At 35.4% G+C, this 72,089-nt stretch overlaps 1 protein-coding gene and 1 long non-coding RNA gene across 2 annotated transcripts; both read left to right on the forward strand.

The window, feature by feature from the left end:
- Positions 1–38,594: 38,594 nt before the first annotated feature.
- LOC113279124 lies at positions 38,595–39,062 on the forward strand. Its single transcript, XM_026527831.1, has one exon. The coding sequence runs from the start codon at positions 38,595–38,597 to the stop codon at positions 39,060–39,062; it is 468 nt and encodes a 155-aa protein (XP_026383616.1).
- A 27,410-nt stretch (positions 39,063–66,472) lies between these two features.
- Positions 66,473–68,278, forward strand: LOC113281732. The gene is made up of 2 exons (XR_003326335.1): positions 66,473–66,767; positions 66,894–68,278. It is a non-coding gene; the product is annotated as an uncharacterized LOC113281732 (long non-coding RNA).
- Positions 68,279–72,089: the final 3,811 nt, after the last annotated feature.

The following is a 72,089-nucleotide window of genomic DNA, read 5'->3' on the forward strand; positions in this document are numbered from 1 at the left end:
AAACCCATGCGTAGGTAGGGTTCTTAAAATAGCACATTTAACGAACTTCCCCCATCCACAAGGACCTTCGTAACGTTCCATCCATGTATTGGAAGAGTGATCACTAGTGGATCGTTGTGCATTTCAACCTCCTGGTTGACGTCCTTTATTGAAAAGGTTAATGGCGTGGTTATCCAGTTCTCCCAAGTGCTAGTGGGTGGTCCACTTATCTTGAACACTTCATGGGATTCAATCTTCTTTCTGTTTCGAGCAAACTCGAGGATATCTTCGAGCATTTGTTATTGACCTCCGCTGTAGAAGGTGATCATGTTGATCCATCCTGAGGTAGTTCTACCCTTTTCTTTGGGATCTACTCAGTCTCCGCTGGCTGCAGTTGTACGTACTCCATGGGTTTGCCTTCGTCGATGAATCTTTGGATCACGTTGCGCAGGTGGTAGCATGTATCAGTAGTATATCTGTAATATTGGTGGTACGCACAGTACTCCTTAGACTCCTTTGTCTTTTCTGGATGCTTTCCCCTAGTATTAGGGTAAGGAAAGCCCGGCTTTGCTCCCTCCTTGCTTAGGATGTGAGAGAAAGTTTTGTTTAACTTTGTGTAGACCTTGTCCATAAATTCTTCTCTTCCTTTGCCTCGTTTTCCATCTTCGTGCTTGGATATCTTGTCTCGAGAATTGGTTATGCCCCCGGCTTCGTTTTGTCGCTTAGATACCTCCAGATTGGTTCAAGAGAGTTAGTTCGTTGCGGATCCGTTGTTGCCTTTGCTTGTGCCCTGGGTTGTCTTTCTGGATTTCTTCGAGTCTAATGTAACGGTCCTGGAAAACCCTGAGCTCTCCTTCGGAATCGAGGGCTCTGTTGTGAAGCTCCACGAAGATGGTTGAGGTTATATCAAGTCCGTACCTATAGCAATTTATGCTAATTTCTGGATTGACTTTTCCAATTGTTTGACATGTCTTTTGCCACCTGTCTGTGTGTTGCATCAGCGTCTCCCGGGGACCGATAGCTAAAGAAAATAGCCTATCTAACCCCGCATTTGTTGATTTGTTGTACATGTATGTCTCCAAAAACACCGTAGATAATTGCTCGAAGGAGTCAATTGAGTTTGCCGGTAAGTTGTCATACCAGGCCAGTGCTGATCCCGTCAAGATTGCTGGGAAGTACCTACAAAGTACCACCTCGTTTCTTTCCCAATGGGCAAGGACACGAGTGTAGTACCGTAGGTGGGCTGCGGGATCTGAGGTACCGTTGTATGTTTGGAACGTAGGTACCGGGAATTTCGTAGGGATGGTTTCCCTGAAAATGCAAAAGTATAGTGGTGACGTGGTTGCCTCCTGCAGTACTTATTCTAGTCATGCGCCTGCGTGGCCAGTTTTAGGCCTTGGATCTCCTTCCGCATTTTCTCCATTTGCTCCATGACCATGTTCACATTGTGAGCATCTTTGGAAAATGCTTCGTCGTAGTAGGTTTGAGAGGGCTTGTATGTTGAATCTGTTTCATCTGGATCATGGTGCGCTCTCCTTTCTTCCTTAAGATGATTCGCCTTTGGTGGGTTGAGATCCACCCTTCGTCTTCCTGAGATATCCCCATTTTCACGCCTCGGTTGTGGAGGGTCAGTTTGGGAACCTTCGACTTGTATGTCTAACATACCTTTGAGGTTCTGGTTCTCTTGGGCCATCTCGTGCATTGCATCTTCGTTTTTCTTGTTACGGAGTAACAAAGATGCTATTTGTGCCGCCATTTGGTCTTCGTTGTGGGCTCCACCCCCATGAGGAGTGTTATCTGCTGGATCTTCAGAGTTTTCCACTCCTTTCTCTATAATTGGCGCGTCTGGATCTATCTGAATTGGAGTTAGGTTTCCCAACCCTCGTCCCGTAGGAGCTAAGGTTCTGGGAAACCCTGTGTTGGCCGCAGGTGGCTTCGTAGCTGTAGCATGCTCCGGTAATGGCATGTCGTATATTGGTTGAGCTCCTGATGTTTGCCCCATCCCTTCAGCAGGAATAGGCGATTTGTTAGCAACTGTTCTTCTTGCTATTTCGCTTTGTCCGTCCTCCGCTTCATTTCTTTGGTTTGCTTGAGACGGCTTTTGGGATCTCCCTCTTGTGATAGCTGGTCGTGAGCTTGTTGGTACATCAGTTGGTTTCTATATGCTTTCGGCTTTTGTTATCCTACGGTTACAGAAAAATCGAAGAAGTCTGCTACTTGGGTACCTTCGTTAAAAGTAGCTATTAATGCTCTGACACAGAAGATTGTTAAGCAGCTTTTTCAGAAAAATGACTGAAATAATGTTTTTGACAGACGGGTATTAAATGCTTATGACATCCTTGGAAAATACAACCTTAAAATGTCAAAAACCAATGAAAAAGGGGGGTGTCAGATCTTGCGAAAAACAAGGATACTAAATGTGTTGGAAGATCTTTTATCCTTAAAATTTTACTGAGATTCCTCTGTCAGTCAAAGGTTCTCAGATCTAAGATGCGCTTTGTTTAAGAAAGGTTGTTTTAGTATAAAACAAACATTTTGGCGTTTTGTGAGTATGTTTTTTGAAAGATTTGTTGTGGATCTGTAATGAGGCACGTTTTTAGAGGCTATGAACTCAAAAACATACACAAATAATGGATGAACGAATCACTAGAGAGCGAGATTCATCGGTGAAACACAGATCCCTTCGTTTCAGAAGATGTATAAGTAAAATATAAAACTGTGCCTAAACTCAGATTCGTGAGCAAAACACGGTGGGTGCAAAACAGTGACTACTCGTTTTCCCGTAGTCTACGTAATGTATACAGCTCTGAGGATCTGATACTAAGTAGTATTGATACCTCCGTTGAACCGATATTTCCAAGTAATAAATGATATCTAAGATCACAATAACAACGAAGAACACAAGTATAATGTAAAAGCTTCTAAGTTATCATGAGACACAAGAGATTTACGTGGTTCGACATTTGTCTACATCCACGGGGTAATGAGTGCTTGTTTTTGTATTAAGTTGTGGTGGTTACAAGATCTTAAATGCTTCCCAAAGTAATAGACATAACTCAAGTGGAAGTAAATACTTAAGTTCTAAACATTAAAGAGGTATAAGCTTAAGACTAGATCTTCTCTCCTAGATATTGAATTCCCTTAGTTTGTTGGTGAAGCTTGATATTTATAGACCCTCTTGCTCCAGGTATATCTTTGCTGCCTCTGGGTCCATCATCTGTTGATATACCTTTCGTACCAATGGTACCTTCGTCCACCGCGTACTTTCTCCAGTTATATTTCGCCACCTCAGCTGGCCCACGTTCCTTCGGGAACTACCCAACCTTAGTACAGGTTGTAACTTCATTCACCGCCAGCTTCCGCCAATCGGGTTCTGCCACACTTTCTCTCTCCACGTGCCTAGATTCATGCGTGTAGATAAGAGATTTCAGCATTTAATGTTGATTGGACGCGTCATCTACCTCTGTCCCCTCGCCAGCTGACTCTATATAGACTAGGCTTTTTCCTTCCTTATCTTGACCGTTCACGCCTTCTTTCTTGGGATGAGATAAGGTAGATCTGCGGAGGTATCCCATGTTACTCAGCCTTCTCTGTTTAACGAAGTCTACACAGTTAGGTATATATGCGGCCACTAAGATCGTGACACGTGCTCCACAGAATATTAGTATTCACAACAGATATATTAGCTAGTTAGTTATAAGATGATTTAACATATACTAAGCAATTCTTTGTACCCATCAATTTAATTAAGTATGTTCTAGTTGATTCAGGTTCGATCACCTTAAGAGAATAAATTGAAACATCATTAAACAAAAAGTGCATTAAAGGAAAATTACACGGACCTTCATCAATGAGGATATCAAATATTCTTTCGTTAGTGTTAATAAAATCACCAGATTTAGGACTGTGGAAAGTGTCATTTTTCAATCAAGAGTCAGTCTGATGGATATTACTACCATCTCCTATGTCCCAGCAGTGACTTTGCTTAATCACTTCAATTCATTTACAAATACTGGTCCATATCCAAGACTGGAAATTCTTATAATGAAAAGGGTCAAGTTTTGGGAAGTATTTGCATTTAAGTATTTTGCACCATAATTGATCAGGGCTAGTAATAAGTCTTCACGCTAATTAAATGAGTAAGTAAAGCTAGATTAAACTTATGTGGATTTCTAAAGCCTAAACCTCCATTAGCCTTATTCTTACAGTTCCAAGCCTTAAGATAATTACCTTTTGAGAATTCTCCATGTTTCCACTAGAGATCTCTCAGCAAAGCATGGAGCCAATCTAATGTTTTATTAGGTAAAAAGAAAAAACATCATTTGATACATCTCCATTACACTAGTGATAAATGTAACTAAAACAACTCTGTCGATTGGCGAAAGAAGTTTGGTTTTCCAACCTTTAATCCTTTGATATACACCTTATCTAACATATGATGATAATGGAGTACCTAGATAAGTGTCTATTTTTGTAATTATTCCTATCTTAAATATTCGGGAAAATATCTTACAGTTTTCGTTCTGAACACCTTTACTAAAATAAACACTAGACTTCTGGTAACTAACAGTCTATCCATATGAATCACTAAAAATCTTGAGAATATGTAACAAATGCATAGCTTGATGTATACTAGTTGTTGCAATTAAGAAAACATCATCTGTAAAAAATTAACTGAGAAAACGACGGCTTAGCAGTAGTAGCTTTGACACCAATAAGTGATTTTTTATGTTCAGCATGCAAAAGAAGTTTAGAAAATGTTTTCATGCATATTATAAAAATAGTAGGTGATAACGGATTCCTTATCAAATTCCTCTAGAAGGAGAGAAAGTTTCACCGGGGATTCTTTAACAAGAACAGAATAAGTATTAGTACGGATACATGTTAGAGCAATGCTTTGTTGAACCCACAAGTTTTTGTTATCTCAAGCTTGTTTTCAATGTTAGATGATCAAAACTATATATTGATTTCTAGTCTACTAAATTAAGTCTCTGACTAGGTTAGAATTCGGTAGATCAGCATCATATATCACCCTCGAAGACTGAAAATCGACAAAGACATTTGAAGAACTTTTGTATCAGGTATATGAAGACTGAACTATTCTATTTTACTCACTATATTACCATTATATATATTGAAACTATGTCGTAGGACTTCTAGTAGGCTTACAAATAAGAAATTTCCGGTCAAGCTTGTCTTGTTAAAAATATCAAAATATGATTCTAGCATAGATGTTCAAAGGTCCTTATTAGTTTGAAAAAATTTATAGTTTGAGAATTATTTTGTGTATCAATTGAAAATATCCCATATAAGGGATTTTTGTTCAAGGTATTTGCAAACTGTAGATATCTGATTTCAGAAACACAGAAAGGCTGAACAGTTCATGAAACCGGTTCGCAAAACATGTTGAACTGAATTTGATAGTATTGACATAAAAAGCTTAACGTTGGCGAACCCGGTTGGAAAACCGTGTCCATTTGAGTTCATCAGCCAAGAATGGTTGGCGAATCCAGTTCGTAAAATGTGTCCATCTGAGCTCTCGAGCCGAGTAATGGTTGGCGGACCCGGTTCATGAACTGTAGCTTTCTGACTCGCGAACTAGCCTTACCATTCACGAACCGTCTCACTAACTGTCCTAGTAAATTTAACAGGTTCTCAAAGACTTATTTTTTAAATATTTTTATCATTGATATGACTCAATTAAAACACTTCTAAGACTTCATTGATCACTTAAATACTTATGTGTGCGCATCATGATTAAACTCTTAAGTGTTTTAATGAACATCATATTGCTTATTGTGCACATGGCATATTTGCGAAATCGAATAAGCCATTATACACAGTTCCAGAACCGGACCACTGTGTATATTCTTTTATTGTATTTTCAAGATCTAAAGAGTGTGTGCTTGATTCCCAAGTTATCTTAGCCTGAATTCTAAGCAACCCTCAGTCTTGAATTCTATATACAGAAATGCTCTTTCAGCTGAAAAATTCAATCCCTGACACTTTGTGTCCTAGTTGAGCTAGAGTTATCCTCTATGAACCTAGGTTTCCTCTGATAAATATAATAAAGTTTTACGACTAAAAGTCCTCGCTTTGGGGATTTTTGAATCCAAGTCCGACTATATTTTACCTTGATAGTTTCTGTATCCTGATCTTGCTTTTCAGTTATCGAGGTTTTCATAATCTCTTTCAGGCAAGCTAGAAATTGAAAAGTTCTTTTCGTCTCAGACTTTGTAATTCCTCAAGATATATATATATATATATATGTTAATTTATATTAAATGATCTTTTGTAGATTCTTATTCAGAGGGAGTTAAGAATCTAGGTTGCTCTTCAAGAGTCGTAAGTTCCGGATTTGTGAGGTTTGATAGCTTGTATATTGCAAATAGATTTCCACACCTTGATCTTTCAATATAAAAGGAAATCAAATAGGCTTATCTATTAGAGGAAGATTGGTATCAAAATTCTTCACTGTGGAGGCAACAATTCTTAGGTTGTAAATGATGTCAGCTAAGGGAATCAAGTGCGTAGAACCTTTCGAAGTTCAAGATACGTAAGGATCTCGGTTGTAAATGAATTGCTTCGATGGCAGATTCGGTCTCATATACATTCCAGTTCGAAGTATGATAGTAGGCTAGTGTTTGTAGTTGGTTAATACAGGTCGGTGTTTAAATGTGGACGAGGTCGTAGTGTTTTTATGAAATTGTGGTTTCCCCGTTAAAAAAATCTGGTGCCTTGTGTTTTTCCCTTTTCGTATTATATTGTTTATCTTTATAATTGGATTTACACAAGTCTAAGTAGATACGTCAATCTAATCGTGATCGATTACGAGACTCGTTCTTGTAGAATTTGTATCTTGAAAGATAGATAAAAAGTTTAATTACTTGGCAGAATTCCGATTGGATTATTTGGGTACGACTAGATTGATCTTGGATATTCATTTTCGAGATTTTACAAGTACTCTTCTTAATAATCAGGTTCACGGACTCAGTGCATTATACATACCGATTGAGAAGAGGTAGAGATATAAACTCTATATGTATAATGTCAAGGATCATTATGATGGTTTACTTGAAATTACATTATGTTTTGTCCGTACAGGTTACCAAACAAAAAATTTGGTGGTGTGCTTGGTACCCACGTGTTTCCAATTGGTATCATAGCAGAAAAACACCTTTAGGCCTATAAGTTTGTGTTTGAATCGATCTGTATTATGGACAAGAGTGAAATCTATGATGATGTACCAACAAACCCAGGACAGGAGTGAAATCTCTGATGATGTACCACCAAACCCAGAGGATTCATGACTTCTCTTCAATGCCTGACTTTTTAAAATCTGATAAGACCTCCTCCTGGTTAAAAATCCCTTGAAGACTACACCAGTCTTGAGAAACAAATAGAAAATATTACTCTTGATATAGACTCATATCTTCAGAAATAACAAGATTCTCTTGTCAGGTTGAACAAAATCATGATGAATAACATGTTTGTTGAGGTGGATATTGATACGTTAATGTGCGACTATTATACTCCCTCTTCTTGTGATGTAAAAGAATTTAATAGTTCCACTCTCATTCCAAAGGTAGAGACTGATCTTTATGCCTCTGAGCATGTTCAGAATCATGATATGTTACATCATAATAACTACATCTTGCCTAGTCACAAAAATAGTGTGAAAGAGAATTATCAAGATAAAGTTAAAATTTCCATGATAAAAATTTCAAGAAAGCTATTCATGAAAGCCTTCTCTTCTGACATAAGGTCACTCAAACTAGATCAAGAGATTATCGATAGTTCAGATATGATTTTAGATCTAACATTGACTTGTGATCATCCATTGTTAACCGACTATGTTCTTTGCGTGATTCATCATAAGTTAGAATCAAGTTTGTTATTTTACGGGTATAACAGACTATTGAAGATTTGAAGACAAGAATATTTTCTTATTGGTTTTGTATCTTTGTGATTTTCTTCGTGCACAAACTTGATCGGCTGAGATCCGTCTAGATATGGTTTATATTTGATAGACTTTTTATTGGTAGTCGTATTTATTAGTCTCAACTATACGAAGTTGGTATTAGTCTTTGTATAACATCTTAATTATGAGAATATTCAAATCCAGACTAAGTCCCATGGATTTTCTGCATTTTCAGTTTCCTCGTTAACAAAATCGTGTTGTATCTTTACTTTTACTTTTTGCAATTATAATTATTGTTTTAGTTATAATTAAAAGTAAATATACAGTACGTTAATCCAAAACACTTGGGTTGATCCCTAGAGTTTAGGTTCGGTTTCGAACTAGTAACTATATACCAGGTGTATACCTTGTGGTTGTTATCTTCTTCACAGTGTATGTGCATATTAGATCACGCAATATCGAACTTATCAGTTGATATTGGAAAGATTGTAGTGTACTTGGTACCCCCGTCATTTTAGTATATGATCGATCCAACAATCTCATTAGACCCATGCTTATCAACAATCTATTAGACTCAACTTCTAAGTATCATCGTTGTCCCAGCTGACACCTTATTCTTAATTCATCATAATGATAAGTCACATAGCATGTCACATGCGTCATTGAGAATAATGCTCGACTCATCAAGCTAAAACTCATGATCTATCTAAGTTAACGATTGACCAAATAAATACTCGTCCGCAAAGCAGGCTTCACATGAGATATCAATCATGTCACATGGGGGGATATTCACTAAGGTTTTAGTCTGATGGCCAATATTACGTGTAATGTTGAAATACATCCAACATGAGAAAATGAGTAAGACATGCTGGTATTTGAAGGAGTAAATGGAGTAGTAGTTCGAAAATCAACCAAGTCTCCATTGAAATGCAGAACTGGTTCAACCACGATTTACCACTTTCCTACTCTTCCACTCCTCTTCAAATGTCACACTTACTGTCTTCGGCTACAAATAGGTCGTCGAACCATGAGATGATAAACTTAACAGAACTTAGTTCAATACAACTTACGACAATCTATCATTATCACAAGAAGAAGCTTTCTTTCGGTCTAACACAGAGAAATAATCTTCAAAAAAGCAGTTTAATGCATCCACAATTAATCAATTATCATTAGTCTCACACGTTCTCAGCTTCCCTCCCTAAAGATCGACCATTTTACTTCCTTTGTGACCGAATTGAATATGGAAAGGTTATTTCTCTATTTAGGCCAGAGTCTAACGGATCGATCTCTCGAACTCAAAGCACTCACGTGCAGTGCATCTGTTAAAGTTTTTAGGAAATTACACTTTAACCAGTAAATCATTTTTACCCGTCAACACTATCTTTAGAAATCACAAAGTCTGAAACACTTCAAATCCCTCTCTCTCTCTGTATAATCATTTTTTTTCTAAAACAATTATCCTAATTTTCTTCAACCTATTTTCCTCCATCATTTTCATGTTTAATCGATCTAGATTTACTCTTGGATATGAGATTTTATATTCACGAGTAAATCTAGGAAAATCATAGTTTGTTGTTTTCTTTTTTAATAAATATATTGTGTTCTTGCAATATTTAGGTTTTAGATTTCTGTTTTTCTTATTTGATTTTAATAAGTTTTATCAATGATTACTAGATGCCATATGTTATTTCATTAGCTTATACACCGTTTTCTTATTTTCCTTGGGGCTTTTTTATGGGATTCTATTATGTAATCAATATATGGATTTGTCATAGCAAAGTGTTTCTTCAAATATTGTCTTAACAATCTCATCAATCCAGACTAGTAGAAGGAAGAACAAAGAAAATAGGTTATGTTGGACGAAATCTGATTTTGTTATTCGTGTGGAAGATTATTCAGGAACTTCCGCTACAAAAATCTGACTGTCAGACTGATTTTGAAAAAGTGGGGGTACAACAACCCCACCCAATATTTCGATTAGCAATCTGTATGGACTAACTCCAATATACTTTTAAGAGAATCAACTAAACAGTCAGACTCAATCTTAATAAAAGTATATCAAAGAGTTATATCTCACTTTCTCGATTCAATACTTACTCAAGCAAATAGAAATCTGCGAATCTAATTGAATACAAGAGAAAACACTTGAACGATACCAAAGACCAATGTTCAAGGGTCAATCAATTTCAATCAACAACCAAGGGTTAGATTTCCCAGTTGATCGATTCAACGCACAACCTGTGATATTTCAATTATATAACAAAATATAATGCGGAAAAGAAATAACACAGACACCAGAAGTTTTGTTAACGAGGAAACCGCAAATGCAGAAAAACCCCAGGACCTAGTCCAGATTGAACACACACTGTATTAAGCCGCTACAGACACTAGCCTACTACAAACTAACTTCGGTTTGGACTGTAGTTGAACCCCAATCAATCTCATACTGATCCAAGGTACAGTTGCGCTCCTTACATCTCTGATCCCAGCAGGATACTACGCACTTGATTCCCTTAGCTGATCTCACCCACAACTAAGAGTTGCTACGACCCAAAGTCGAAGACTTTAATAAACAAATCGGTATCACACAGAAAATTCTACGGTAATAGATAAATATCTCCCACAGAAATACCTACGAGTTTTTGTTCAGTCTTTTAATAAATCAAGGTGAACAGGAACCAATTGATAACCCGGACTTATATTCCCGAAGAGCAGCCTAGAATTATCAAAGACACACTTGGTATCGTATGGTATCTAGTTTTGTCCTTCACGTATTGGATTTCTTCAGCATATTTTTTTTCAAAGGTCATCAATTCTACTTGATTCTGTTCGTCAACTCAAATCAAGCTAAATTTGAAGTACCCTTCCTTTCATCTATAAGTGTTTCAAATACAGGTCCTGAAATTGAAGGTTTTTGCTTTCATTTATAGGTTTTGAAGCTTGAATCGTTTATTACAGGTACTAACGTTTGTAGTTTTTTATATAAGATATGGTCTCTTCTTATAGAATCTGGTTAATAGCTACTGTAAATCTAATTTTACTGCAATTAGAGGTTTATTTTACTGGTTAAATGGAGGTGACAGTTGGGCGTTGTGAACAAATAGAGTGGAATGATTTGAACAGTAGTGATTGGGAAGAAGCACCATTACATGTGTTTGAAATGGAAACTTTGGATTCTTATAGACGCATAAGTTTTTGTATTGATCAACAATTTGATTCAATGGATTCATTAGAAATTTTAAGAGAGGTTGTTAGAATACTTAGATACAATTTGATTCAATGGATGCATTCGAAATATTAAGAGATGGTTTTGAGATAGTCCAAGTACTTTACACTACAATCGAGTTCATGAACTTTATTGTCTTGACTTTCTGATTTGAAGAGAGAGATATAAACTATATATACATACTGTTCAAGGATCTTTAATGAGATCTACTTGCAATTGTATTAGGTTTTGTGCATACAGGTTTCCGAACAAAAAAATTGGTGGTGTACATAATAACCTCTTCTTTTCACACATCATTGGTGGAGATATTCTCAAAACTTGCCAAAATATCTGAGAATGAAGTTTGATTTAAATTTCAACCACGACGCTTGAAAAAGTTATAAGATTTTTACATAGTATATAATGATGGCATACACCACCAAACTGGTTGGTTAATAAGCTATCTCCAGATGTAAATTATCTTGTTGTTTAATATAATCTTTGTTGCTTGTTGCATTCAAACTACGCTATGACCCGTGTCTGAAAAGACGAGGGTATCCAAATATACCACAATATTTTATTTATCAACCTTTAAATTCTTTACCAAGTGTGATCGTCTATGGACCGAATTGAGACAATACAACAACTTCCGTACACACTTCGTGTGATCGTCTATGGATACGATATCGAGACAATACAACAACAAGGTCACTTGTGTGATTGACTATGGATTCAAGATCGAGACGATACGGCAACAAAGTGATCACTTAATAATAGGTTCGGTAATAACTGAAACTCTATAGGATCAATATTAAGTGTACTTATGGATTAACGTACAAGTGCAATTTACTTTAAATTATATAAACCAAGTATAATTGCGAAATAGTAAAGTAAATAGTGAGACATGATTTTGTTAACGAGGAAACCCCAAATGAATAAAAACCCAGGCACCTAGTCCGATTTTGAATACTCTCAGAATTAAGCCATTATACAAAATCTAATATCAACTTCGTATAGTTGAGACCAAGCAGACCAAAATATAATATCTTCGCCTTTGACTTCTAGAGTCACGCACGTGAATCACCAATCCTTTAGATCGTATTCCAAATTGTAAAGGATAAATCTTTTTGGTAACCACTCTATTCAATCTTAGTAATAAGATTTTAATGAGTCGTTGACAAGGGCTCTTATGTTTAATCTAATAAATTCATTTGTATGGTTGGATCAATCTATCATTTGACTACTGAAATAATCAAGCTATATATTTGCAGTCAATCAATATAGATCTCAAAGAGAAACTATAAGGTGATACCGATTTCACGCAACTAATCAATCAAATCTATCAAAGATAAACCGATTATAATTGGGTCCCAACCGATCAAGGTTTGTGCACACAATTCACAAGATACGAAAAATACTTCGTCGTCTTCAAATCTTCGTTTGTCTTCAATAACCTGCACAACACCACTTGAAACTTCTTGTGACCAATCACACACAGAACAAAGTATGTTAACAACGGATTACCAAAAGATGTTTATAGATACGAAAAGGGTTCTAAAGATCTCGTCAATAATTTGATTTAGTTTGAGTGAATCTTATATCATAAGAGAAGATTTTTAAGAATAAACAAACGAGGTGCAATCAAACTTTCAACAACCGTTAGTCAATCAAATTAATAATCGAAACTAAAATAATAATGCAATTATCTAGTTTCCCACCAATGGTACTCAAAGAGCTTCTTGATCCCACAGAAGTCTTTTTAAATGAGCGGTCATAAGAGATTTCACCTAATTAATATACTTTCTTCTCCAGATAGACGGCTCCACCAGGATCAACAAGAATTAGGTATGTCTGACTCTTGAGATAGTTTGCAAGAAATGAAAACTCAAGTATTTATATACCAAGATTGTTTGGACAACAAGGAAATCCCAAAGACAAAAATATTCTCAAGATATTATCATTAAAGTACCTAAATTCGGTTTTCGTATTTCCACTTTAATTCCAAACCAATATTTCCGGTAAAAATCTCACAGAAAACTTCTATTACTAGTCTAGCATATTAACTAATAATATTTTCCAGACAATATGCTTTAATTGCTGGTGATTGAAACATATATGATAAAAATCATAATTAAATGCTTTTTCACTTTTTCGGACATGGGATCATCTTGAATATCAAGGAATATCTTTGAAAAATAAATGATAAGAGTTATGTACATATTCAAATAATGTCGACATCTAGAAGTTTCTCAACAAACCCTAATTCTAAGTTTCACACAAAAGATAAAGAGATATGTGAATATTAATTGGAAACTCGGTTTTGCTCCTTAGGAAAGGTTGTACCAATCTCACAATGTAAGTTGTGATCGTTTATACCATTTTCCCGAACCAGGTTGTGACCGGTTACACCTTGATTCCCAAAGGTAGCTTGTTATCGGTTACACCTTCAAAAAGAGGGGGCCTAACAACCACATCCAATATTTCGGTTAGCAATCTGTATGGAAAAACTCCAATATACTTCCAAGAGAATCAACTAGACAGTCAGACTCAATCTTTAGAAAAGTATATCAAAGAGTATATATCTCAATTTCTCAATTCAATCCGCAATCAAACAAATAGGAATTTGCGAGTCCGATTGAATAAGAGAAATAACTTTGGCGGTATGACAAACCAATATCCAGGTGTCAATCAATTCGATCAACAACCCAAATCTTGGATTCAAGAACTGATTGAACTTAACGCACAACTTGTGATATTCCTATTATGTAAATAAGTATAATGCATACAGACACTAGAAATTTTGTTAACGAGAAAACTGCAAATGCAGAAAAACCCCGCGACCTAGTCAAGCTTTGAACAGCACACTGTATTAAGCCGCTACAGACACTAGCCTACTACCAATAAACTTGGGATTGGAATGTGGTTGAGACCTGATCAATCTCACATTGATCAAGGTACAGTTGCGCTCCTTACGTCTCTGAACCCCAGCATGATTCTACGCTCTTGATTCCCTTAGCTGATCTCACCCACATCTAAGAGTTGCAACGACCCAAAGTCGAAGACTTGATAAACAAATTTGTCTCACACAGAAAAGTCTATTGAGATAGATAAATCTCTCTCCCACAAAAATACCTATAAGTTTTGTTCCGCCTTTTGATAAATCAAGGTGCACATGAACCCACTGATAAACCGGACTTATATTCCCGAAGAATAGCCTAGTATTATCAATCACCTCACAATAATCTTAATCGTATGGAAGAGAAACAAGATATTGTGGAATCACAAATGATGAGACGAAGATGTTTGTGACTTCTTTTTATCTTGCCTATCGGAGATCAATCTCGAGCAAATCTTAGAGGAGACAGTACTCAATACGATAAGACATGGCAAGATCAGAACACGCAACTACAGAAAAAATAGTTGGGTCTGGATTCACAATCCCAATTAAGTCTTCAAGTCGTTAACCTACAGGGTTTTGGAAAAAACCTAAGTGAAAAGGCGGGGGTACAACAACCACACCCAATATTTCGCTTAGCAATCTGTATGGACAAACTCCAATATACTTTCTAGAGAATCAACTAGACAGTCAGACTCAATCTAGATAAAAAGTATATTATAGAGTTTATATCTCAATCTCTAGATTTGATATATACTCAAGCAAATAGAAATCTGCGAGTCTTTATCAAATACTAGAGAGATAATTTGGATAGTACCAAAGACCAATATCCAAGTGTCAATCAATTTAAATCAACAACCAAAAGGTCGGATATTCTTATTGATTGAACAACGCACAACCTGTGATATTTCAATTATATAACAAAATATAATGCGGAAAAGAAATAACACAGACACCAGAATTTTGTTAACGAGGAAACCGCAAATGCAGAAAAACCCTGGGACCTAGTCCAGATTGAACACACACTCTATTAAGCCGCTACAGACACTAGCCTACTCCAAATTAACTTCGGTCTGGACTGTAGTTGAACCCCAATCAATCTCACATTGATCCAAGGTACAGTTATGCTCCTACGTCTCTGATCCCAGTAGGATACTACGTACTTGATTCCCTTAGCTGATCTTACCCACAACTAAGAGCTTCTACGACCCAAAGTCGAAGACTTTAATAAACAAATCTGTATCACACAGAAAAGTCTACGGCAATAGATAAATCCGTCTCCCAAGAATACACCTACGAGTTTTGTTCTGTCTTTTGATAAATCAAGGTGAACAGGAACCAATTGATAAACCGGACTTATATTCCCGAAGAATAGCCTAGTTTTAGCAATCACCTCACAATAATCTTAATCGATGCAGCGAAAAAAGATATTGCGGAATCACAAACGATGAGACGAAGTATTTGTGATTTCTTTTATATCTTGCCTATCGGAGATATCAATCTCAAGCCAATTATTACAATTGTACTCGTACGATAGAAACATCAAGATAAGATCACACAACTACAAGAAAGTAGTATCGGTCTGACTTCACAATTCCAATAAAGTCTTTAAGTCGTTAACTTGGTTTAGAAGAAGAAACCAAAGGTTAAAGGAGAATCGACTCTAGCTTAGCACAACTAGTATCACACAGAAGGTATGGGGATTAGGTTTCCCAGTTGCTAGAGTTCTCCCTTATATAGTCTTTCAAATCAGGGTTTGCAATCAATGTTAGCTTGGTAACAAAGCATTCAATATTCACCGTTAGATAAAAACCTTATTAGATTCAACCTAATATCTTTATACCGTTAGATCGAAAACTAGCTTGTTACACACAAATGAAATGCACGTTTTTAGGCTTGTGTAACCGTACCCAAACTTGTATATTTGTTGGTTCGACAATAGTCAACCAAATGGTTAGCCATATGATCACTTTCAAATCAACCATAGTCTTCTTCACCATAACTAGTTCAAGTGACTCAAATGAACTAGTTAGAGAGTTGTTCAATTGCAAGGAAATCTTATGTAACTACACAAGACACAATTGAAGCAAAAACTATTTGATTCACTCGAATCGGTTCATGAACTATATAGCCAACGTTTGCAATTTGCATTCTTTAGTTTATATAAGAATAAGTTCACAAACATCGTTTTTAGATATAACCTACTCAAGTTCGCGGACTTAAGTTCCAGGACGGAGCTCACAAACTCCAGCAGAATTTCTCGGGACGAGAATTGCCAGTTCGCAAACTGAATTCGCGGACTTCTCTCACGCCACATACTGGTTCTATTGATCAACAAAGTTTGCAAACTTCGGTTCAAGAAATAAGGACTTATACATATATGTGTTTCCACAACAATGTTTATATCCTCCAATGGTTATATAATCTAAACTTTCATTTCAATCATTGAAACATTCTTAGAGGACGTTGATATTCTATAGTTGTTATTCACAAACTATTTTTCGTCAAAGTAAGCAATTTTCAAAGTGATTGAAACTTGTCATGACTTTAGTCACTAGGTAAAGATGAACTTGGCTAAAGCGAAAGCTTACCAACACATATTTCGAGAAATAGATATGCGAGATAAACTCGGCTCGAAATAGAAAATCTGTATAATTTAAGTCTATATAGCAAAACGAATTTTGTCTCAAGATAGGAGATAAATAGACTATTGAGTGATAGATAAGTTCAAGTCTCCACATACCTTTTAGTCGATGAAGATCCACCGGTTCCTTGAGTAGTCCTTCGTCTTGTATGATAATTGCCATGGAGTTCTTGAGCTCAACTACACTTTTTATCCTAGTCCGAGACCTTATCTATAGTAGACTAGAAATCAAGACTTATAGTCTTGATCACTAACATTGACAAACATGCTTGAGATAGCAACGCATGCGAGTTCGACCGAGCAATGCTCTAACAATCTCCCCCTTTATCAATTTTAGTGACAAAACTATCAATATATATGGAATAAAAAAAAATTAACTTTTGTAGCTCCTATTCCACATGTCTAATCTTCAACATTAATCGAAATCTTCGTCACTTCTAAGTACTCCAATGATTCCAAAGTTTGTAAGTTCAGCATCATCGTTGTTGAAAATCCGTAGCTATAACAACGAGAAAACAAGAGTTCTCAATCATTGTTATACAGTGTCATAGTTTCATTACACAGCGTCAAAGTTCAATTGTATCACAACTTCAACAACAATACTATGGTGATATGTATCACTCCTCCTTAGTCAATACTCCATATCACATGGAAACCACTCCCCCTTACATAATGATTCGAAAACCATATGTATTTGTAGTGTGATTTACATATTAATTCTCCCCCTTTTTGTCAATAAAATTGGCAAAGGTACAAGAACGGGATCCTAATGAAATTTCCGAAAGAGACATTTCATGACCAAAAGAAAGAAACACATATCATCTTATTTAGATGCAATCATAAAGCCGAAGCTAAATGCATTCATCAAGGAGTTTATAAAGATACAAGATAACCCCTATAATATTCCACAGCCGCACTCCCCACAAAGATTTGGCAATTAAGCATAAGTTCAATTAAGAACTCTCCCCCATAAAATGTCATTCCCGAAAGAACAACAAGAGCGACCTTAATTTCGAAAGAAAAGAATGATTTCTTTGGACCTAACAAATATCATACAAGTATGAATTTGAATCCAAAATACTCAATTAAATTAACCACAAGAGAATCCATGATTAATTTAATCGACAATGCTCAACATAAGTGAACTTATGCAGACTCAAAAATATACAGTTAGATTAATCACAAGAGAACCCATAATTAATCTATCGAAATACACAACCAAACTAATCACAAAAGTAATCAATTTAATTGGTCATGCTCGTCATAAGAAAACTTACGGAGCAACAACTAAATAACCAAACAAGATGATTAATTTAGTTGAATATGCTCGACATAAAGTACCTCGCGGAACAACAACAAAGCTAATCATAAGAATAATCAACTTGGTCGTTTAGTGCTCAACATAAGACACTTTACGGAGCCTCATAGTAATACATAAAATATGGATCAGGGAAGATCAATATTGCGGAATACACAAGGATTCATTCTATTTTCCATCACTATTCGCATAACGATATTCAATAGACATAATCCTTGAAAACAAAATATTTTAACCTATCTTCCATCAATTATTGACATAATAGGCTTAACTTTTGTATTTTTCAAAAGTCTATTCATTCTTTTATCAATACATGCATATCGACATACGAAAGACTTTACTTTTGACAAGGTATGGGACATGGACGCAAACACGCATATCTCATAACACTATTGAATTATATAAAACCATGAAGATTAATACTGCAAAAATCATCTTCCAAACAAATTTAGAATTTAAACTAATAAATATAAAAACATGAAGATGAAAACATTGGACATAGCTATGTGTAATCACAATAATGGCTATTCCAAACTCTAGTTATTCTTCTAACAAAAACAAGAAAATAGAATTCTTATCTGAAGACTTACTAGTCATTCTAGATCTTTCTCAGAGTCTCTACAGAGAATTCCTTCTCATTATTAAAAAACCCATTGATTATGGGATCGTTCAATTCCTCCAAATCTTCAGAAATATCAGTCAACTCACTAAGTTCTCTCTTGAGATCACGCAAGGTGTTCTTAGAGAGAGACAACACTTGTTCATAGTGAGCTATCTCTTCTAAAGACGAAACAATTTGAGATTTTAAATTGTTTCTTATGTTGATGAAGTCTTTCACCAAACCCCTGAAGTTATCCTCAAATTGATAAAATGACAAGAGGTAGTTAGTGGAAGAACCTTCTCCATAATTTGTAGTCTTCACTTTCTCCACTCTTGAGGAAGAGATTCCCTTACAAAGATACACATTGATTACTTCGACTGCATCTCTGCTTGTGATGCCTCTAGTTACAGGATCCATGAAACTGTATATTTTTAGGAAAAGAAAAGGAAGTCTACTAAAGAAGTAAATAGACTTGTGAGCGTCTAAACCCAAGAAGAACAAGTCTTACATAGTTTAGAGAATCAATATCTATATTGTTAGGAGAATATTTTCTTAACAACAATAAATACACTATTTGAGCCACAAAAACGCACAACCCCATTTTCTCAAGTTAAAGATGAGGATGCGAACATCTCTAGCATTAGATAGAGACGTTGTGAGCCGAACGCTCCCTTGTTAACCACATAGTGATTTACTAAGGTTTGTCGTGTAAACAGAATTTTTACCTCTTTTGATTATGGAAACACTGGTTTTATGGGATCCATGATGATCATCCAGACTCATCTTTTGCATGTTCTTCTGCAGTTTAGAGAGATTCTTATTGCTCCTTCTGAATCTCCAGCACATACTTTGAACATGATTCGCATGTCCGCAAAACGAACAGATCAAGGATCTTTTGTCTTGTTGAGGTGCCTTTTGTTTAACACAACTAGTCAACCTTTATTTTTCCCTGATCAATAGAAGCAACGGGGTTGACAATGCCTGCACACTTGCTTTTAAATCCTAAACCATTAGTGTTTCCAAAGGACTTCTGACCAAATAACATTGCTGAGATTTTGTCAGAACTTCCAGACAATCTTTGTAGATCATCCTTAAGAGTATTAATCTCTTTCTCCTTTAGAGCAATGGTTCTGGTGAGTTTATCATTAAGACAGTCTATCTCAAGATTTTTCACTTGGATTAATGATTCTAATTTCTTCAATAAAGCTTTTAACTGAAGATTTTCTTGAAGAACCTCTTTATTCAAGAACTCGAAAATCTCTGTGTCAGACTCAAACTCTGAATTAGAACTTGAGTATGTGGATGTTTCCGCTGTAAGATCTGAGGGTTTATCACATCCATCAATCGTATTCAAACGGTTGACACTTTTCTTTCAGGGAATCATTAGCAGTGGAGGCTGACAAAAGATGTTTGTCACGTCTAATGCTTCTTTTTACAAATTCTTTGATCTTTTCTGTTATCAATGATTTTTCAACCCAGATACCATCTGAAAAACATTCATCAGCCTAAGACAAGGTAGAGGATTCACTTGTGTCATAAACAACATTGAATGCAACAGTTTGAACAGAATTTTGATCAGGAATTCTTACCTTTCCAAAAGGAATATTTTTGGAAGGAGTGTTGAGGTTATTTCCTCCATCGATGGTATGCTTCTTAGAAACGTATATGTTGTCTTCAAAAGTAGTTTCTTAGATATCCCAGGCATCTTTATACTTAGTGCAAGTAGACACATAGTGCTGAAGGTCTGGGGTAATGGCCTGTCTGATAGCATTTAAGCCTTCAGAATTTTGCTTTGCAGCAAGGATTTCTTGTGGACTATAACTACCAACATCCTTAGGTATAGATACATCGCCTTCTGTATTAACCGGAGGATCATAGCATTAATAACATGTACCCACGCTCAAAAATCATGATCTTGTAGAAAAGCGCGCATATCAACCTTCCACCATGGGTAGTTTGAACCATCGAAGACTGGTGGTACGTTAATTGAGATAGCACCTCTGTCCATAGAGTCAGATTGCTACAAACACAGACTTGTAAGGTCTTGAACGTGTTTGCCTGCTCTGATACCAATTGAAAAAGCGGGGGTACAAAAACCACACCCAATATTTTGCTTAGCAATCTGTATGGACAAAATCCAATATACTTTCTAGAGAATCAACTAGACAGTCAGACTCAATCTAGATAAAAAGTATATCAAAGAGTTTATATCTCAATCTCTCGATTTGATATATACTCAAGCAAATAGAAATCTGCGAGTCTTTATCAAATACTAGAGAGATAACTTGGATGGTACCAAAAACCAACATCCAAGTGTCAATCAATTTAAATCAACAACTAAAAGGTCGGATATTCTAATTGATTGAACAACACACAACTTGTGATATTTCAATTATATAACAAAATATAATGCGGAAAAGAAATAACACAGACACCAGAATTTTTGTTAACGAGGAAACCGCAAATACAGAAAAAACCCGGGACCTAGTCCAGATTGAACACACACTGTATTAAGCCATTACAGACACTAGCCTACTCCAAATTAACTTCGGTCTGGACTATAGTTGAACCCCAATCAATTTCACACTGATCCAAGGTACAGTTATGCTCCTACGTCTCTGATTCCAGCAGGATACTACGTACTTGATTCCCTTAGCTGATCTCACCCATAACTAAGAGTAGCTACGACCCAAAGTCGAAGACTTTAATAAACAAATTTGTATCACACAGAAAAGTCTACGGTAATAGATAAATCCGTCTCCCACGAATATATCTACGAGTTTTTTTCTGTATTTTGATAAATCAAGGTGAACGGGAACCAATTGATAAACCGGACTTATATTCCCGAAGAACAGCCTAGTATTATCAATCACCTCACAATAATCTTAATCGACGCAGCGAAAAAAGATATTGCGGAATCACAAACGATGAGACGAAGTGTTTGTGATTTCCTTTATATCTTGCCTATCGGAGATATCAATCTCAAGACAATTATTACAGTTGTACTCGTACGATTTAAACAACAAGATCAGATCACACAACTACAAGAAAGTAGTATCGGTCTGGCTTCACAATCCTAATGAAGTCTTTAAGTCGTTAACCTGGTTTAGAAGAATAAACCAAAGGTTAAAGGAGAATCGAATCTAGCTTAGCACAATTAGTATCACACAGAAGGTGTGGGTATTAGGTTTCCCAGTTGCTAGAGTTCTCCCTTATATAGTCTTTCAAATCAGGGTTTGCAATCAATGTTAGCTTGGTAACAAAGCATTCAATATTCACCGTTAGATGAAAACATGATTAGATTGAAGCTAATATCTTTCAACCGTTAGATCGAAAACTAGCTTGTTACACACAAATGAAATGCACGTTTCTAGGATTGTGTAACCGTACCCAAACTTGTACATTTGTTGGTTCGACAATAGTCAACCAAATGGTTAGCCATATGATCACTTTCATATGAACCATATTCTTCTTCACCATAACTAGTTCAAGTGACTCAAATGAACTAGTTAGAGAGTTGTTCAATTGCAAGGAAATCTTATGTAACTACACAAGACACAATTGAAGCAAAAACTATTTGATTCACTCGAATCGGTTCATGAACTATATAGCCACGGTTTGCAATTTGCATTCTTTTGTTTATATAAGAATAAGTTCACAAACATCATTTTTAGATATAACCTACTCAAGTTCGCGGACTGGGTTCGCGGACTTAAGTTCCCGGACGGAGTTCACAAACTCCAGCAGAATTTCTCGGGACGAGAACTTCCACTAATTCGCGGACTTGGCTCACGCCACCATACCGGTTCTCTTGACCAACAAAGTTCGCAACTTCGGTTTAAGGAATAAGGACTTATACATATATGTGTTTTCACAACAATGCTTATATCCTCCAAAGTTTATATAATCTAAACTCTCATTTCAATCATTGAAACATTCTTAGAGGACGTTAATATTCTATAGTTGTTATTCACAAACTATTTTTCGTCAAAGTAAGAAATTTTCAAAGTGATTGAAACTTGTCATGACTTTCGTCACTAGGTAAAGATGAACTTTGCTAAAGCGAAAGCTTACCAACACATATTTCGAGAAATAGATAGGCGAGATAAACTCGACTCGAAATAGCAAATGTGTATAATCTAAGTCTATATAGAAAAACGGCTTTTGTCTCAAGATAGGAGATAAATAGACTTTTGAGTGATAGATAAGTTCAAGTCTTCACATACCTTTTAGTCGATGAAGATCCACCGGTTCCTTGAGTAGTCCTTCATCTTGTATGATGATTGCCATGGAGTTCTTGATCTCAACTACACTTTCTATCCTAGTCCGAGACCTTATCTATAGTAGACTAGAAATCAAGACTTATAGTTTTGATCACTAACATTGACAAACATGCTTGAGATAGCAACGCATGCGAGTTCGACCGAGCAATGCTCTAACACTAAGGTTAAATGAGAATCGACTCTAGTCGCAACTAGTATCACACATGAGGTGTGGGGATTAGGTTTCCCAGTTGCTAGAGTTCTCCCTTATATAGTTTTCAAATCAGGGTTTGGAATCAATGTTACCTTGATAACAAAGCATTCAATATTTACCGTTAGATGAAAACCTGATTAGACTCAAGCTAATATCTTTCAATTGTTAGATCGAACTTAGCTTGTTACACAAAAAATTAAATGTACCTTCATTTAGATATGAGTAACCGTACCTAAACGTATACACCTTGTTGGCTCAACAATAGTTAACTGAAGTTAGCCATATGAACAATTTCATATCAACCTTATTATTATTAACCACAACTAGTTCAAATGACTCAAATGAAACTAGTTATAAAGTTGTTTAATTGTTTATATTCTCATATAAGTACACAAGACACAATTGAAGCAAAATCGGTTTGATTCACTAAAATCAATTCATGAACATCATAGACACGGTTTGCAAAATATTGCATTCCTTATTTTATAAATGTATTGGTTCATGACACAACCGATTCTAGAATTTAACCCACTCAAGTATGCAAACGGGTACGCATACTTAAGTAGCCGGACTTGGACTGTGTTCGACAGTATACGAACGGGTACGCATATTATCACACATCCAAAACAACAGTTGAATTAGTACGCGTACGGGTACGCATACAAAAGTTCGTGGACTTCGATTGAGTTCGCTAGTACGCGTACGGTTACGCATACCAAGGCTCCGGGCTTTACCTGACCTTGCCAGTACGCATACGGGTATGCATACTATACCTGTCTTGGATCAACATATATGCAAGTACGCATATTATGTCTATAATCCAATTATGGTTAAGTGTTCTAAACTCTATTTAATTCATTGAAATATTCTTAGAGGATGACAATAGTTGTTTTCACAAATTATTAGCATCAAATCAATTTCCAAGTTATTGAAATAATCAATACGAAATATTCCAGGTCTACATCAAATGACTGTCTCACACAAATCATGTAAGATGCTACCAGGAGATTTTCATATGATCATCTTTTGACTTGCGTCAAGAATATAAGATGAACTTGGTTAAAACGAAAGCTTACCAACACATATTTCGAGAAATATGTAAGCGAGTTAAACTCAGCTCTAAATATCAAATGTTTATAATTGAATACTATATAGTAATACGAATTTTGTCTCAAGAAGGAGATAAAGTACAAATAGACTTTCTGAGTGATAGATGAGTTTCAGTCTCCACATACCTTTTGTTGATGAAGTTCCACAAGCTCTCCTTAGTAGTTCTTCGTCTTCAATTGATGAACGTCGTGAAGTATAAAGCTCAAATGCACAATCTATCCTAGTCCGAGACATCAAGGAATATCGGATAGACTCTAAAATAGTCTATCCCTTTAAGGTTCCAAGAGACTATACGTGAGATGATCAACCGTTTTGCAAAAAGAACCAACATAGACGGAAGTTGTTACCCATTTTTAGCCGTATAAAGTTCAAATATTCTTGGAATATTTTAGAATTCTATACTTGTACGACAGACTATTTGGTCATATGAAGTTCAAGTACATTTCCACGGCTATTCAAAAGTCGTTTGGAAAGGAAACTAATTTAAACGACAAACAGTTTCCTTCTGTTTTCATTTTTACTCATATACGGAAAACTATTTGTCGTATTTCCAATGATTATTCTAAACGGAAAATTAATAGCCGTATAGGGAAGACTTTCACACACTCTTCCGTTTGAAGGAGAAGGTGATTGAGTTTGGGGTGAAAGGGGGTTTCCCTCTACCCATAGTAGGACCTAATTTGATCAAATTTGATCAACTCTTTCATTTTGAAAGAGACTCTCAATCCCCATAGCTCTTGCTCTAAGTAGACTAGAAATCAAGACTTATATTTTTTATCACTAAACTTTACAAACAAGCTTGAGATAGCAACGCTTGCGAGTTCGACCGAGCAGTGCTCTAACACACTTTACATCCTGAGTTAGATTGTGATCGATTACAACTAACTATATTATATAGGCTATGACTGGTTATACCATAAGTCTTAACAAGTTAAGAAAGGTTTTACCTTGTCATCTTATATTGGTCATTCAAAAGATATTCAATAAAGAACCTGAGCAATCATGATTTCCTTCCGATTATGAAACAAGTTCATATATGTACTTCCTTTAAACAAATGTTATAAAACATTGTTTCCTAGGGTGAAATCATTCATATATAATGCACACATAATCAAACAACTATATGCAATAGATTATTTCGATGTTGTATCTACGAAGTTGAAAAGATAAGCGTCATACTTCGTAACTCAATAAATTCCTTAATACTTTGATCATAATGTCATGACAAAGTCTATCCACTAGAGTATTATATATATATATATATATGTTAGAGCATAGCTCGGTCGACCTCGCATGCGTTGCTTTCTCAAGCATGTTTGTCAATGTTAGTGATCAAAACTATGAGTCTTGATTTCTAGTCTACATATCTAAGTCTCGGACTAGCATAGAAAAGTATAGTTGAGCTCAAGGAGTTCATGGCGATTCATCATACAACGACGAAGATCTACTCAAGGAACCGTGGAACTTCATCAACAAAAAGGTATGTGGAGACTTGAACTTATCTATCACTCAAAAGTCTATCTCTTCTATCTCATACTTCTTATGAGACAAAAGTCGTATGCTATATAGACTGGATCATACACATTTGATATTTCGAGCCGAGTATATCTCGGCTATCTATATCTCGAAATCATGTGTTGGTAAAGCGTTTTGCTTTGATCGGGTTTATCTTCACCTAATGACGAAAGTCATATTGTTTCAATCACTTTGAAAATCGCTTTGACGAGAAATAGTGTAACAACTATATAACGTCCTCTAAAAATGTTTCAACGGTTGGAATGAGAGTTTAGGTCTATATAACCAATGATGGATATAAGCATTATGTGGAAACACATATATGCATAAGTCCTATTCCTTAATCCGAAGTTTGCGAACTTTGTTGATTGAGAGAAACCGGAGGAATTGGCTTTCCCAAGTTCGCGAACTGACGAAAGTTCTCTTGCCGAGAATTTCTGCTGGGATTTTCCAAAAACTCGTTTGCGTGTTTAGTCCGCGAACTCAGTCCGCGAACTGGCGGAAGTTTTCTTGCCGATATTTTCTGCTGAGTTTGGAAAACTCTGCCGGTTGTCTTAAGTCTGCGAACTTGTTTGCGTACTTGAGTAGGTTATGATCTAAATATTTGCTCTGAACATGAAACTTAAATTACTAAGGAATGCAGTATGCAAACCGTGGTTATAAAGTTCATGAGCCGATTCAATCGAATCGATCATCTTTGTTTCAATTGTGTCTTGTGTAGTTACATAAGATCTCATAGCAATTGAACAACTCTCTAACTAGTTCATTTGAGTCAACTGAACTAGTTATGGTGAAGAAGAACAAGGTTAATATGAAATGCTCATATGGTTGACCTTTTGGGTTACTATGTTGAACCAACATACACGTACACGTTTTGGAATGGTTTTCACAAACCCATTAAACGTATATCTCAAGTGTGTGTTACAAGCTAAGTTTTCGATCTAACGGTTGAGAAATACTAGCTTGAATCTAAATCAGGTTTTCATCTAACGGTGAATATTGATTGCTTTGTAACTAAGGCAAAATCCTGATTTGAAGACTATATATAGGAGACATCTAGCATTGGGCAAAACTAATCCCCACACGTCTGTGTGATACTAGTGCGCTCGCTAGAGTCGATTCTCCTCTAACCTTTGGTTTTCTTCTCTAAAACCAGGTTAACGACTTAAATACTTCATTGGGATTGTGAAGCCAGACCGATACTACTTTTATCGTAGTTGTGTGATCTGATCTTGCATCTTCTATCGTACGAGTACAATCTTTGATTGGATTGAGATCGTGAGAGTTCTCCGATAGGCAAGATAAAGAAGTCACAAACATCTTCGTCTCACTGTTTGTGATTCCTCGACGTCCTCTTGTGTATTCAAGTAAGACTGCTGAGAGGTGATTGATTAATCTAGGCTGTTCTTCGGGAATATAAGACCGTATTATCAATTGGTTCCTGTTCACCTTGATTTCATATCTTAAGACGGAACAAAAACCTAGGGTTTTTCTGCCGGAGACAGATTTATCCTTTGATAGACTTTCTTGTGTGAGACATATTTGTTTATTATCAACTCTGCAATTTTGGGTTGCAGCAACTCTTGGTTGTGGGTGAGATCAGCTAAGGGAATCAAGTGCGCAGTATCCTGCTGGGATCAGAGGCGTAGGAGTACAACTGTACCTTGAATTAGTGGGAGACTGATTGGGGTTCAACTATAGTCCAGTCCGAAGTTATCTTGGAGTAGGCTAGTGTCTGTAGCGGCTTAATACAATGTGTATTCAATCTGTACTAGGTCCCTCGGTTTTTCCGCATTTGCGGTTTCCTCGTTAACAAAATTTCTGGTGTCTGTGTTATTTCATTTTCCGCATTATATTGTTTATCTTTATAATTGAAATAATACAGGTTGTGCGTTAAAGTTTAATCGATTAGAGATCCGACCTTGTGGTTGTTGATTTCATTGATTAACACTTGGACATTGGTCTTTGGTACCGTCCAAGTTATTCCTTGTATTTGATAAAGACTCGCTATTGTTTTTAGCTTGAGTAAAAATCAAATCAAGAGAGATATATTAACTTCTTGAGATACTTTTATCTAGATTGAGTCTGACTGTCTAGTTGATTCTCTAGCAAAGTATTTCGGATTTAGTCCATACAGATTGCTAAGCAAAATATTGGGTGGTGTTGTTAGACCCCTGCTTTTTCAATTGGTATCAGAGCTGGCAAACACGGTAAACCTGATAAGTTTGTGTTTGTTCGTTCCTTATAAATTGTCCTATGGGAAATTTCTTTGAAAAGCTTGCTCCTGGCATCTGTAACGCACACCAGAATTCCTTAAAGATTGTTCAGAGATTGTTATGGTTAAAACCTCTGGTTTCTCATGATAATCTTACTTCATCTAAAAGGGGAGATTTAGATGTTAAGAAGCAATCGGAAGGAAAAAATAAAAATAAGGAAAGGTTGGGAAAACTTTCAATACGCTCAAGGATATGGAACCTCATTAGATTAACTCTTGATCTCTATGAGGAATACTATCGTGATGGATTAATTGATAAAGATCTGTTTAAAGCGTTTGAAGGCGTTTTTAAATTCTTAGAAAAATTTAATTCTGTTAAGTCTAAGAATCATTCCGAAAAGGGTTTCGTACGTGTTAAATCTGTTAATACTGTACAACCCAGAAATCAGAAGAATCCTTCTTCTAGCCAGAATAAACGAAGGATAGGAAGCTCTAACTGTCCTGACTATCATCATTATTTTGATTATACTACATGGACTGTTCACACTTATCAACCAGACGTGTCGCATGAAAACTCCTATGCGCATTATTCCTCTTGGTAACAAGGTTGGCATTTACCCCATTTGTACATATCTTGAAGTGGGGCAAGAAATGGATTGAGTTGTGTACAGTTGTGTTGTGCTTGGTTAACTTTCTATTGCTTTTGTTATCTTTCACATATATGTTGGTTGCATACCTTTAATGTGGAAAGGGATAAGAAAATCCCATAAGTCTTGTGGGTCACGGTTCGTGTTCAGCCTAAGCCCGTAAATGAGGAATATATATATATGGTCCGCGTACCTTCTCCTTCCTCATCTTTCGTCCACGTACATGAACCAGGGTTTGTGCTTCTCCACCATTAAAGCTTTCTTTGAAGAAATCAAAAGGAAGGGTGTTTGAGGTTCTCTTCAAGTAAGTAATTCCCTCTGGTATATCCTTTTATGATGATTTCTAGGAGCATGAAATGGAGTTCAAAAAGCTCAAAAAACCCTAGCTTGAATTCTCCTTGTGATCAAAATTCTCTTAGAATTAGGTTTGTGAATGATTCGTGTGCTAGAACTTTTGATAGGATTGCTTCCAAAGGTTTTATCTTAGAAAAGAAATTGAAAACCTTTAGTGGACATGAAGAGGATTTAGCTTGCTTCAAAAAGTTCAATCTTGGGAATATCTTTAATGGCCTTGGTGAAGGTTTTGATTCTCTAACAAGGATTTTCTATGCCAACATTCATGATGTTGATTTTAACTAGATGGAATTCAAATCCATGATAAAAAGAGAAAAGTTTCTTATTAATAGAGAGTTAATTTCAAGGGTCACCAAAATACCGTTGGGCAACGTACGGTTACCTTGACTAAGTGATGAACGTCCATCATATGATGATATCTCTATTGGACTTTGTTGAAAGAAGGTTGTTTGGAGTCAAGGAAAGTTTCCTACTAATGATCTTAGTATTGCTCTAATGGCACTTGGAAAACTCGGTATCTCTAACCTTTGTCCCTCCACAATTGAGAATTCTTGGTGGAGTTACGAGTTTGCGGAATTGGTCTTATTCCTTGCATCCGGTAGTACAAATATTGATATTTGTGGTTTTATCATCTTTCAAATTATGGCGATGACTTCTCACATCAAGATGTTAGGCTACCCGTGTTTGATAAGCCAAATTTATCGTGATCGTGGGCTTGATTTTATTGTAAATTCTCTTGGGATGCCCAAACATGTTCGTCCGTGTACCTTTCGGCGCATAAGGGAAAATGTTCGCAAACGACAAAAAGATACTCCTTTTGACGTTGAAGACCCTACCACCTTGAAGCTTATTCAAAAGGTTTACAAGGGTGTGTGCAAGGTAAATGCAAGAGTAAAATGCTTAAAAGATCAAGTGTCGTTAACTGGAAGCAAGTGTCCCGAGATCAAGAAAGAGTTGGATTCAATTCAAGCTACTTGGAAATTGTCCGATGATGAAGGTGATGAGTAAAGCATCTTCTTATATGCCTAGTATATCTTCTTTTTGTAGTAGTTGTAAGAATAACTAGCGCTTTGAATAGTGAAGATTGTGACTACACATAACTATTTTTTGTTTTCATCTTCTTATGTTTATTGGTTTTAAATTCTAAAAATATTTGGAGGATGACGTTATTGCAGTATTAATCTTTATGATTTTGTGATATTGCAATATTTTTATGGGATATGTATTGTTTGCGTCCGTGAACTTGAAGGTCCCATATGTTGTCAAAAGTAAAGTCGTTCATGAAGTGGTTTTCGTATTGATGAAAGGACGAATGGACTTTTGATAAATACATAATTTATGCCTATGCAGTCATTTATTTGATGGAAAATAGGATAAAATCTTTTGTGTGACAAGGATAAAGTCTATTATGTCATTATGCATATAGTGATGGAAAGATAGAATAGATCCTTGTATGTATTCCACGGTATTGATCTTCATTGATCCATTCTTTTTGTATTACCGTGAAGGCTCCATTGTGTGTCTTATGTTGAGCACGATACAACTAAGTCGATTATTCTTATTGGCTATGTTGGTTGTTCCATAAGATGCTATATGTTGAGCATTATGAACTAAATTAATCATCTTGGTTGGTTATTTAGTTATTTGCTCCGAAAGTCCTCTTTTGTCGAGCAAAAATTTTGACAATTAAATTGATTACCTTCGTGATTAGTTTGGTTGTTTGTATTCTAATTAGATAAATTATGGGTTCACTTGTAATTAGTCTAATTGAGTTTTCATATATTCCACAAGTTCTTGTGTTGAGTATATGAACGTCTATACTAACTATGTTCTATTGGTTGATGTAGTCGTATATTCCATAAGGTTTTCCTTATGTTGAGTATGTGAACGATTAAGTTAGTCATCTCCGTATGATTACCTTAGTCGTAGCTCCGTAAGTTTACTTATGTTGAGCACAATCAATTAAATTGATCACTTTTGTGGTTTGATTTAGTTGCGTATTCCAATTAAATTAATCATGGGTTTACTTGTAATTAATTTGATTGAGTTTTGGATATAGAAAATCATTTTCCTATGGTTTTTGGTGTCTAATTAAAAATCCTTCCTTTCTTTTGAAATTAAGGTCTCTCTTGTTGTTCTCTCGGGAATGACATCAAATGGGGGAGAGTTCTTTTGAACTTGTGCTTAATGGTAACATCTTGCGGGGTGTGCGGATGTGGAATTTTATACGGGTTATCTTGTATCTTAAAAACTCCTTGATGAATGCATTTAGCTTCGGCTTTATGATTGCATCTAAATTAAGTTGGTATGTATTTCTTCTTTTAGTCTATGAAACGTCTCTTCTCGGAAATTTCATTAGGAACCCGTTCTTGTACCTTTGCCAATTTTATTGACAAAAAGGGGGAGAATTAATGTGTAGTTCTACTACATATACATATGGTTTTCGGATCATTGTGTAAGGGGGAGTGGTTTCCATGTGAGATGGAGTATTGACTAAGGGGTAGTGATACATATCACCGTAGTATTATTGTTAAAGTCGTGATGCAATTGGACTTTGATGTTACATAATAATACTATGTCACTGTATTATGATGATCGAGAATCTCGATTTATCTCATTGTTATAGCTACGGATCTTCAACAACGTTGATGCTAAACTTACAACCTTTGGGATCATTGGAGTACTTGGAAGGACGAAGATTTCAGGGAACGTTGAAGATTAGACTATGGAATAGGAGCCACTAAAGTTTATCTTTTTTGTATTCCATGTGTATTAATAGTTTTGTCACTAAAATTGACAAAGGGGGAGATTGATAGATCATAGCTCGGTCGACCTCGCATGCGTTGCTATCTCAAGAATGTTTGTCAATGTTAGTGATCAAAACTATGAGTCTCGATTTTGTAGGATCAAAATCTCGCAACGACAATATTTCAACGAAATTATCAACAACACAATACAACAGCGTCACAGAACAATTTCAGGAAGAATATAATAAATGACGTCAGCTAAGATCACGAGAAAGATGTGATAGTCCTGTGAAAATTAGAGAGCTTGCGAAATTAATATTTGTAAGGTTGCGAGAATGTTGCAGATCATACCCGAAAATAAAGGACAGGTTGCTGTCATCCACTATGTATTTCCCTATAAATAGTCGTTCAAGTTGTAAAGAAAGGAGAGAGATCTATTTTGAGTAAGAAACAAGTAAATAGGAGAGAGAAAGTCTAGAGCAGAGGTGATTCTTGATTTCTTTATCTCTTCTTGTAAGAACATTCAAAGATTGATCAATAAAATTAAGAGTGTAAACCTAAAAATGAGTTGATTAATAATGAAATCATATGAGGGGTGTAGTGTAGGATTTCCTGCAACTACATAATGGCGCTAGAAACAGGGAGATTGAAGATCGAAAGTTGAAGATTGTTGTTGAGAATATTCAAATCAAGAAAGTGATTAAATAAATCAGTGAACCAGTTAAAAGAAAGATGAATAGAATTAATGAAGATGACAAAAGATTGGAGTGTAATATGATAACAAAAACGATGGTTAATGAATTCCATGAAAACATCAAAGGAAGAATACTTAAACGAAATTTTGAAGGAAGTAAGGTTATGGCGGTAGAAAAGACATCACCCTTGAAAGATTGGGAAAAGAAAAAAATTACATTCATGGCGGCAGAAATACCAAAAGAAAATTTGGACCACACATCTCCATTGGCTATCACAGTGCCTATTACGCGAAAAGAGAAGGAGACAACGACAAAATCCACAGGAGAATGGTTATTGAACAAAACTTTAATCGATACAGGAAATTCAGTGGATATAATATTTTATCACGCATTCCGGGGAATGGGATTTAAAGATGAAGAAATGTCCAGTTCAACATATTTTGTTCACGGATTTGGAAAATCCACAACAAAACCTAAAGGAGAGATAGTGGTACGAATTCCACTTGGAGAAATCGAAACACATGTAACGATGTGCGTGGTGGATATGGAATCGCCATATAATATGTTATTAGGAAGCCCATTGTGACAGCCCGGATTTTCGGACTTCCAGCGGACACGGATTCGACCTTGTGGGTCGGGTCCGATCCAACTAGCAAGTCCAAATTTCCGGACCGTCACTCATGTAGGACCAGGCTTTTCATTCTAAAATATTTTTCGTACATAAAATATATGAAATTTAAACTCAATAAAATTTATCAAATGAAATTAATAGTACTTTTAAAATTACAAAAAAGTAGAATACAAATTATAAAATCAAAACTACACAATTGAAAAACAAACCAACACCTCGATTTAATTTAAAACGCAATGCCCAATTCCCGTGATACATAATAATTTGTTTTACGGCTAGTGTTTCTTCATTCTCTGTGGAAAGGGAGGAAAAAGGGGTGAGCAAACCACAACCCAGTAGGAAGTTTCAAAAAATAATAGAGTGCATCGAAAAAAAAACAAATGCAGTAGACACAATAATAAAATTCATGCACAAAAATCCACAACAATACTTACGCCAATCTCAACCACGAATACTTAACATTTCTTACTCAAAATCTTCAAACTCAAATTCTAGATCATTAATCTAGTTGTCATAGTTATTCAGGTAAACAAACCACAATTATTCACGAACAATCTTATTTTTCTTTCTTCAAATGATTCTTAATATAGTTGTCAGAGTTATTCCGGTAAATAAACCAATATTGTTCCCCGAACAGTCTTCACAGGGTAGCCACCAGTGGTGGGATGCCATAAAGGCCTGACATTTCAGCAGCAGAGAAATAATATATTCATTATTCATTTCTAAGCATTAGACCCGCATACAAGCACCAAAACATTTTCAATAACTAATAATCTAATTCAGTAAATTCACTTTCTCAAATCAAAACTCAATTAATATGCATTAGTATAATTTCTTTAATAAATAGAGAACAACATCACCACCTAGATCAATTGTTAAAATAAAAATCTAGAATAATCTAATAATAATGGTTAATAATCAATATACAAAATTTCATCAATAAATCAATTTATACGAAGAAAACAACTTAATAAATTTAAAACAACCATCATGATTATTATCATAAAAATGAAAAGGAAATTAATATAATTATAATGCTAACATAGGTTTTGAATTTTGTATTAGGTAGAAACCCTCTACCTCAAATAGCAATCCACAAATTCTGTTGAAAGTACATACACCTTTTTCCAAATATAATAAATATGATGATTTTGTTTTTGTTTTATCGTATAAATAAAACCATGAAGGTATTGATAGTGATAGGTAAAAGGATTTAGTTTTCTTTTGTTGTTTTTAGAAGAAAAGAAAAACAGAAAGAGAAAGAGAGAGACAGATGAAAAGATGGCTAATCTTTTTGTTTTCATTTTGTTAAAAATAACGTTAGGAAAATAGGAAATCAAACCGATAATGTCAACATTTATTTTACCTTATTAGGAAACATTTTTAATTAAATTAACCGCATGCAACATTAATTTAAATTTTATTTTATGATTTAGAATAAAGTGATAACTCATGCATGTTATTTATTAATTCAAACTTCCCAAAAGAAAATAAAGTATCTTGTTTAATATGCACACTGAGGTAAAATAATTATTTACTTCCTAACCAAAAGAAATTTCTTAAATTGTTATTAATGATGTTTCCATTTTTATCCAAATATACCTTTTACATATACGTAAACATAATTGCACACTTATATTAAGAAAATTCCTTTAATCTTGCAAATATTGATTAGACACGTAAATTAGGAAATTCCTCTAATTTTGCATTTTGATATTCATGCTATTAGTACTAATCAATAAATTTTCTAATTCGTTTTTATAAGTTTAGATACAAATATATGTATATTCTTTAGTTACTTATTGACCAATGCAATAGTAATGCACGCCTATTTTTCATAAGAGCCAAATCATTAAATTGCCACAATAGTCAAATCTTCTATTTTTCAATTTTATTATATACTCCCTCCGTTACTTTTTAATAGGCCAGTTTCTATAAATAAAAATTTCAAAAAAATAGGCCAGTTTCTAAATTGGGAAAGTCAAATGTTACTTTAATTTTTTGGGACCACTTGCAGTTCACTTCTTTTGATGACAAGTGTCATGGGGGACCATTCCACTTCACTTCTTTTATTGACAAGTGTCATGAGGACCACTTCACTTCACTTCTTTTATTGACAAGTGTCGTGAGGACCACTTTCAATGATTACTTCACTTAATTTCCTTAATTTTCTCTAAAAACCAAATCAGCCTATTAAAAAGTAACGGAGGGAGTATTTAAAATCCATGATACAATTAGCTAGGTAAAAAAATATTAAATATCTTTACTACGATAAGAAAAATGTTTAGAACTAATTACACGTAGCTGCCAATCAAAGCACGGTTTGTTGCCATAATTTAATTAAATTCTAATAAATTAATTTGTGGAAAGCATAAACATATCATAAATAAATATTTATTCTTTACAAATTAAGTTTTAGATTAAAAATCCGATAAGTAATATGGATAGGTTTTAGGAGCAAAATCATATTAAGAAAATTACGGGGCTTTACACTATTAACCCCTTAAAAAGAATTTCGTCCCGAAATTCAAAACTAAAAATACGGGGTGTTACACTATTAATATCTTAAAAAGAATTTCGTCCCGAAATTCAAAACTAAAAATAGATAACATTTTATTTTAATCCACAAATACAGATAAATTTTATTTTAATATTTACCATATATACCCCAATCCCAAATTAAGCGGATGTAAAATAACAAAATTCTTCTGGATCAAGAAAAAAAATATGAAAATACAACCGTTAAAACTTCGAAAGTAATTTTGATTAATTAAAATGCATAAATAAAAACATCGTCATTTTTTTCTTTTGTAAAACAAACTTTCAAAAACTGGTAAGTCCATACGCACAGTCCAAGTAAATCGGAACCGTGCTCTGATACCAACTGTGACAACCCGGATTTTCGGACTTCCAGCGGACACGGATTCGACCTTGTGGGTCGGGTCCGATCCAACTAGCAAGTCCAAATTTTTGGACCGTCACTCATGTAGGACCAGGCTTTTCATTCTAAAATATTTTCGTACATAAAATATATGAAATTTAAACTCAATAAATTTTATCAAATGAAATTAATAGTACTTTTAAAATTACAAAAAAGTAGAATACAAATTATAAAATCAAAACTACACAATTGAAAAACAAACCAACACCTCGATTTAATTTAAAACGCAATGCCCAATCCCCGTGATACATAATAATTTGTTTTACGGCTAGTGTTTCTTCATTCTCTGTGGAAAGGGAGGAAAAAGGGGTGAGCAAACCACAACCCAGTAGGAAGTTTCAAAAAATAATAGAGTGCATCGAAAAAAAAACAAATGCAGTAGACACAATAATAAAATTCATGCACAAAAATCCACAACAATACTTACGCCAATCTCAACCACGAATACTTAACATTTCTTACTCAAAATCTTCAACCTCAAATTCTAGATCATTAATCTAGTTGTCATAGTTATCAGGTAAACAAACCACAATTATTCACGAACAATCTTATTTTTCTTTCTTCAAATGATTCTTAATATAGTTTTCAGAGTTATTCCGGTAAACAAACCAATATTGTTCCCCGAACAGTCTTCCCAGGGTAGCCACCAGTGTGATGTAGTACATCTTTCTCTGTATCAACAATGATTGTTGATCCCTTTCTTCTGTATCAACTGTAACAATTGATACAGTTGGTATCAGATACAGAGTTTTTAGATTTTTATCTAGAAACAGATCCTTTCCACAGCTTCCGCAACAACTCAAAACCCTAAATTTTCACCCACCTACCTTTCGTTACAATGGGAGACAAGTTAACACCAACTGAAATTGATGCCATTGTCACAGCACTTGAAACCAAGCTCAGCGCAGCACTTGAAACCAAGCTCGGCAACAAAATTGAAACTTCTTTTAGTTCCTTAGAAACCAAGTTTGCTACCAAGCTTGATTCAGCTATAAATTCTCTAAAATCTGCACTTGTTATGCATGGAGATTGTTTAGACAAATTATGGAAACATGCTGGTTTTGGTGACTTGGTGATGCCTAAATTAACCGATGATACAGAAGGGGACCAAAGCTATGGCGAAAAAGAAGAAGATGAAACCAAAAAAGATAAACCTTCTTTTACTCAGAATGATAATATTCCTGAGAATATTTCCCATACACTTTACCACAAGGAACCCTTGGAAGGTTATGTTAACAAAAAAAAGATTACCATACCCCTCAACTATGATGCAGATGACAAAGCTGAAGAACTCAAAGAGCAACAATGGGTTGATGAAAAACGATTAAAATCTGGTATGAATCCTTATGGAACTTTACCAGAATATAAGTTGAAGGCTGATATACCTAGTTTTCATGGTGGTTTACATATTGAAGACTTGCTGGATTGGTTTTATGAAGTCGATTCCCTTTTCACTTTCATGGAAGTTCCTGAATCTTCTCAAGTTAAACTGGTAGCTTATAAATTAAAAGGTGGAGATGCAGCTTGGTGGGAAAAAACTCGGTGAAGATCGACGCAATGCTCATAAACCTCCTATACGTACATGGCAAAGAATGAGACAATTATTAAGAGATAAATTCTTACCTAGAGATTATATGCAACAACTTTTTATTAAGCTTCAAAACTGTCGACAAGGAGCCAGATTAGTTGAAGAATATGTTGCTGAGTTCTATGCTTTAGTTTCTCGTAACCAATTGAATGAAACTGAAGAGCAATTAATTGCACGTTCTATAGCTGGTTTGAATAATTTAATTCAACAGGGACTGACGCAGTCCGTGTTTACAATGGTTGAAGCCATCCAACAAGCTATTAGAGTTGAAAGGCGTGTACTCAGTACCTCTAGACAAGCAACTCCATGTCAATCTCGTTATCAACACTTTTCTAAAATTGCCAGACCATATAATTATTCTTATGGTTACCAAGCTGAAAAGGGATCAACAGTCGTTGTTGATCCATCCTCACAGGGATCAACTGTCTTTGTTGATCCACATAACAGAAGTGCAAACCAACCATATCAGCAACAACAACCTACTTCTGTTCCTTCAGAACCTGCTCCTACAATGCATATCTCATCTGCTAAGCCACCTCAGCCTCCTCCACAATGAAATTTTGTTCGCAATACTAAAGGTAATCAGTTTCAACAAGATTTTCCACCATTATCTAAACCCTCTAACCCTTATTCAAAATTTCGAGGAGATAAATGTAACAAGTACAACCAAACTGGCCATACTTCTAGTGATTTTCGCAAATTCCATGCTTACATTAATGAAACTTCAGACGAAACACAAGAAGAAGAAGCATTAGGAGATGATGAATTATTTTATCTTCAAGAACATGCGACTTATGATGCAGATTTCCTTGGGATGATTCAACCATTTTTAATCACTGAACCGTGTCCTACTCAGAGACATAATATTTTCAGATCTCATTATTTCATTGAAGAGAAGCTTTGCACTATGATCATTGACAGTGGAAGTACAGAAAACTATGTTTCTGCAAAGTTAGTTGAGAAACTTGGTTTACCTGTTACTCTTCATCCAAAACCATATTCAGTTGGATGGATAAACATCTCTTCCACTCAGCAAATTAATCATCAATGTTTGGTGAAGTTTTCTTTCCCTGGATATTCAGATTATGTTTTGTGTGATGTTATTAACATGACTGCAACAAGTTTATTAGTGGGAAGACCATGGCAGTATGATATTCGTGTTGTTCATAACTGCTATGAGAATACTTATACCTTTGTTCATGAAGGGTTTACTAAAGTTCTATGGCCTTTACAATCTTCTAATTCAGTCAAGGAACCATCAGATAAGAAGACAAATGCACTAGTTGCTACCATTGTTCATTCTTTACAACCAAATCATTCTTTGAGTTCTCATGAAGCTGATAAACCAATGGTGGAAATTCCAGAAAAGGTACAACCTTTATTATCTTCTTTCAATGACTTATTTCCTACTAAATTACCTAATGTTTTGCCTCCATTAAGAGATCTACAACATCAGATAGACTTTATACCTGGAACTTTTATTCCTAATCAACCTCATTATAAGTTAAGTCCTACAGAACATGAGATTTTACAAGGTCAAGTTGATGATTTGTTACAAAAAGGTTTGGTAATGTAGTTGCAGGAAATCCTACAATACACCCCTCATATGATTTCATTGTTGATCAACTCATTTTTAGATTAACACTCTTAATTTTATTGATTAATTTTTTAATGTTCTTACAAGAGAGATAAAGAAATCAAGAATGAACTCTGCTCTGAATTTTCTCTCTCTTATTTACTTGTTTCTTACTTCAAAAAAAGATTTCTCTCTCCTTTTCCACTCGAATGACTATTTATAAGGAAATACATAGTGGATGACAACTAATCTGTCCTTTATTTTCGGATATGGTTTGCGACATTCTCGCAACCTTACAAATGTTCACTTCGCAAGCTCTCTAATTTTCACAAGACTATCATATCTTTCTCATGATCCTTGATGACGTCGTTTCTGAAATTATTCTGCGACGCTATTGTGCAATACCATTGATAATTTCGCTGAGATATAGTTGTTGCGAGATTCTGATCCTACATCTTGCCTCTTCTCATATCTTCTCTGCAAAGTAGAGAATGATGTGAGAAATGCCGCAACTGCTTATCTTTTCATATTCCACATTTATCACACGTACTCTCTCTTCCATTTATTTCTTGACACGTCTTTTGTAACCGCTACCTTTCAACCGCTCACGTCTCTTCGTCTTAATGGTGTTTATTTCTTCGAGAAGTAAATTTTCTTTATATACTCTTCTCCCCCCCTCTTTCCACTTTTATTTTTACTTTCTCTTATATTATTATTCTCTCATCTCTGCAACTCTGTCATTCTTCTGCAAATTCTGATGCTGTAATTTTTTCTTCCTTAAATTCTTTTACTTTCTACACATTCTCATACTCTGTATTTAAACATGGCTCCAAGTGGTCATAGATATGAGAAGAATCTACAAGATATCCAAAAAGATCTTGCTAATAAAGGTCTTTCACTCTCCTCCATTCCTGGTGTGAATGCTAAATCAATTCTTTCTGTCAAGCTTTTCTCCAATCAAAATTGTGATGATCAATCAATCATAATTTCGCTAGGTCAACTTCTCGCAGGTCTCCCTGTTCCTCTTTATAACCCAGACATTCCTTTGTTTTATGAAATTCTCGCTCATCCGAAATTTTCGCGAGCCATTTTCCAACTAAGTGGGGACTGCATATGTCTGATGCTAGAGTTCGCTAATCGTGGTGCTGGTAGAGGGTCTCTTTACTCCACAGAACTTAGAGATCCAAAATTCGCAAACCTAGAGATAGTTGCTGAGAAATATACAGTGGCGAATTTCTTTGAAAACTACGAACTTATCTCCATGAAGAAGGAGAATACTCGCTGGGGCATTCGATTAAGAAGAAAAGATAACATTGATGAAGCCAAAATTCTTATGCAAGATATTGACTGGCATTCTGGTAAAAATACAACTCCTCGCCAGTCCAAAGATGACAAATGGTGTGTCTTTCCTTTAATGCTAAAGGGTCCCTACATCGCTGGATCAAACATTCTTCCTGCGAATCTCGCTGCATATCAACCTTGGGTCTTCTTCTAGCCCGAGAAAGAGAAAGAGGTATGTTTCTATCCTTTAACTCATTTTATATTTCTTTATTGATTTTTACTATTCTGTTCGCTAACTTTTGCGACATTCCGCAGATCCAAAAACTAAAGGATAGTTATAACAGGACCGGAAAATCTAGTACTCTGTTAGCTCTTCGCTCATACACATATGAGGTAAGAAACTTTCTCTTATGACTTTAAATAGTACTGTTACTTCCATGTTTCCATTTCTTATTTCTATCTGTGTGTGAAGGTTATTGCTGAAGTAGAAGAATCTGTTGATGCTGCGAAGATTGGTGATAAAGGTAAAGGTACTCTTCGCAGGGAAAAATCAAGTGGTCCTCCTCCAAAGAAAAGAAAATTTCGTTCTCCTTCTCTTTCAAATGCTCTTCCTAACGAAAGTTCTGAAAATGACAAGGATGAAGAGGATCACAATGATCTTGCTGCACCTGAAGATTCTCCACCTGAATCTTCTATGGCTAAGCTTTCTGGCCTTTTTTCTGACTCTCTACAAGGGATGGGAGATAACCAATTCGCAAATACCTGCAAAGCTCTCGCTACTCTTTGTGATGTCCCTTTACTGGATGGCGATAATTCTCTTCGCGGAGTTTCTAAATCCGTGACTCCCGACTTCTTGCATTCTCTCAATAGTCTGGTATACTTTTATCTTTTTACTTTTTTATTGTTATCATTCAAAATCTTTTTTTATATTAATATTTTTTATTTCTTTTCGCAGGCTGGAAAAGCTTTTTTTGCTGTTGCCTCAGATCTGGAGAGAAGACGCGAAAATCTTGAAAAGAAAATCTTCAATTTCGCAAAAAGAATGAAGAATTGGAAGCTGAAGTTAAAGTCTTCGCGAGAAAAATAGACAATTAGAAATTGATTCTTCCTCGTATAAGAAAAATTTCTAGTCTTCAACAAGCTAATAATCAGCTTTGGTATGTTACTTTTCTCTTTTCTCTTTATTCATTCATCCTGTTGTTTTATCTTATTTAAATATCCTTTTTGCAGACATTTATGGTCTTTCTGATGAAGCTACCCTTCTTCGCTCATTTCCTAATGCCTTGGATAATGATACCCTTCTTGAACGTCTTAACAATTCCTTAAATAGCTTTTCAAATGATAGAATTTCATCTCTTTCTCTAAATGAACTTAGATCGAAATTTCGCCTCTTAGAAATTGATCATAGATCCAGTTTAGGCTTAGCCAACAGATTTAAGCGTCTCCTTATTGATTCCAAAGAGAAAACCAATGAATTAAGAACCAAAATTAGCGGTCTCATAGATGATAAGGATCGTATCTCTGATCAAGGTGCCAAGGCTTTAGCGAAATTCCAAGAGGCTCTCCTTGAAGTTCAACTTGAGCGAGATGAAGCTAACCGCAAGAATATTGAACTCTGCGAAAGGGAAAATCAAATTCGTTCTCGTCTTCTCATAAGTAGTGAGGATGAATTTGTCTGGGCTGCGAAAATTTTAGATGATGCTAGAAAAGATTTAGGCGTAAATGTTAGTCTCCAAGTTGAACATACAGCCTTGATTAGAGACATGATTTCTGACAGAGAAGGTTGCTAATTGCTCTTCTTTACTAATCTTTTGCTTCTTATGAATTTTCATCAAGTTAATAATTGGTTGTCTTTTGTTCGCAGATTCTGAAAATAAATATCGTGAAAAGATTGAAGAACTTGAAGCTGAAAAGAGGAACTCGCAAAGAATCTTTCTTCTCGCAACGACAAGTATTCTAGATTGAAGAATCAAATCAAATCACTGTTGAGAATTTTAAGAATGACGCTATGCATTTTCGCAATCAAACCATCCAAATGGTTTGTGATGATCATAATATCCCCATTCTGATTATCCTTGTCTTTTAGAAGAAATCCCACAGAATACTCCCAGTTTGATTATCTCTGATAGCGAAGCTGACGATGAAGAATCTGATAGTGATGGAAGTTCTGATGGTGATAAGATTCTGACGCAGATGAAGAAGGAAACAAGTCTGGTGAAGATAATGAGGATTAACCAAGAAATAGTCTTTACTTCTTTCTTTGATTCTTTGTAATACTTGTACATTATTTCTTCTTTGTATATTTGTGTTTCTTTCATTTTGACCTGCGTAAATGAAAACAATTCTTCTTTGCAATAAATTCATTAATTCTTGAATTTTTGAGTAAATCTCTCATATGGAGACAAATAACTCTAATTTCATACATTCCCATACTTGCCTCTGTTATTTGAATCCAAATGAGAGATTCATAAAACTTTTCTTATTGTATAATTTCGCAACTTTTGCGAAGTGATTTTGTTTCTTTTCAAAATCTCATTCCTGTGTGGTCTTATTTTGCCTTCCTAATTAAAGGTCTTATTATGCCACCTCTTGTCATTGCGACAAAATCGCAGGACGTCCTTGCATTTTCATGCAAAAACCCATTGATCTTGCCTTAACTTTTTCTTTTGTATTATGGCCTCTTCAGGAATTGCGACAATATGACAGGCCTAAATATTCTTGCGAAAATAAAGCCCCATGACATTGCCGTCTTGCGACGAAATCGCAGGACGTCTTCGCACTTTCATGCGAAAACCCATTGATCTCGTCTTATCTTTTTCTTTTGTATTATTGCCTCTTCAGGATTGTTGCACAAATATGACAAGCCTTAATATCCTTGCGAATAAAAGCCTCATGACATTTGCGTCTTAAGACACTTATCAGCTCCCTAATGGAGGGTGCCGCCCTTATCTCCCCCTGGTTGCCCCTTCAAGGAGGCGTACTTCTACCATACAAGGTTAGCTCCTCCCATCCAGTCTTAACAACAACCAGTTGTTTTCGCAGCCTCTTATCCCTTTTACCTATAGGGCTTATGGTTACGAGACTGCACCCTAAGTGGGGTTTTCTTCAGGCCGAGTGCAGTATAAGCCAAGACTTGTCAAGAATGGCAAGGACGCTTCAAACGCCCCCGGCACTCTTGACTCAACCGTGTACCTCGGCGCCTTGATCAGATTCTGCACTCCTTGGGAGAGTCCTTATTACCTTAGTCGCCCAACCTAAGTCATATGCTTAAGTTGAATCCAAGGTGCCTCTCCCGGATGGGCTTCATTGACCCTAAATCTCTATGACTCAGGTTCCGGTGGCGGTGTAGCCTTTCCCTGAGCCATGTAACAGGTACCCCCTAATATGACGTACTTTAGGTCTTACATTTGCCTCTTGCGAAATTTATTCGCGAACTAGGGTGTACGCCATAAAGGTTCGCCTCTTTCTCTTTTGTCATTCTTCTCTGATTATTTTCTGTAAAATTCATTATCTCTGCGAGAGTCTCGCAATTCATACTATTGTATCTGAATTTCGCAATCTCAATTTTGTTGTTCAATCAAATGTATTTTTGAGAATTTTACTTATTGCGAGATTATCGCAACAACTTAATCATTCATACATTTCTTGTTTTTATTACTTTTGCCCTCCTCTGCTTCTTTATGATTTTCTGCTACTGCTTCCTTGGTAATGGTATGTTCATCCTTTTTATCCTGAGCTAGCATTAATTTTGCAACATCTCTTCTCCTTTCTTTTCGATTGTATCCACCATCAACTTCTCACTTCTTTGTACATCCTTGATTTTGTGTCGCCAGTTTTCCTTCTTGTTTGCTCTTCCTTCGCAAGATTCTATCTCAGTTTCGTAACATTTCTTTCCTTCAACCCAATCTCCCTTTATGATTCCTACACCATTGGGGTGAGGGAATTTGATGCATTGATGGAAAGTTGAAGCTACACCTAGAATCCCATGTAGCCAAGGTCGACCAATTAATGCATTGTAGGGTGATTCTACATCAACGACACAGAATGAGATTTCAGAAGATATTCCCTTCAATGGAATTTGCATAGTAACCTCCCCTTTAGGCTTGTTAGCAGTACCATTAAAACCATATATCTTATATGTTGATGGTATAAGATCATCATCTCTTCCACCCATGGTTTTATAAGTATGATAAAATAAGATGTTCACAGAGCTTCCAGTATCGACTAGATTCTATTGATTGCCCATGAATCTTCAGCTTCATCATCCTCATCTTCTTTTGGTTTTGGATTAATTTCTAATTTTATTACCAATGGATTGTCATGCACCTCTTCTCCTTCGGGAATTTCTTCTGCGGTAAAAGAAATGATATGTTTCTGCCATTCCTCTAGTCGCGAATTTTCGCAATATTCATAATTCTCTTCCATTATTATCTCTTGCGAACACTCTACTTAAAACATTATCATGAAAATCTTCAATTGTCTTATATGAATGTACGATAGAGTGACAGAATAGATTTTTTGCTTTTGCACCAACTTCTATGAAGAATGTTTCTTTCTTTTTCATCGTATTCACTTTGTGATGTTCTGGCGGTGGTGGTAATGGTTGAGATTGCGGATGCCCTACCAGAAAGTCGTTTAGTTTTCCTTGATCTATCATTCTCAAAATAATTCTCTTTACATTTCTGCAATCGTTTGTGGTATGTCCATGAAAATGATGATAAGAACAAAATTCATGACTTCTGTGATTTGGGGTGGTTTCCGTTCCCATGTTCCATGGTGTTGGTATATTCTCCATCAAAATTATAGCTTCCCATATCTTCTCCACACTTGCATTTAGAGGTGGCATCTTGATTTCTTCCCATATTACTTTGACCTCCTTGTCCTCTATTAAAGTTTGGTCTTTGACCTCCATAAGTTTCTTGCGGTTGATCGAGTCTTTGAATCTTGTTATTTCCTCCACGACTGTAGAAATTTCTTTCTCTTTCATACTCTTCTTGATCTCGGCTCCCCATAGCTACCAATTTCTGCTGATTGTTACTTGTCACCTTTTCTTGTTGTACTTGCGAAGTATTCGCCACTGTGTTTATTAGCTTGGGTAATAAGCTTGCATTCGCTGTTTGTGAGCTGGTGTTCGCAACTGGATATGATTCCATTTCATTTTGTTTTTCCTCTAAAGCAATGTATTCTTCTTGAAGTTCTCGCAATTCAGTCATTGTAATCGTATTCTTGACTCTGAAAATTTGAATACAACAGGTTTGTTGCAAACATAGCATTGATAAATGATAATATGAGATATCTCTCATCTACACGGCCAGCCATTTCGCTACACATAGTTCTCCATCTTTTAGTCAAGTGTTTCAAACTTTCGCCAATCCTTTGTTTTAATCCAAACACATCTTCTATACCAGGTCGTGAGGAATTATTACTTATATATGCTCCCAAGAATGTGGTCTGCAAATGATTGAAGGAGGTTATTGTATTCTTTGGTAAACCTTCAAACCATTTTAACGCTTCTCCTGTTAAGCTGGATGCGAAATATTTGCACAATACCGCATCATGATTTTCCCATTGTAACATGCACCTCACATAAGCTTTAATGTGTTGAATTGCACAAGTTGTTCCATCGAAAATGCTGGTTAATGCGGGCAAATTGCATTTCGGTGGTATTCCTCCTAATTGTACTTCCCTTGTAAATGGAGTTTTCGCAGCTTCTTCTATTGCTTCATCCAATTGTCTTCTACCTACTTCTCCTCTGTTATTTAGCATTCCTCTCATTTCTTCTAATTCTTTCAAGATTTGTTTATTTACACCTGAATCTTGACCCATTGGTCTCTTTAATTTTGCTTCTCTTCTTCTGCGTTCACGTCTATCTTCTCTTGCGAAATTTGTATCTCTTCTTCATTATCCTCATCTCGTCTTCTTCTGCGATTCTCTTCCTCATCCCTATCTTGAATTCGCAAATGATGATGTCGTTCATTTTCCCCTCCATAATTTTGTTCATTTCTTATCAACTCAATTCGCTGTCTTTCAGCCATTCTCTTCACTCTATCATACTCCTCATTGAGATTATCATTATTCCGGTTTTGTATACGCCTTCTTTCTCGATTGTCATGATTGTTTGGCGAATTGTCTCCTGAAGCTCTTGTTCTTCCATTTCCGCTCTCAACTTTCACGTTCGCAGATTAAACGTGCTTGTTCAGCATTATGTCTTTCAATTTCTTCTTCAATTGTCTGTTGATTTCTTTGATTTTCTCTCACATGTAAAATTCTTCTTCCTCCTCTTGATTTCCTTCGCCATCTTGGTTATTTTGTCTCTGATTTTGCCCGTTCTCTTGATTTCCTCCAATTTTCCCATCATCAAAAGTTTCATTTTGTGGAATGTAACGATCATCAGTTCTTTCTCTATTTTCGCGATATTCTTCATTAGGATTTGATATTTTTCTTGAATATTGTTTCCATCATTGATCGTGGGTGAATTTTGCCTCATTTCTCTTCTAGTCGATCTGGAATATGATTTTGTAATACTTCTCGATCTTCTATTCTGCAATCTGATATTCTCCATCCTTAATTCGTGATTTTTCCTTGTTAAATTCGCACGTTCCTCTGCCTCAGCTCTTCTTTCTTCATGTATTCTTCGTCTCAATGTTTCTAACGCTCCAATTTCCTCATTTCCATGAATTATTCCTTCATATGCTTCTTGATTTCTCTCTTCCTATCTATAATTTCTATTTTGTTGCTCTTATTCTATTTCTTATGCTGAATTTGATCGCCAAGTGTGCACGCTCACTCTGTCATAATCTGTATTCCTCTCTTGAACTAATGTTTGTTGAATAGGCGATTAAATTATATTTTCTCTATTATTTCTCATTCTAGTAGATTCTCCCATTTCACTTCTTTCTCTTCCAGCAATTCTCTTGCTTCTTCTAATAGTAGTCGGTTGTTCGGATGTATTTCTTCTTCTAGCCATTTCTTCAATGCTAACAATATTGCAAGAAATTATGAAAAATTCTTAATCAATCACTTTAAATTTTCACAAATCTCAATATCAATTTTTAGTTTTCTCTAGAATAATCTTCAACTCGTCCCTGTTTCTAGCGCCATTATGTAGTTGCAGGAAATCCTACAACACGCCCCTCATATGATTTCATTGTTGATCAACTCATTTTTAGATTAACACTCTTAATTTTATTGATTAATTTTTTAATGTTCTTACAAGAAAGATAAAGAAATCAAGAATGAACTCTGCTCTGAATTTTCTCTCTCCTATTTACTTGTTTCTTACTTCGAAAAAAAATCTCTCTCTCCTTTGCCACTCGAATGACTATTTATAAGGAAATACATAGTGGATGACAGTTAATCTGTCCTTTATTTTCGGATATGGTTTGCGACATTCTCGCAACCTTACAAATGTTCACTTCACAAGCTCTCTAATTTTCGCAAGACTATCATATCTTTCTCATGATCCTTGCTGATGTCGTTTCTGAAATTGTTCTGCGACACTATTGTGCAATACCATTGATAATTTCGCTGAGATATAGTTGTTGCGAGATTCTGATCCTACAGGTAAGACTTAGCAAAAGTCCTTGTGCTAGTCCAGCCTTTTTAGTAGACAAAAAGGATGGTGGACATCGTATGTGTATAGACTGTAGAGCATTAAACAGAGTTACTATACCATATAGGTTTCCCATACCAAGAATTGATGACATGATAGATATGCTTTCGGGTGCTAAAGTGTTTACAAAGATTGATTTACGTAGTAGGTATCATCAAATACGTATTCGAGAATGTGATGAATGGAAAACAGCTTTCAAAACAAAAGAAGGGTTATATGAGTGGTTAGTCATGCCTTTTGGATTATCTAATGCTCTTAGTACTTTTATGCGCCTCATGAATCAAGTTCTGCAACCTTTTCTTGGAAATTTTGTCATTGTATATTTTGATAACATACTGATTTTCAGCAACAATAAAGAAGAGCATATTTCACATTTATCTCAAGTCTTTCAGGCACTGCAGGACAATGTTTTGTATGTGAATCTAAAGAAGTGCACTTTCTTTACAAACAAGGTCACTTTCTTGGGATATGTTGTGTCGGATACTGGTATTTCTGTGGATCATTCTAAAGTTAAGGCAATTGTGGATTGGCCTACTCCAACATTTATTCGTGAAGTAAGAAGTTTTCATGGGTTAGCTTCTTTCTATAAAAGATTTGTGAGAAATTTTGGTACCATTGCAGCTGGTTTGACAGATTGTTTGAAGTGTGATACTTTTGAGTGGACTGAAGAAGCAGATAAGAGCTTTAATCTTCTTAAGGAAAAATTGTGCAGTGCACCTGTTCTTGCCATGCCAAATTTTGATAAACCTTTTGAGATTCATTGTGATGCTTCTGTTGTTGGCATTGGTGTTGTGTTATCTCAGGAAGGACATCCAGTTGCATACTATAGTGAAAAAAATTCAGATACAAGAAAGAAGTGGTTTACTTATGAGTTCGAATTAATTTCTCTTGTTCAAGCTCTTAAGAATTGGCATCCTTATCTTATTCACAGTGAATTTGTTGTCAATACTGATAATCAAGCTCTCAAGTTTTTGAAAACCTCAGCAAAGGTCAATAGGATGCATGATAGATGGTTATCTACTATTAACCAATATACTTTTTACATTAAACATCAAAGTGGGAAACTTAATCAAGTTGCTGATGCTTTGAGTAGGAGAGCTCATCTTCTGGTTACTCTTAAACATGAGAGTTTAGCCTTTGATTTCTTAAAAGATTTATATAGTGAAGACAAAGAATTTAAGCAACTTTGGGACAAGTGTGGTTCTTCAACAGGAAGTGTTGATGATTTTCTCATTCAAGAAGGGTTTCTCTTTAAACGAAATCGTTTATGTATTCCACAATGTTCCCTACGTCTTCATCTCATCCAAGAATTACATGGCAGTGGCCTTGGTGGACATTTTGGACGTGATAAAACAATATCTTTGGTTGAAGAACGTTATTTTTGGACTTCTATTAAAAGAGATGTTCAAAAGTACGTACAAAAATGCATGGTTTGTCAACAGTCTAAAGGTAATATTCAAAACACTGGCTTGTATACTCCTCTACCAATTCCTGAAGCTCCTTGGGTGGATATTAGCATGGATTTCGTGCTTGGTTTACCACGTAATGTGAGGGGGAATGATTCTATTATGGTAGTTGTTGATCGTTACTCAAAGATGGCTCACTTCATAGCATGCAAGAAAACAATTGATGCATCCAATGTTGCTTATTTATTTTTCAAAGAAGTAGTACGTTTGCATGGAATTCCCAAAATAATTACTTCTGATCGAGACACTAAATTTTTGAGCTACTTTTGGAAGTCTTTATGGATGCGTTTGGGTACTAAACTTTAATTTAGTACAACTGCTCACCCTCAAATAGATGGACAAACTGAAGTGGTCAATCGATCTTTAGGAAATCTGATTAGAGCCAAGGTTATCGGAGGAAAACAGAAGCAATGGGATAATCTCCTTTCACATATGGAATTTTCTTATAGCACTTCAGTTAATCGATCTACAGGTAAGACACCTTTTTAGATTGTTTATTCTAAGGTTCCTAATCATATTTTAGATTTGGTGGTACTTCCCAAGCTGCATAAATCAAATGCTAAGGCAGATAACTTTGTTGAGAAAGCTTCACTCATACATGAAGAGGTACAGTTAAATCTTGCATATTCTAACAACAAGTACAAGGACGATGCCAATCATCATAGAAGACTTAAAACTTTTGGTGAAGGAGAATTGGTTACGATTCATCTCAGAAAAGAAAGATTTCCTACTGGTACTTATAACAAGACCAAGATGAAGAAATATGGACCATTCAAGATTTTGAAGAAAATCAGTGACAATGCTTATGTTATTGATCTTCCATCGACTTGGAACATCTCTAATATCTTCAATGTGCAAGAAATATTCAAATTCCATGGAGAGAATGAAGTTCTTTCTATACTTTAAGTCGAGGGCGAGTTTCTTTCAGGAAGGGGGGACTGATGTAGTACATCTTTCTCTGTATCAACAATGATTGTTGATCCCTTTCTTCTGTATCAACTGTAACAGTTTACCTTATGCTTTTGGATCAACAATCACGTCAGTTTAATTTAGTTTGCTTCGCAAGTATTTCCTTTTCTAGTTTTCGTCAAACTCTTTCCTTTAATCAGTTCATGTAAGTCTATATAAAGGCTGGAACTCTTGTTTACAAGACACATCTTATTATCAATATTATTATCAAGTTTGTTTATCAATCTTTTGTCTTAGAATCTTGATCCTAGAATCAGTTTTTTATTAAGTTTCTGACGAAACTTAAACCTATCCCTGTTACCCCTGTTCTGGGCTACACTACAGTGGTGGAATGCCATAAAGGCCTGACATTTCAGCAGCAGAGAAATTGTATATTCATTATTCATTTCTAAGCATTAGACCCGCATACAAGCACCAAAACATTTTCAATAACTAATAATCTAATTCAGTAAATTCACTTTCTCAAATCAAAACTCAATTAGTATGCATTAGTATAATTTCTTTAATAAATAGAGAACAACATCACTACCTAGATCAATTGTTAAAATAAAAATTTAGAATAATCTAATAATAATGGTTAATAATCAATATACAAAATTTCATAAATAAATCAATTTATACGAAGAAAACAACTTAATAAATTTAAAACAACCATCATGATTATTATCATAAAAATGAAAAGGAAATTAATATAATTATAATTCTAACATAGGTTTTGACTTTTGTATTATGTAGAAACCCCCTACCTCAAATAGCAATCCACAAATTCTGTTGAAAGTACATACACCTTTTTCCAAATATAATAAATCTGATGCTTTTGTTTTTGTTTTCTCGTATAAATAAAACCATGAAGGTATTTATAGTGATAGGTAAAGGGGTTTAGTTTTCTTTTGTTGTTTTTAGAAGCAAAGAAAAACAGAAAGAGAAAGAGAGAGACGGATGAAAAGATGGCTAATCTTTTTGTTTTCATTTTGTTAAAAATAACGTTAGGAAAATAGGAAATCAAACCCATAATGTCAACATTTATTTTACCTTATTAGGAAACATTTTTAATTAAATTAACCGCATGCAACATTAATTTAAATTTTATTTTATGATTTAGAATAAAGTGATAACTCATGCATGTTATTTATTAATTCAAACTTGCCAAGGGAAAATAAAGTATCTTGTTTAATATGCACACTTAGGTAAAATAATTATTTACTTCCTAACCCAAAGAAATTTCTTAAATTGTTATTAATGATGTTTCCATTTTTATCCAAATATAGCTTTTACATATACGTAAACATAATTGCACACTTATATTAAGAAAATTCCTTTAATCTTGCAAACATTGATTAGACACGTAAATAAGGAAATTCCTCTAGTTTTGCATTTTGATATTCATGCTATTAGTAATAATCAATAAATTTCCTAATTCATTTTTATAAGTTTAGATACAAATATATGTATATTCTTTACTTGCTTATTGACCAATGCAAGAGTAATGCACACCTATTTTTTATAAGAGCCAAATCATTAAATTGCCACAATAGTCAAATCTTCTATTTTTCAGTTTTATTATATATTTAAAATCCATGATCAATTAGCTAGGTAAAAAAAAATTAAATATCTTTACTACGTTAAGAAAAATGTTTAGAACTAATTACACGTAGCTGCCAATCAAAGTACGGTTTGTTTCCATAATTTAATTAAATTCTAATAAATTAATTTGTGGAAAGCATAAACATATCATAACTAAATATTTATTCTTTACAAATTAAGTTTTAGATTAAAAATCCGATAAGTAATATGGATAGGGTTTTAGGAGCAAAATCATATTAAGAAAATTACGGGGCTTTACACTATTAACCCCTTAAAAAGAATTTCGTCCCGAAATTCAAAGCTAAAAATACGGGGTGTTACAACCATGGATACATGCGATAAAAGCTGTAGTATCAACGTTGCATCAATGTATTAAATTCCTCACACCAAATGAAATAGGTGAAATCAGAGGAGATGTTGACAATGCGAAATTATGTCATCAAATTGAAGTAAAGCATTATGAAGGGCAAGCAAAAAAGAAACAATTTTGCAGAAAGTTGGCAAAGGAAGCAAAGAAAGAAGAAGAATTTAGAGTATATATGATAAGGGCAAAAGAAGGCAAAGGAATACCCAGCGAAATTTCGGAAGAAGGAGAAGGACCTATGAAAACAATAAAAGAACCAACACCAATGGGAGAACCTAAACCCAGTTACACTGCCGCAGAACCAACAAAAGAAATAAACGCTGGGACTATAGAAGAACCTCTAATATTGAGAATTGGAACCAAAATGGATGTGGAAGAATAAGAAAGAACTGCTAACTTGTTGCGAGAATATAAAGATGTTTTCGCAGGAAGCATGGATGAGATACCGGGAATAGATCCATCAATTGCATGCCACAAGTTGGATATTAAAAAAAATGTGAGACCATTCCCAAATAGAATAAGAAAAATTGCAACAACTTACCATTCCCAAATAGAAGAAGAACTACAGAAAATGCTTGATGCAGGAATCATAAGATAATCTAAATACTTAGAATGGATAGCGAATATGGTCATTGTCCCAAAGAAAAACAAAGGAATCAGGATTTGCATAGATTTCACTGATTTAAACAAAGCTTGCCCCAAAGATAGTTTTCCGTTACCAGATATTCCTCAAATGGTGGAATCCGCGGCGGGAAATGACAGAGTATCGTCTTTAGATGGGTACAAAGGGTATAACCAAATCCCTCTCGCTGAAGAAGATCAAGAACATATTGCTTTCTTTGCCCCTAGAGGTTTATATTGTTACACGAAAATGCCATTCGGTTTGCGAAATGCGGGAGCGACATACCAAATAATGGTAGAGAAGGTGTTCGCAAAATGGATACACAAAACATTAGAAGTATACGTGGATGACATGTTAGTAAAGAGTAAAGAAGCTAAAGACCATGTACAAGACCTGAGGGAGATTTTTGAACAAATGCGTCAGTATAATATTAAATTGAATCCTGAGAAGTGTATTATTGGAGTTGCATCGGGAAAAAATTTAGGCTACATTGTATCAAAGGAAGGAATATAGGTTGATCCAGAAAAAGTGCAATCAGTTCGTGACATGCCAACACCAGCAACAATAAAAGATGTACAGAAGTTGAATGGGCTTCTAGCTTCGCTGGGGAAATTCATTTCGCGATCATCAGACAAATGCAAATATTTTTTCGATATACTCAAGAAGGGTGCGAAATTTAAATGGACTGATGAATGTGAAAAATCTTTTCAAGGGATCAAAGAACATCTTATGAATACAACTATTTTACAAAAAGCAGAATCAGGAGAAGAATTATTGATCTATCTTGCGACGACGTCGCATGCATTAAGTGTTGTGTTATTGCGAGTAGACGCAGGAGTGGAGAAACCCATTTATTACATTAGCAAAACTTTTAATACTGCCAAGAAGAATTACTCAAAGATTGAGAAGTTAATCTTAGCATTAGTTTATGCATCATTTAAGATCCGGATATACTTTCAAGCGCACAAGATAAAGGTATTAACAAAAGTACCAATTGAATCGGTGATGAAGAATTCTAAAAGATCAGGAAGAGTGGAAAGATGGAATGCACAAGTAGGCCAGGCAGAATTTCCTTTAGAAAAAGATGAAGCAGTAGAAGAAATGATGGATGTAGAAGAAGAACACGGAGATCCAAAAGATTTATTAACAGAACCAAATAGATGGGAGATATTGGTAGATGGATCATCAAATGGAGAAGGAAATGGAGTTGGAATTGTTTTAATTTCCCCAGAAGGAATAAAGATGGCTTTTTCATTCAGATTGGAATTTGCGTCCACTAGTAATGAAACAGAATATGAAGCTGTGATACATGCCTTAAAATTCACAATAGAAATGAAACTAGAAAATGCCAGGATCACTAGTGATTCGCGGCTAGTTATTCGCCAAATAAAGGGAGAGTATACTACAAATGAACCATCCTTGAAGAAATACAAGAAGCTGGTTGAAGAATTGTCAGCGAAAATCCCAAAAATAAAATGGAGGCACATTTCAAGAAAGGATAACAGACTCGCAGACGTTTTTGCTTTCATCTCAAGCATGATGACAGATCCAACTGTGAGATGCATAAAAATACAAACACTTCTGTCACCATCAATCAATTAAGAAGAAGAAGACGTGGATGTGATGATAATAGACAATGAAGAAGAAGAACAAATGAACAATATCGCAGACTGGAGAATGGAACTTCATGCATATTTGGCGAAAGGAGAAACACCAAGAAATAGATTGGAAACACACAAGTTAAAAAGCCGTGCAACGAATTATGAGTTAAGAGATGGGTTGCTATACCGAAAATCCTTTAACGGACCGTCACTCAGATGTTTAACACGAGAGGAAGGAGAAAAAGTGCTAAAAATGTTACATAGTGGGGATGCTGGCAATCATACCGGAGGAAGATCTTTGGCACATAGAGCAAAAATGCAAGGTTATTACTGGCCATACATGCACGAAGATGCAAAACGAATATCAAGACGTTGCGAAGATTGTCAGCGGCATGGAAAGAAAAGACATGCACCTGGAGCACCACTATCGTCTTCAAACATTGTGTGGCCTTTTGGAAAGTGGGGCTTAGATATTGTGGGACCATTTTTACCAGGTTCTGGACAAAGAAGATATTTCATAGTCGCAACAGATTATTTCACAAAAATGGACAGAAGTGAAGGCAGTACAGCATATTCGCGACAAAGATATCTTTACATTCATATTCGAAAATATCATTTGCAGATTCGGAATTCCTGCACAGTTGGTATCTGATAATGGGACACAATTTGAAGGACGAAATATAGAAATGCTACTTAATGCATTCAAGATAAAATGTGGAAAGTCTACTCCTTTGTCTCCACAAGCTAATGGGCAGGTAGAAGCAACAAACAAAACAATTGCAGATATATTAAAGAAGAAATTGGAAGGACATCACAGAGCATGGTGCGAACAAGTACATAATGCAGTATGGGCTTATAATACAACTAGAAGAGAAGCTACTGAAATGTCACCTTTTTGTTTATCATACAGAGTTGAAGCGGTGTTACCAACAGAAGTTGTTATTCCGACAACAAAAAGAGAAGCTTGGGAGAAAAATCTTAGTGTGGGCTTGATTTTAAATAAACTTGATGAATTAGAAGAAAGAAGGGAAAAAACTTTACAACATACAGAGAATTATCAGCGAAGATTAGCCCGAGAATATAATAAACGTGTCAAAATACGCGAATTTCAGCCAGGAGATTTAGTTCTGCGAGAGACACCAATATATCAGCGAGAAAATGGTGGAAAATTAGCGAAAAAATGGGATGGACCTTACATCATTAAAGAGATAGTTGGAACAAGAGCTTATAGATTAATGGATCCAGAGGGTAGAAATGTTGGTCATAGATTAGACAGACCATGGAACAGGTTGTACTTAAAAAGATATTATCCATAAGAGGCTTTGAGAAGTTATGGATTCTGAAAGAATAATTGCAAGACTACTCATATCAAAACAAGATCATGATGTGCGAAATTTTCGCAGAGATAATCACAAAATAATGACATAAAAGAAAGGGGCTAACCTTTATGGCGTACACCCTAGTTCGCGAATAAAATTTCGCAAGAGGCAAATGTAAAACCTAAAGTCATGGAGATTTAGGGTCAATAAAGCCCATCCGGGAGAGGCACCTTGGATTCTCAGCTTAAGCATATGACTTGGGTTGGGCGACTAAGGCAATAAGGACTCTCCCAAGGAGTGCAGATCTGATCAAGGCGCCGAGGTACACGGTTGAGTCAAGAGTTCCAGGGACGTTTGAAGCGTACCTTGCCATTCTTGACAAGTCTTGGCTTATACTGCACTCGGCCCGAAGAAAACCCAACTTAGGTTGCAGTATCGTAACCATAAACCATATAGGTAAAAGGGATAAGAGGCTGCGAAAACAACTGGTTGTTGTTAAGACTGGATGGGAGGAGCTAACCTTGTATGGTAGAAGTACGCCTCCTAGAAGGGGCAACCAGGGGGAAGATAAGGGCGGCACCCTCCATTAGGGAGATGATAAGTGTCTTAAGACACAAATGTCATGAGGCTTTCTATTCGCAAGAATATTAAGGCTTGTCATATTTTTGCAACAATCCTGAAGAGGCAATAATACAAAAGAAAAAGATAAGACGATATCAATGGGTTTTCGCATGAAAGTGCGAAGACGTCCTGCGATTTCTTCGCAAGACGGCAATGTCATGGGGCTTTATTTTCGCAAGAATATTTAGGCCTATCATATTGTCGCAACATTCCTGAAGAGGCCATAATACAAAAGAAAAAGTTAAGGAAAGATCAATGGGTTTTTGCATGAAAGTGCAGGGACGTCCTGCGACTTTGTCGCAATGACAAGAGGTGGCATAATAAGACCTTTAATTAGGAAGGAAAAATAAGACCACATGATAAAACAAAATATGTATAAGTATTCGTAACAGATTATTTTTTGCAACAAAGATAATGAGAGGCAAGTATGGGAATCAATACACAAGAAGCATTATCTTTCTCATCAACAAAATATTAAAAGGAAAAGTTGATTCCAAAGTTGGTTGAAAAATGTTACTCGCAAAAGTGATAAAAATAAGACAGTTCAAGAAGACAAAGCTAGATAACAATCTCAAGCTTCAATATTAATTCTAGTAGCAGGAGATAATAGAAATTCTTCGCCAATATTCTCATTATCGCAAGCTTCTCATTCATTTCGGTTCTGATCTTCGCCTTGACTAGCATCTTGATTATCGCCAGCAATTACTTCTTCAGGAGAAATTTCTTTCTCATTTTGATTAACACCAGCAGATGCTTCTTTAGAAGGAATTTCTTCTTCATCTTCCAAGAAATTATCCTCTGCACCGCTTTCGTAATCATAATCACTATCAGCAGGACGAGGAACTTCATCATCATCTAATTCTAAAGGTTCAATTGATGTAGGAGGAAGATATTTGGACAATAAAATTTCATTTACAAGGACTTCAGCCCGGAGATGAACTTGACGAAGAATTGCTCTCTGATGATTCCTATCTTGAATATCCTTAAAATAAGCAAGATAATCAAGTCTTCTTTCTGCTCAGTCGCGAGAACCAGTAAGGGCAGAGACGAGCAATGCATCTTCTTTGCGAATTTTGGCATATTTAGCCTCCAAAACAGAACTAGAAGAATGAAGATTCTTCTCAGACTCTGCGAAAGATAGAATACGAAATTTCATTAAGATGAAGAACTCAGAAAGATATGACAAAGAAAAGATAATTAAGTCAGTCAAACTATTATGACTACCTTCCTTTTGCGAGATAGGGTGTTGAATCAAGGACAGACAACTATTCTCCCAACGGTCCATTGTGTCATCAAATTTATCTCCAACTAAACCTCTAAGTCGAGATTGAAGATTTTTCTCTTTAGAAATAAGAAAGGCATTTTTATTCGCAAGAGAAGAATAAGATTCTTCTAATTTGGAATATTATTCTTTAAGCTGATTTGCCTTTACACTTAAAGTTATTCTACCTTGAATGAGTGTATCTCTTTCAGCGATAGATGACTCTGTTACTTCTTTAAGTTCATTTCTCAAAGAGCGAAGAGATTGCTCTTGGTCATCACATACTTTTTGAAGAATACTAAGTTGTCGCGAAGATATCGCCATCTTGTTTAAATAAGTTCGCTTCTCCTGAGACAAGGTTTTATTCTCATCTGATAAAGTTTTCATCCCTAAATTAGCTTTAGTTAAGGAATAAGAAAGGCGAGATACTTCATTACTTAATAAATCTTGTCTTTGAACTAATTGGGTATTTTCATTGGTAAGATTATTTATATGATCAAGAGAATATGAATAGAGGTTATCTAATTGGTTATATTGATCCATCAAGATTTCTTTATCAACACGGGCTTCTTCAACAACAGATTCAAATTGATATCTCTCCATTATTCGTTTCTGGTTTAAAGCTGAACATGCGAAAGAGGGATTTCAAGGATAATTAAATATGGGAAGGATATAACCATTAAAAAGGAAAATTAAAGACACATATAAGAAAATCATACCTCTCAATTCATCATTCTTCTTGCGAAGATTATCACGATCCAACAAAACATTCTGAAGCTTTTGATTTTCGAGACGAAGAGCATTACATTCTTTTTCCAAAGTTGTCTGCAAAGCAGCTCTGTCAGAACCTAAATGCTTGCTCAGAATTTCGCAAACATTAGACTTGATAGGATCAATAGAATACTTCTTGACATCATCCAGGACTTCAGATAAAACTTTGAAGGCAATATCTATCCCTTCCACGGTTTCTTTCGAAAGAGGAAGAGACTTAGGCAGAGAACTGGTAGTGATAGAAGGTTGAGAAATATTCTCAATTGGAAGAGAAGAGGTTTCATTCACAGAAGAATCAATAAGGGGGTTTTCAATCATTGAAAGGTGAGCTGAAGAAATGAAGTCTGAGGCAGCTTTTTCGCGAATTGGAGATAAAGGTTTATCTTGCGAAGATGTCGCAAGAGATTTAGAAGAGATGAGTAAGTGGAAGGGAACAAAAGTTGGAACAGTTTTAAGGTGGCGAGATTTCTTGAGAGGTTTATTGACATCTTTATCACCCTGCGAATTATAATCCAGATAAGAAACAGAGGCAACAATATTGTTATTAGAAAAGGATAGTGTTTCTTACTACCTTCTCATTCGCAGACTTTCTTTTATGCGCAACAACCTTATGTTGCGATTTGGGAATGTTAGAGTTCTGAACTGTAAATCTAGTGTTGGAGGCGCTTTTGCTGAAATAACAAGATTATGGGAATCACATAAACAACATCAAATAAGGCAATAAACAAGATCAATTTCAACAAATCCCATAAAGAAGAAAAAAGAAAACTAACCTTGATGAGTCCATGGAAAACAATAGCAGGGAGATTGTTTCGAAGAAAATTACGAACGATGAAGATCTGCAGAAGAAATAGTATGAAGATGAAGAAGAACTTAAAAAGATTGAAGAAGAAAGAAGAAAAGTTGCAATAATGGAGTTTGCAGAAGAACGATGAAGTTGCATAGAAAATAAAAAGAAAGAAAAAGAGAGTGAGAAGGAATATATATATAGGGAATTTCTCCTCGAGAAAATAAACACGATTAATACGGAAAGATATAAGCGGTTGAAAAGTAACGGTTACAAAAGACGTGTCAAAAAATAGATGGAAGAAAGAATACTGTGATAAATGAAGAATATGAAGAGGGGAACAACTGCGGCATTTCTCACATCATTCTCTACTTCGCAGAAAAGATATGAGAAGAGGCAAGATGTAGGATCCGAATTTCGCAACGAGAATATTTCAGCGAAATTATCAACAACACAATACAACAGCGTCGCAGAACAATTTCAGGAAGAATATAATAAATGACGCCAGCTAAGATCACGAGAAAGATGTGATAGTCCTGCAAAAACTAGAGAGCTTGCGAAATTAATATTTGTAAGGTTGCGAGAATGTCGCAGATCATACCCGAAAATAAAGGACAGATTAGCTGTCATCCACTATGTATTTCCCTATAAATAGTCGTTCAAGTTGTAAAGAAAGGAGAGAGATCTATTTTGAGTAAGAAACAAGTAAATAGGAGAGAGAAAATCTAGAGCAGAGGTGATTCTTGATTTCTTTATCTCTTCTTGTAAGAACATTCAAAGATTGATCAATCAAATTAAGAGTGTAAACCTAAAAATGAGTTGATTAATAATGAAATCATATAAGGGGTGTAGTGTAGGATTTCCTGCAACTACATATTTCTAGCCTACATAGCTAAGTCTCGGACTAGGATAGAAAAGTGTAGTTGAGCTCAAGGACTTCACTGCGATTCATCATACAACAACGAAGATCTATACAAGGAACCGTGGAACTTCATCAACAAAAAGGTATGTGGAGACTTGAACTTATATATCACTCAAAAGTCTATCTATTCTATCTCCTACTTCTTATGAGACAAAAGTCGTATGCTATATAGGCTAGATTATACACATTTGACATTTCGAGCTGAGCATTCATTGCTTATCTTTTATCTCGAATTCGTTTGTTGGTAAAGCGTTTCGCTTTGATCAAGTTTATCTTCACCTAGTGACGAAATTCATGAAAAGTTTCAATCACTTTGAAAATCGCTTTGACGAGAAATAGTGTAACAACTATATAACGTCCTCTAAGAATGTTTAAATGGTTGGAATGAGAGTTTAGGTCTATATAACCAATGATGGATATAAGCATTGTGTGGAAACACATATGTGCATAAGTCCTATTCCTTAATCCAAAGTTTGCGAACTTTGTTGATTGAGAGAAACCGGAGGAATTGTCTTTGCCAAGTCCGCGAACTCAGTCTGCGAACTAACGGAAGTTCTCTTGCCGAGAATTTCTGCTGGGATTTTCCAAAAACTTGTTTGCGTGTTTAGTCCGCGAACCTAGTCCGCGAACTGGCGGAAGTCTCATTGCCGAGATTTTCTGCTGAGTTTGGAAAACTCTGCCGGTTGTCTTAAGTCCGCGAACTTATTTGCGTACTTGAGTAGGTTATGATCTAATTAGGTTCTATGAACATGAAACTTAAATTACTAAGGAATGAAGTATGCAAACTGTGGCTATAAAGTTCATGAGCCGATTCAACCGAATCGAATCATCTTTGTTCAATTGTGTCTTGTGTAGTTACATAAGATCTCATAGCAATTGAACAACTCTCTAACTAGTTCATTTGAGTCAATTGAACTAGTTATGGTGAAAAAGAACAAGGTTAATATGAAATGCTCATATGGTTGACCTTTTGGGTTACTATGTTGAACCAACATACATGTACACGTTTGGGCATGGTTTTCACAAACCCAGTAAACGTATATCTTAAGTGTGTGTTACAAGCTAAGTTTTCGATCTAACGGTTGAGAAATATTAGCTTGAATCTAAATCAGGTTTTCATCTAACGGTGAATATTGATTGCTTTGTAACTAAGGCAAAATCCTGATTTGAAGACTATATATAGGAGACATCTATCCTTTGGCAAAACTAATCCCCACACGTCTGTGTGATACTAGTGCGCTCGCTAGAGTCGATTCTCCTCTAACCTTTCGTTTTCTTCTCTAAAACCAGGTTAACGACTTAAAGACTTCATTGGGATTGTGAAGCCAGACCGATACTACTTTTATCGTAGTTGTGTGATCTGATCTTGCATCTTCTATCGTACGAGTACAATCTTTGATTGGCTTGAGATCGTGAGAGTTCTCCGATAGGCAAGATAAAGAAGTCACAAACATCTTCGTCTCACTGTTTGTGATTCCTCGACGTCCTCTTGTGTATTCAAGTAAGAATGTTTAGAGGTGATTGATTAATCTAGGCTGTTCATCGGGAATATAAGACCGGATTATCAATTGGTTCTTGTTCACCTTGATTTCATATCTTAAGACGGAACAAAAACCTAGGGTTTTTCTGTGGGAGACAGATTTATCCTTTGATAGACTTTTCTGTGTGAGACAAATTTGTTTAATATCAAGTCTGCGATTTTGGGTTGCAACAACTCTTGGTTGTGGGTGAGATCAGCTAAGGGAATCAAGTGCGCAGTATCCTGCTGGGATCAGAGGTGTAGGAGTACAACTGTACCTTGAATTAGTGGGAGACTTATTGGGGTTCAACTATAGTCCAGTCCGAAGTTAGCTTGGATTAGGCTAGTGTCTGTAGCGGCTTAATACAGTGTGTATTCAATCTGGACTAGGTCCCGGGGTTTTTTCGCATTTGCGGTTTCCTCGTTAACAAAATTTCTGGTGTCTGTTTTATTTCATTTTCCGCATTATATTGTTTATCTTTATAATTGAAATAATACAGGTTGTGCGTTAACGTTTAATCGATTAGATATCCGACCTTGTGGTTGTTGATTTCATTGATTAACACTTGGACATTGGTCTTTGGTACCGTCCAAGTTATTCCTTGTATTTGATAAAGACTCTTTATTGCTTTTATCTTGAGTAAAAATCAAATCAAGAGAAAGATATTAACTTCTTGAGATACTTTTATCTAGATTGAGTCTGACTGTCTAGTTGATTCTCTAGCAAAGTATTTCGGAGTTAGTCCATACAGATTGTTAAGCGAAATATTGGGTGGTGTTGTTAGACCCCCGCTTTTTCAATATACATCTTCGCATGTTATGTTTTCAATATAATCCGACTTGAAAGATACGTTAGGAATGGAAACAAGATCAAGTCAAACCAAGCTTGACATTCCAACGCTTGGTGGGTTCAACCAAGCTATGCTTTATCAGTGTTGTAACACCAGGGACTTGGGGTTTATTGTTGGAAGTGGAGATTCAATTTTAAATGCTAAAGATGAACTGAAATTGGTAAAGCCCACCATTTTTAGATTGGTAATTTAAATTTGTGGTTATGAAATTTCCAAATTGGTTGATTCAGATCCAACTCTTGTTTTTTTTTCGAAAAAGAGGTTAAACCTCAGTAGATATATTTACAACTCTGATTTAGGAAATCAGAAACCTTACAGAGATGTTTCAAGATCATTACAAGTTAATACAAATCATAGTATCCCCACCAATTCTTGCCTATCAATTTTATCTTTCCAAATCTAAGAACTATTTCATAATACCTTCTTTTTTCTCTCAAATGAGAGAACAAAACATACAGGGACAAATAAGTTTTGAAAACAAAACAAGTCATTGAATGGATCAGATCCAACCCAATGTTTCTCAGAACATGTGTATAACATGGACTGTGGTTTTTAAATTTAGATTGCCTATTGCAATCAAGGTGACAATGACCCAAGTAATAACAGTAGCCAAGGTAGTAACCAAAGTAGCAGGGATATCAGTAACAGTAGCAGCAGTGTCTGAAGTAGTCTGAATCGGTCTATAAAGGTCTGGAACAGATTGAATCAGGCTGACTCGGCTTTGAGGATGTGTTAACAGTTGCAGTGATAGATGAACTTGTTGATGATGATCTTGATCTAGTTGTTGTCGTCTTAGTTTCCATAGATTGAGTTGTTGTTGTCCTTGTTGTTGTTGGTGATTGATTTTTTATACAGAAATCCATTTTCTTTCACTTAGCCAACTCTTCAGTTTATTGAAGATGAACAACAAAAGTCTAAATACTAGATTAAACCCAAATCTAAAACATATAATAATAAAACCTAAAAAGCTCCCGCTGAAATCAAAACTAGGGTAGAAAGAAGCCCTAGAAGAAGAAATCAATAAAAGAAATTAGGAAATATAAGTGAAATAGAAAAACTTAAATCTAACCTGAATCTAGAAATTACCCAAATAAAAATGTGAAAATCGAAGTACATCAACAAGATTAAAGAGAGGATTAGATTGGGTTGAGCTTCTCCTGCTCAGATCTACCCCAAAAGAAACGATCTGAACAGGAGAAGGTTAAAGTTCCTGTGACTGAGAAATTTCGGAGAGAAAGAGATAGAGGAAAGAGAAAAAGGAGGGTTGTTCCGTCTCCGAGCTCGATCCAACTCTTGTTAGGTAGTTTTATGTTCCTTCAATTTGAAGAATATTTACCAACATAATATTCACACAGGGACAGTTCTAATCATGATTCGCCATTGGAAACTGGATTCAGCGGAGTATATAAAATGGTAAATTGCATATTGCATGTATTACATGCACCAATTGGTTTATGATCATTTATTATAATAATATCAGATATGATCATAGTTACCTAAGGTCAACGCTCTTGAAAATTTAGCTAACTGCTCGAGCACTTTCGTGTGATCTTTTATAGATAAATGAGCAGTTGTATCATGATATGCTATTATATGAGTATTTTACAGAAAATGCAATAAGAAGGACCGAATCTTATAGGGTTAAAGTACCACAATATCATGTGTTTTCTAAATCCACCTCAACATAGTATTTAACCATCAGCACCGAATGAATACGGAAGTGGATTCTCACATAACACTCCAGATCTTTTAGCGGATTCTTTTCACAATCTTCCGACAACTCGGTAACAGAACGGAAAGTCTGGATGCACTTCGGTTTTTCACCGAGATTTGCACCGACTGAAACAAACGATGGCCCCACTTTTGAGCCTTACTAATCCCGATGCAGAGAGCGCTGGGGCTAGCCGTCTGATTCCCTCTCGGTGCAAATCGAAGTGTGAAACTTCGGTGCGTGTAGAAAGACTCTACCGAAATAAGAGATGAATAATTGTGACGTAAAATCTATAGCTAGTATGCTACTTGTTATGTACTGTTCTACACTATTGTCAAAATCTTAAAGGTGTATCATTGTTGCAAATCATTCGAACGCTCAGTAAAAAAAGGCATTCGAATCCTAATTTGATTATTTCTGATCATTATAGCTTTTACTGCACCAGACTTGTTACGTGATGCTGTAATTCTATTCATCATGACAATTCAGTGATGTGTGATCATTGAAAAGCTAACTGAAAGTTGGTAGACTGAAAAAAACTATTTTTTTTTGTAAAATAAATAATTATTGATTGTCGAAATTAATAAAAATTTATGCAACTCTTTTACAGAAAAAACTTTAATTTCATTTATTTTAAAATCCCCAACCAATTTCACATGTCTGTAAGAGATTCAATTTTGTGACAATGTAACCAAGTCAAGCATGCGCAAGACTATTTAATGGTTGTACCCATTAGTGGACTTAATCAATGCCTCGGACCTAGACAGTTCAGGGCGGTTCTTTGCTATTGATTTGGCATCATTTTGTTTGTTGACAATGGTCTGTGCTCAAGTTGTAATAGATCCATGGACATCTTTGGTGATCATGCCCTCCATTGTGCCAAGGATGTTAGACTCAAGTTTCGTCACGACCTTGTTCGGGATGTTATTGTTGATATTTGTTACAAAGCTGGTGTGGCTGCGCGTAAAGAAGTTTCTCTTGGATTCCTGTCCGATGATGATAGAGATTTACGTCCTGCCGATATCCTGGTTCTCAACTGGGAGAATGGTCAAGATGTTTGTATGGATGTTACAGGTGTGTCACCCTTCACTGGTGAAGGTGTCCGAGCTTTTGTCTCAGGAAAATCCATTTCGAATGTTGTTTCTCGCAAACGCACTAAATACTTGGACAAATGTGTTCGCACGGCTACGGTTTGGGTGTTTTGGCTTTCTCTATTTTAGGGGAGCTTAGCGATGATACTTTTTGTTTTTTTAAGCGTCTGAAAAATTGTTTAGTTAGCGATGATGCTAGTAGTGGATTGGGCAGTTTTATCTTTCATAGATTAGGTGTTGTCATTCAAAAAGGAGTTGGAGCCCAGCTTGTTGCCAGGCTACCAACCAAGGTTCTATACAAATCTTAAAACTGTGTTCCAATAATAATAATTTATTTAATAACTTTAAAATAAATTTATATTTTTTCTAAAACATGGAACTTTTTTGGTGCAAAAAAAAAATACAGTAAATTTTTTGGAAGTGAATACACACGGTACAAATAATTTCATTCACAGTAAGTATAAAAATTGGAAGTAAAAATAATTTCATTCACAGACTACAATTTCGTCAGCGTTCCAAGCGCAAGTGGTGATCTAGTTATAAACTGGGTGATCCTCTATGTTGCACGGACACGAACACGTGACACAGTTACGACACGACACGGTTACGGGGACACGTCAAATCTCAAAAATACGGGTTGCGGGGACACGTTATATACACTACTTACATCACCAAAATCAAATATTACTACAATCTACACAACAAAATAATTAATCTCATTTTAAAATATTTGATTACTATTTATATAATGCTAATAATAATGTAATAATAGTAACAATTTTCATGAACAATGCTTGGATTTGACTAAAACAAGAATAAATAAGGGTCACATTTAGTTTATTTTGATTTTCCAAACCAAAATAAATCATTTATGACGTGTCCAGAAGTGTCCAATTGGTGGCCGCAAAGTGTCAACTATCAATTTTTACGCGACACATGATGTGGCGTGTCCATTGTGTGTCGGGTAGTGTCGTAACCGTGTTGTGTCCGTTCGCGTGTCCGACATGGTTACCGCATCTTTCTTGGAATGTCCGTGCAACATAGGTGTTCCTGCGAATACTGCCTGGTAAAAAGATCCAAATGTCCAAACCGACACTCTCTTTTTGTTCTTCAAAGACACACGGTATCGTTTTCTGGTTTTCTTATCTTGGATTCGATTTCTTCAGATAGAAAAAATCTCAAAATCTTCTCATCAATTCTTGATCCATTTCTTCAATTCAAATCAAGCTGAATTTGAAGTACCCCTCCATTAATTAGTAAAACCCTAATTATCAGTATTTCAAATACAGGAACTGAAACAGAAGGTTCTTGCTTTCATTTCTAGGGTTTTGAAGCTTCAATCGTCTATTAAAGGTACTAACATTTGTAGTTTTTTATGCAAGATCTGATCTCTTCTTATAGCTTCCGGTTAATAGCTACTGTAGATCTAATTTTACTGCAATCAGAGGTTTATTTTACTGGTTTAAATGGAGGTGACAGTTGGGCATTGTGAACAAATAGAGTCAAATGATTCGAACAATAGTGATGGCGAAGAAACACCATTACATGTGTTTGAAATGGAAACTTTGGATTCCGATAGACGCAGAAGTTTTTGTATTGATCAACAATTTGATTCAATGGATGCATTAGAGATCTTAAAGGAAGCTGTAAGCCTGTAAGAATACTTAGATACGATAATTCGGCTTTCATGTTGATATTGTTTCTACTCATTTGTCCTTTATCTGCACTATCTTTGTCTAATTTATTGCTAGATCAATCTTTGGCGAAGAGTCTAAGTACTAAGCTTATGTTAGTAGGGCAGTCAAGCGGACTGCCTATGAAGCCTCTTATTAAAAAGTTTTGCATTAGTTTATCGGAAATGACAGTTTCTTTCGCATTTAGTTTGCCGTTTTACATCACATTTTCACTACTATCAAAAGCATCAACTGTTTATGCTGTTGATTGCACTTATCTGAGAACACACTTTCACAACTCCAAGTTCTTTGCTGTCATCGGTAAGATCTGGAAACGTCTTTTATGGACGTATTATCGGTATGTATGCTTATAATTAGCTGCATTGCCTTGTTTCTTGTTTTTGTCAGCGGTATCTGCAATGTGTTCTCATTCCTAGGCTTTCCACCTCATATGATTACTTATCCATTTGTAGTGGTGGGATTGGTGTTTGTTATATTCGCCAACGCTATTATTGTATGCAAACTTTCAATTGTAAACTCTATCTTGGAGGATATATCGGGTAGACGGGCTATTCTTAAATCGAGTTCCCTGATTCAAGGACAGATTCAAGTTGGTCTTCTGATATCTTTCGGGTCCATGATTGGAATGGCGTTTGTGGAAGGGTTGTATGATCATAGAGTTAATACAGTGAGATATGGAGATGGGTCTTCTAGGTTATGGGAAGGGTCTCTGTTGGTGTTTATGTATTCATTTATTGTTCTGATCGACCACATCATGAGTGCAGTTTTCTACTTCATATGCAAGTCTTCATCTAGTATGGAAACCTCAGAAAAGGAAGATCAAGCACTCGTAGCAACAATGATTCCTTCAGCTTGATAAGTGAATATTTCGTTTATTACACTCCTGCTTCTGATTCCTATCTCCCGGAATGATAAGCAGACACCAGATTTGGTTTTAACTGCAGAAGCTTGCAGTGTACAAAATCTTTGTATTCAGTTCTATGCTGAAGTTCTTTTATGGCATCTGGATTCAACTAGGTTTTGTCCCGATTGAACTGTTGGCATTCATAATTTATTTCAAGTTACTTTGAGGTGTTATGAAATGTTCATCCATGTATTTCACCTTTGTAAAACAACTTATGTTTAAGAGCCATAGTGAGAATAAAACTGAAGTGTTCCTTCTTTCTGTGATTGGCTAGAGGCCGCAGATCCGTCTTATAGACTAGGCCATTGCCTAGAGCCTCAAATTGTTGGGCCCAAAATATTTCATTTTCCATATCCCGATTCCCAAGAAACCTGTTTTGAGGCATACTCATTTTTTTTTGAGGCATACTCATTCATTATACCATCTAGGGTGGGTTTATAAGGGGTGTCTAAAGGTAGTGCAATTATCTATATATCCTTAAACAATTTAAATTACTAGAGTGCCCTTATCCTAAAAAATCTAAAATCAAAATAAACTTTAAACTCAAACACCTTTGACTCCAATTCAATCAAGAAATTGATCAAGCAAAGCAAACACGAATCGAAGTGAGCGATGTTGGAGTGCGAAATCCAAATCTCAATTGCTCTTATATGTATTTTAGAATGTATGTGTAACAAACCCATCTTGTTTTTGATTGATTTTATTTTGTTTGATCGATAGAATATGATTTTAAAGATGAAATTAGGGTTTTCAGAAGATCAGTTCGGCTGATCTTGGAGTATCAATTTTGAGCCGAACCTAGTGTATGATTTAGAGAAACATTATGTTCGGCTAATGCGACTTTGCTAGATTTTGTTCGAATCAGCCGAACCAAAATTCGTCAGTTACAGAGTGAAGTTCGGATGATAACTTTTCAGCCGAACCTCGGTTTTTTGAAAATATACCTAGGTTCGGCTGATAACTTTTCAACCAAACCTCAGTTTTTTGAAAATATACCTAGGTTCGCCTGATAACTTGTCAGTCGAACCTAGGTATATTTTCAAAAAACGGAGGTTCGGCTGAAAAGTTATCAGCCGAACTGCTCATCTGGTCAGTAGATCTGGGTTTTAAAAATTAAATTTTTTGATAGATTCAACTTATAAAAAGAAATTAAACCTCGTATAGAAGTCTATCTATGATTTGAATCACACATTTTGGTCACTTCTAATCACTAAAATCTCAAAATTCAAAATCCAAGTTTTTTTTTCGCTTCTTCTTCTTCCTCTCAAAAATCCCAACTCTCTCACATAAATTTGATTTATCTTTAATTCACCACTAATAATATAATTTTTAATCAATCCTTAAAATTCCTAGTTAATCAAATCTAATCATAATCATTAAAAGCAATTATGTAAGGATAGTTATGCATTATCAAAAATGGTGGATAAAGGGTGATGTTGTTTTTTATTTAATGACCCTATTTTGGCATTATTTAGTATACCTCAAAAAAAATTCAGTATGCCTCAAAATAGGTTTCATTCCCAACTAATGTTCTATAGTTTTAAGTTGGGTTCGCTACAATGTCAAAATTGATAAAAACTAAATTAGATGTAAGAATAAAATTCTTTACCATTTAGCTTCTCATATGCATACTTATCCTACAACTAGTTTAAATTCTCATATTCTGCACTCAAATAGTTCTTCCTCTAATTGGAAAACCCCACCCGTTGGAATTGTTAAATTTAATATAGATGGTTCCTTTGATAACGAAACTAATCGATATGGTATTGGTGTTGTGATCCGTGATCACTCAGGTACTTGTCTTGGAACCAAAGGGAGTCACGGAGATGGAGCACTGAATCCAGAAGATGTGGAATGTATGGCTATACGAGATGCTTTATTTTGGGCATTGGAAAAGAACTTTTCAAAAATTCAAATTGAAGCAGACGCCAAGCTAGTCATAGAATCTATTAATGGAAGTAGTTCACTCGTACATTGGGAGAACAAGAATCTAATAAAGGAGATACAATATCTAATCTCCAAGTTTTAATTTTGTGTTTTTAATTCTGTTCCTCATGATGACAATCAAGTGGCTGATAAAATTGCCAAGACTGCAAGAATATCTTCAGTTCATTCTGAGAATTATGTAAACTTTGATCCTGATGTTTGGGGTCTTCTGACAAAAGATCTCAAACACAGATAAGCAATAAAATCTCAGTTTTATCAAAAAAAAAAAAAAATTAGATGTAAGAAATAAGAATTGATATAGGTTTAGATTTCAAAAGAAAAACAAAACAAATTCATTACAAAGAGTTGTCCTTCTCTAGAATAGAGAGGATACATCTTGGTGGTAGATCAGACCACACTTGATTACATTCATATTTTTTAGGCATGTTTGGCTAATCCGTCAACCGTTTCATTTCCAATCCTAGGAAAGAAAACACACTTAATATTACTAATGGATTCCATAGTCCTACTTATATCTGAGAGGAGGTTATGATCCTGCCAGTAAGAAACAAAATTTGAAGTCACAACTTCAATAACAATCTTACAATCTCCTTCCATGATGATATTTTTCCATCCCTTACTTTTAATCCATCTAACAACTTCGAGAAGGGATAAACCTTCACCATGGCCTCCAAGCATCTCCTTGCACAATCTCTTAAGATTAGACCAATACCACATATTTTAGTGTTTTTGTTAAAAGCTGCATCAAAATTTAATTTTCACCAATTTACTGGTGGTTTCTTCCATTTTTTCTTGGTTTTACTGACTCGGGACCTGCAGACAGAGTTAGTTTCACAACCTAAGATGTTGTATTTTGTACAGAAATTTCTAATGCACATGATGATGTTGTTAGGATGTGATCTTCAAAAACTGTTAAGCATCTATGTTTCTTGATTTGCCACATGATAATTGTAGCTAAAAGGATACTTTTGTTCTTCTTGAATGATACTAGTTGATCTTTGTACCTTGGTGACTATTATTATAGAGGCGGAATTCAGAATAATAACAGACGAAAACTAGAAAAAAACACATTAAAAACTAGATCCGAAGAAATATATCTTCTCTAAATTATGAACAAGAAAATTGTTACAATTCTCTCTTTGTTATGCTCACAATCTCTCTAAACAGTGGATGAACCTTAAACTGTTTTGCTAAGCTTGCTTTTACAATAATTAATTGCCTCACAAACTTCTCTTTAGGTGATTTGTCTCACAAACCTCCTTATCTGATCTAGGCGTGTCGGTATCACAAACCACACACTAGATGTCTTAGCTATGAGCTAAACATCTCTATTTATAGCTTTAAAGGTTTCCAAAACCTCGTAGAAATCTATTTCCTTATCTAAGAATAATACCTTTTCTAGGTATATTTCTTTATCTAGGAATAATTCCTTTTCTAGAAAGAATTCCTTGTCTAGATATATTTCCTTATCTAGGAATATTACCTTATCTAGGTATATATTTCCATATCTAGAAATATTACCTTGTCTAGAAAATATTCATTTTTTAGGTATATTTCCTTATCTAGGAATATTAGCTTGTCTAAGAATATTTCCTTATCTAAAAATACTGCCTAAAAATCAGTACTCCTTCCCAAAGTAGAAATCCATCCTCAATTCGTCTTGAGGATCACTAGATCCTGGAGAGAGGAAGATACACATGTATCATTGAAAGATAATGCTTTGGTCCTGACTCCAAGATTTGATCCAACTTTGCAGAAAATTAAAGTGTTGTTGAGAGTGCATTGCTTCTGGAAGGATAGTGAACCAAATAACTCTTTCAAGAACACATTGCGTCAAGATATGAGTATTTTTTTTTCTGGGGCTTGCTTACAAAAAGGACAAGAGTAATCATCCAGATGGATATGTCTGCCAACTTTGCATCTTGTTTGTAGAATATCTTTTAAGCATCTCCACAGAAAGCGATTTAGCTTGTATGGTAGGTTTAGATGCCAAATCTCCAGCCAAATTTTTTGTTCTTCTTTGTTTATGATGTTGCCATTAACCTCTTGAATTAAAGCTTTATATGTAGACTTCACATTGAAAGTACTATTCCTTGTTAAGCTCCAGTTAATAGAATCTTTAGCATTTCC

This window comes from Papaver somniferum, chromosome 5 (assembly GCF_003573695.1).
Source record: "Papaver somniferum cultivar HN1 chromosome 5, ASM357369v1, whole genome shotgun sequence".
In the NCBI taxonomy this organism is placed as follows: Eukaryota; Viridiplantae; Streptophyta; class Magnoliopsida; order Ranunculales; family Papaveraceae; genus Papaver; species Papaver somniferum.

Coding starts and splice junctions, on each gene's coding strand:
- LOC113279124 (XM_026527831.1), top strand. CDS start 38,595: ATGACTGCAACAAGTTTATTAGTGGGAAGACCATGGCAGTATGATATT.